This window comes from Chiloscyllium plagiosum, unplaced genomic scaffold (assembly GCF_037043375.1).
Source record: "Chiloscyllium plagiosum isolate Xiang-an unplaced genomic scaffold, Cpla_swu_hap1 HiC_scaffold_17, whole genome shotgun sequence".
In the NCBI taxonomy this organism is placed as follows: domain Eukaryota; kingdom Metazoa; phylum Chordata; class Chondrichthyes; order Orectolobiformes; family Hemiscylliidae; genus Chiloscyllium; species Chiloscyllium plagiosum.
Window position 1 is genome coordinate 51,711,130 of NW_028270155.1, and position 72,089 is coordinate 51,783,218.

The window sequence follows — 72,089 nt, forward strand, 5'->3', positions numbered from 1 at the left end:
CACACACATATAATCTATGGGGTGAATTTGTATTTGTAGAATTATGTTTGAAGATACATTCAATTTTGCTCAAAAAATGCACAGTCTGCAGGGAATCAATCCATGTAATATTTTGTCAATTCTGCTTTGGAAATAGAACTAATCTGACTCAAGAATGGGATACAGCCAGATTCTAAGCTCACAGTTTTAATGCATTGGCTGAACTGAGATGTCACCTTTTGTCATAAAACCTTAAGTTATCTTGAGAATGTGACTTAAAATAAGTTCTGAGATTTACATATTAATGAACTGAAACCAGCAAACCCATTCTTAAATATGAAAGACTTAACAATTGAGATTTGTTAATATATCATTTCAGCTGCATGAGACTGTAATCTTTTGCTATAAATTCTGTGTCTTATTGTCCTGCTTCACAATCACTTGATGAAGGAGCAGCGCTTCGAAAGCTAGTGCTTCCAAATAAACCTGTTGGACTGTAACCTGGTGTTGTATGATTTTTAAACTTACTTTTCATTGCCTTTGTAGGAGTTGAGGACCCATACTGCTCAGGAAAGGGTGAGGATCAATGGAAAAAAGTGATCGACTTGACAGTGATGACTCAGATAAATGAAGAAGTTCTGCAACCAGTCAATCACATGGGGTGTAAATCCATTGACTGTGGAGAGCTGCCAGTTTGGTGAGAATCTGAGAGAGTAAGACTTGGATGAAGTGGTGAGTGGTAGTTATGTTGCAGGAAGGGATTAAAGTTTGGCTAAAAGCTAGGAAGGCATCACTCAGTGAAGGTGTCTGTCAAAGATGCAGGAATTTTGTTTTTACCTTCATTGTATTCTGATTTTGTAGAGTCTAGTATTTTTTTTTAAATTGACATTCAAAACCCAAGGTAATTTCTGACAGAACAAAGCCACAAGGCTCATGGCTTAAACAAAATAATTGTACTACACAAAAATCAAAGGCGATGAGCTTGAATAATTACATGCTATCTTAAACAGTTATGATAAAGATAATAAAAATGCAATAAACACAATGACATTGACATCAAATATTTTAATTCCACTTTTCTTCTGCACTTAGAGTTGTCAGTTCAGGACAATTATAGCTTGGTAAATGCCTTATGAATGACTCACCTTGATTCATTAACATTCAGCTTGCCAAATGTGTCAACGTTTAGAGCTTTTGACATGAAACTCAGAGGCGGTAGTTGGTGACTTCAGCTCACCAATCATTCCAAAGAATCTCCATGTCGGACACTGGTCAGCACACAACAGGGCATACTCCATGGACATGAAACACTAGAAACATACGTCCAAAGACATTGGCATTCAACATGTGCCAGCCTCTATAAACCTTCATCGCAGGCCTCCAAACCACTTACATCTCACTTCTGTACTTCAGTGTTGATTCTCAGGCTCCACCAACTACTCTCAATGTAAAGTTGCAGCAAGGACGTTGGTGCTCAGAAACACACACTCAGCTCATCGACTGGACCAGGCTGTATCAACAGGCACTTCACTTGCTGTCATGGTGCTTGCTTCCTCTTAGCTTTCCTGGTTCCTCACAGCATCCTTGCCTGCATTGCTTTGTTCTGCCCTTTTGCTCTTTGCTCCCTCAGCTAGAGATACCAGACTACCATTACTGCTGTATTGTTGTGCCGTCTAGTGCAGGCACAAAGCCAGAGAGGCTGTCATGGTTGTTAGCAGGCCTCAGTCAAATCCAAAGATACAGTCTTCATGTAGCGAGTCCATGCACAGTAAGTCAAGGGTAACCTCTGATACCAGTCCAGGCCCTGCCTCAGGTAGTCAGAGTTAGGATTGTCTCATCATAACAGGTGAGGAAATGGGTGTCAGGCAGCTTATCACCCATCATGACTCTATCCCCCTTGTGGACTATTTTACTCCTGGAATGAGAGAGACAGATAGTTATTAAAGAAGGTGCATGGCACAGCTGTTACTTTTGGTGCAAGTAAGAAAGTATTCCGAGTAAGTAGGCAATGCTGAGGGCATGCAGGGTTAGTGGTGTTGCAGTTTGGGTGAGTGAGGGAAGATGTTACAGTGAGAGTGGTAGAGCATGAGTCTTGATATGTGGGAGGAGGAGATGATGGTAGTTATGGAGGGTGGTGGGGGGGGTACAGTATCAGAGATAAAGTCAGCATGAGATATTGGAGAGAAGATGGTGACATCTACACTGGCAGAAGATCATTAACCTTTTGCCTACAGTGCTGGGCATTCCTCCAGATGGCTCAGACTGTACAGTGGCTGGCATCCTGGGACCATGCTGGCATGGTATGGTGTCACACTTTCCTCTCCTGATCTTGGAGGAGCTGGACACCCTGCCTCTGCACCACCTAATCCAGCAGGATCTCTCGGCCCCATTCTGCAAAACGGGACACTAAATTTCCCATAGGATTCAACCCATCAACTTTATGATGCAATTCTTGTAATGGTGCTCACGTGGACTGCCAATGTCTATTCATCTCAGAGATATTCCTTTCCCAAGGCACATCACTCCCATGTCACTTGTTGACTAAGAATTGTGCTTAGGTACCATTGCACCTAAGATGATGCTGTAAGCGATGGCTTATAAACTTTTCATTGAATGTATTTGAGTATATGAGACAATACAGCTCATTCAATTCAATTCAATTCAATCTAATTCAATTGTTGTGGACCAATAGGACTGTTGATGTGGGATTCTGGATCAGTGGTGCTGGAAGAGCACAGCAATTCAGGCAGCATCCGATGAGCAGCAAAATCGACGTTTCGGGCAAAAGCCCTTCATCAGGAAAAAAGGCAGAGAGCCTGAAGCGTGGAGAGATAAGCTAGAGGAGGGTGGGGGTGGGGAGAAAGTAGCATAGGGTACAATAGGTGAGTGGGGGAAGAGATGAAGGTGATAGGTCAGGGAGGAGAGGGTGGAGTTGATACGTGGAAAAGGAGCTAGGCAGGTCGGACAAGTCCGGACAGGTCAAGGGGACAGTGCGGAGCTGGAAGTTTGAAACTAGGATGAGGTGGGGGAAGGGGAAATGAGGAAGCTGTTGAAGTCCACATTGATGCCCTGGGGTTGAAGTGTTCCGAGGCAGAAGCTGAGGCGTTCTTCCTCCAGGTGTCTGGTGGTGAGGGAGCGGTGGTGAAGGAGGCCCAGGACCTCCATGTCCTCGGCAGAGTGGGAGGGGGAGTTGAAATGTTGGGCCACGGGGTGGTTTGGTTGATTGGTGCGGGTGTCTCTGAGATGTTCCCTAAAGCGCTCTGCTAGGAGGCACCCAGTCTCCCCAATGTAGAGGAGACCGCATCGGGAGCAATGGATACAATAAATGATATTAGTGGATGTGCAGGTAAAACTTTGATGGATGTGGAAGGCTCCTTTAGGGCCTTGGATAGAGGTGAGGGAGGAGGTGTGGGCACAGGTTTTACAGTTCCTGCGGTAGCAGGGGAAAGTGCCAAGATGGGAGGGTGGGTCGTAGGGGGGCGTGGACCTGACCAGGTAGTCACGGATGGAACGGTCTTTGCGGAAGGCAGAAAGGGGTGGGGAGGGAAATATATCCCTGGTGGTGGGGTCTTTTTGGAGGTGGCGGAAATGTCGGCGGATGATTTGGTTTATGCAGAGGTTTGTAGGGTGGAAGGTGAGCACCAGGGGCGTTCTGTCCTTGTTACGGTTGGAGGGGTGGGGTCTGAGGGCGGAGGTGCGGGATGTGGACAAGATGCGTTGGAGGGCATCTTTAACCACATGGGAAGGGAAATTGCGGTCTCTAAAGAAGGAGGCCATCTGGTGTGTTCTATGGTGGAACTGGTCCTCCTGGGAGCAGATACGGCGGAGGCGGAGGAATTGGGAATACGGGATGGCATTTTTGCAAGAGATAGGGTGGGAAGAGGTGTAATCCAGGTAGCTGTGGGAGTCGGTGGGTTTGTAAAAAATGTCAGTGTCAACTCGGTTGTCACTAATGGAGATGGAGAGGTCCAGGAAGGGGAGGGAGGTGTCAGAGATGGTCCAGGTAAATTTAAGGTCAGAGTGGAATGTGTTGGTGAAGTTGTTGATATGGGATGTCAGGGCCACTTCCAATGCCCAGGGTGATCGCCTGTCGACAAAATATATTCTGCTGCAGCTAATGGAAATCCGCATATCAGATCTGGAGCGGTGGATGGATGTACTGTGGAGTATCTCCAAGGCTGAGATCTTCATGGATAGGATGTACAGTGAGGTGATCTCACTGCAAAAATCTAAAGGCAGAAAGGGTATGGCTAAGTACCAGACATAGTAAATCAGGCAGGTAGTGCGCCTTGGGGCCATCTCTCTTTCTCTCTCTCTCTATCTCTCTCTGTCTCTCTTGGTAACAGATCTTCTTATATAACAAATTACAGTTTTGAATACTACTGGCAGAGGTGAATTCTCAGAGACGTACACTGTGAGCCAAGCCTGTGGCACCAGGAGTGGATCAATTGCATAGGGAAGGGAGAAAAAAGCATGCAAGAGCATTAGTGACAGGGGATTTTGTCATAAAGAGAGCAAATAACTAGAAACATGGCAACTGACAGAATGCTTAGAGATAGGAAAAACTGCTACAAACCCTTACAAGATACTGAAAATGAACAAAAAAGCAAGTCATAGCTCAAAACAGGTAAGATATAACAATGCTGCAATATTCTCCCAGAGCCTGCTGAAAGGAAGGTGAACTGGCAGATTTCCCATGCTTAGTAACAAAATTATAACGTTGTGACAGAATTACATAACAATCTAGGAGGCACAATAGTACAGTACGATATTTCTATCCCAAGTAGTAGCACTGTTGGAACTTATTTTCCTTACCAGCACATTTCACAGAGACGACACTCTCTGTCAGAGTAGATACAGCCAGTGAAGAGACCGGGGATCCGACAGCTTTTTGAACCACAGCCGCAGATAAGCTCTTCTCCTTACTCTGGCAGTGATCTCTGCTTCCTCCTGCCCTTCAACATGACCATGTGCCTCAGCAGGATGCTACCATCCCTGGATAGTTACCGTTCTCTCCCACCTTCTTCAGTTCTCCTTCTCAGTAGAAGATGCTCCGCCACAGGAGGATAGTGACTTTCACATTTTTCCTTCGGACCCTCTGCATCTCAGCAAACCTTACAAGATTCTCTCCCATGTTTGGCATATGTATGTCCTGAACAATCGCAGAGCCCTGGTAAAATTTCAGTTAGTTGACAAATTCAATGGCCTCTCTACATGCTCATTGTCAGAAAGTGGGCGATTTCATGCCATGCTTGCTTTCTAGATTACCACAGACGGGTGTCATGAAGTTGACTCCTTTACTTGGTGTCATAAGACCAAATCAAATGGCAGGGTGGGAGGAGTAGCCACCTGTAGTCTGTTACTGTAAAATTCAGACCAGTAACTGCAAAGTTAAGATGATGAGCATTGAAGGCAGTGTTTTGTTGATAGCTTTCCTCAGCTATTTCTTACATTCAATCTGAACAGTCATTTTCTTAAGCCAGCCTTTCTTCTCACCAAACCAGAATCTCTTCTTGTGTCTCGTATCTGGTTCTGTAGTGAGCTCAGGGGTGAAAATGAAACTTGTTTACCTGTATTTGGCTCAATGATTGTGGCACAAACCTTTCAATATAGTGGAGCCTTCAAACACAGACGGAATAAAAATTCTACCCAGACATAGATTATTGACAGTAACACATAAGCAGCAACAAAGACAATGCTGTAGGTTATAATACAGATACTGAACATATTTACTCCTCCTCAAATACAAAGACTAATAAAAAGACCAATATTTTAGTGATATTCTTATTATTACCGGTCCTGTGATAGAGTCACTGAACAATGGTCTTATGTAAGATTCCTTATTAAATCTTCAATATTATCCTGATGCTTTCAGAGTTGCTGGTGAATGGGTATTGTACTCCTCGAAATGTAGTCCTTTACCCCATTGATATTCAGGCAGGAACATAAGAAATCAAACTGTCTATTTTATAATTAAATGAAGCTGTCTATCATACAAATAATTAAAGACATATCAGTGATACTCCCAGTGTCTACAATAAGTCCATCATACAGGTCACAGATACAAATTCCATTTGACCGAATATCTCATTCAGTTCAACAAAGCAAACCATTGTATCAAATGATTTTCAATTCAACTGCATGAATGCCTAATGAGTTCTACAAGCAATGCATATTTGCATGGGAAAATGTTCTGTGCATTCAATTGAATATGTAAGCTCTGAATCTCATCTAAAGTATATTTTTTGAGCAGCGTATTGGTTGCATCAGTGGCTAAAATTTAAAATGATTGCCACCTTCATATATGTAGATAATAATACACAACCCATTACTTATGAGACTTGTGATCAAAATTCCATAACTGTCAGAGACACTTAACTTTATTTATGAAATCACAAAGTATAACACTTTTGCAGATAGATCACTGTACAATTTGCATAGAGGCTTTTAGATGTTGTAATGGAATTACTTGTGGTTAGACCTTCACAATTGACATTGTCAAATTTGTCACATCATTGTGATTGAACAAAAGCTGACTATTTTACCACAAAGATAAGAACAATCAGAAATTATAGTCACTGGCCAATTCCTGGGAGAAGACAATTTTTTTTCTGCTCTGAAGCAAGGTCAACAGACTCAGAATGTTAACTCTGTTTTCTCTCCACAGATGCTGCCAAACCTGCAGAGTTTCTCTCACAATTTCTGCTTTTGTTTCTGATTTCCAATATGTTCAGTTCTCTGTTTTATATAAATGTATTTTTTTTAAGTTTGTTCCAATGTTTTCTGACAATCTTCAATCAGATTTCTATTTAGATCTGGCAACATTACTATGTAAACAAGTCAGAAAAATGCTCTTTATAAACAGGATTTTAATTTTGTTCCGGAAGAGCACTAATTTTGTGATCCTGACTTTGCATACTCATGACTCAGGCTTGCCTGAATTTTCCACACCATTAACACTGCATGGTGTCTGGGCTGCTTACACACTCACTCAGACCACTTCACCACTGTTTTCACCATTAAACAATGCCACTCTCTTACACCCCCACTCAAACCCTCCCTTTCTCTTGTCACAGGAAAAAACAGCGCACAATTTGTTTTCCTTGGAATATGAGAGGTTGTGGGGGTTTTTGATTGAGATGTACAAATTATGAGAGGTATAGACAGAGTAGATTGTGAGAATCTTTTCCCCAAGGCAGATGTGTCTAAGACTGTGCGCTGGAAAAGCACAGTCTGTCAGGCAGCACCCGAGGAGCAGGAGAGTCGACGTTTCGGGCACAAGCTCTCCATCAGGAATTCATTCCTGTCTCTGATCTTCAGCATCTGCAGTCCTCACTTTTTCCCACAAGTTTAAGGTAAGGAGCAAAAGGTTTAAAGGAGATCTGGGAAAAGAAAATTTACCTAGAGGGTGGTAGAAATATGGAATGTGCTGCCTGAGAGGGTGTTGGAGGCAGGTACTCTCGCAACATTCAACAAGCAGCTGGATGAACACTTAAAATACCAGAATGTAGCAGGCTATCGACGAAGTGATGGTTAGTGGGATTAATGTAGTTTGATCTTTGTTGGTCAGCATAGACATGATGGGCCAAAGGGCCTGTTTCAGTGCTGTATGACTCTATGAAGAAAGGGCCCACGTGGGTGGAGGGATGCACAATATTTTCTTCCTTGCCCCCAATGAACAAAAAATTCTAGCACTTGAGGAGAAAACCTGGATGGCATTTATGGGGATGCAAAGACAACCAGATCCTGCCATAACCACTCCTCATGCCCCTGCAAGTCTGACAGAAACCCAGCTGTCGTGTTATTAATTGCACACCACTTGTAACCACTACCTGCAATGCCTTCTCTCGCTCTCGTTTCTTACAGGTACTGCCAACATCTCCACATCATCAGGTGGAGAAGAGGCTGACTCCATCAGCAACCACCTCCTTGACCTCAAAGGACGAAAGGCCTCAGAGGAAGCATGGGCAAGGCTGTCTGCTGCAGCCCCCACCTGCTCAGGTACTGATACCTCAGGGGAAGCATTTGGCTTAGAGAATGGGGAAACACAATCTGGGGAGCACCTCACAACAACAGCTCCACAGCTGGGTAAGGAAGAAACACCCTAGGCCCTTGGCACTTGGACAAGACCTTGTGGTGTTGGCAACCAGGGACTTCATTCAGAGGCACAGGTAGTAACAGGAGACAGGGATGTGGAAGACAATGGCCCTCATTGCCCTCAAGTGCATTGAGTCATGTGACCTTCTGGCTGCCTCCATGGACAGGTTGGCAGCTGCCAAGGAGAGCCAGGCCCAGCACCCTCAGGGTCTGCTGGAGAGGAGCAGACAACCTGTGCTTCGTTGCCCCAGCATTGGTCCTCAGGTGCCTTTCCCTCACAAGGAGAGAGGGCAGTGCCTGCAGGCACTTAGCCAGAGATGGAGCCACACACAGAAACCTCAGAAGTCTCCTCAGAAGCAACTGCAAAGGTGGCTGGGCACTCCTTCAGCTGCAGAACCAGTGACTGCACTAAGACACAAAGGAACGCTTATTGAAGGAATGCTAGTGGCATGAGTGCCAATGAACTGTGCACTATTTCTAATGTCATGGCTACAGAGGGTGTACCACCTATCCATGTCTGAATCCCCCTCCTATTTGATTCTTCTTCTCTCCCTTGCTTCATTATATCCACCCCCCTTACAAATACAGTTTCGTCTTTACAATTATCACCCCCTTCTCCCTGTAGCCCCTAATTGTGAAAGATAGGCTGAAAACAGAAAATGTCGGGTCAAGCAGCAGCCATGGAGAAAGAGCAAGCTATCACATCATGTTAGCTCTGATGAAGAGTCACCGAGACTTGAAATGTTGGCTTGGTCTCTCTTTGTGGATGGTTGCTTGACCCGCTGTGATATTCAGCATTTTTTGTCTTCAGTACAGATTCCAGTCTGCAGTAAATTGCTCCTGAAAGATAGGCTCCTGAGTCTCCTTCCTTTGCAAGTAACTCACCTTGTTTCACCCCGTCCAAACCCAGTGTCCTTTAGTTTTTATGGGTGGACAGCCCACCCCCTCCCTCCTGACCAATTTAACCAGACCAGCACCTGAGACAATAAACGGGTAGATGCCTGACTGATGCCTGTACATTGCCCAATTGTGTTAACCCTACACACCCAGACCTGCTCCTGTAGAGCCACAGGACACAGTGTGACTGGTGTGAGATCAACGTCGCACCACTGCTTTGACTGAAGACTGCTAACCGACAAGGCAAGCTGCCTGAATGTGTAAGTGAAGTTATTTGCACAACATAATAAGGCTTGGCATGGATGTTGTGAGCATACAGATAAGCATTGAGTGTACAGTGCGAAGAGAGCAAATGAGCAGGGCTGAGTTTCAGCTGAATCCGATGCACAAGGTGGGTAGCTGACCATGTTTGCAAAGTATCTATGCAGCAATCTTTCAATACTGTTTGCAATTCAAGTTGGCCTGCAAGTGTAATGGAGAGATATTATGGTGATAGTGAGGATGTCAATGTCTATGGATGAGGAGAGCGTGTAGATTGTGTATTGAGATGCTGTTTATTGCTGACAAATACATGGAGGCTCCTCACAACCAGCAGCAAGGTGAAGCTGGCAGGTACTCGCTCTGACTTCCATGTTGAGATTTCTCAGTGTCTAGCTTGTTGCCACAAGATTGGAAGCTGAAGCTTAATGAGGTGAGTTGTGATATCTCATAAACTTTAAGCCCCCTTAATTGGCAACTCACTGCTGCCTAATGAGAAACTCACCTCACCACTCATCAAAAATATAAAAGATTCAGCTTCTGATGTTGAGATGGGTTATCACCAGACTCAGCGAGATATTAGATTAGATTAGATTAGATTAGATTAGATTACTTACAGTGTGGAAACAGGCCCTTCGGCCCAACAAGTCCAAACCGACCCGCCGAAGCGTAACCCACCCATACCCCTACATTTACCCCTACCCCTACATTTACCCCTTTACCTAACACTACGGGCAATTTAGCATGGCCAATTCACCTGACTTGCACATCTTTGGACTGTGGGAGGAAACCGGAGCCCCCGGAGGAAACCCACTCATATGTGAAATAGCAGGCTATATTTTAAGAAATGAAACGCGAAACTTTGAAAGGGTGTTGAATTTTCACAGAGCAACCTCAACAAATTTAACAATGAACACTGGCAAACAGGAATGAGGCTACCATTATACTTGCATTTCTATAAAACCTCACACTTATTTTTTTCCCAAATAACACAAACTGTAACTCATAAAATGTGTGCAAAATGCTACAATTTGACTAGGAAGTTTAAAATACTACATTCAAACTGATCAATTTGATACTACTACAAGTCTCTAATGTTCATGGAATAAATTTTAACGCTTGTTGGCTTAGGATTCTGTAGCATTTTATAGTAGTCATTGAGATCCTCAAATTGGATGAGTCAGATAATATTCTGACCAGTTTGTAATTGCAAGTTTTTGTTGACTTCTTGGAGTTGTATTATGGATGTGGTATATTTACCATTTAACAAGTTAAACCAAACTTACCAAAAATTTTACATTTTTATTTTTGACATAATAAAAAAAAATTTGTTTTCATTCATTTTACACTTGCCAAGTTTTGTTTTGAAGCACCAGTGGAATTGAACTTTTTTTCTGTTTTCAGCCAATATTAAGGAATTCAGTATCAGATTTAGAATGGATAAAATTACAGGGAAAATCACCTTGTAGCATCAGCTTGATTCAGTGGTGGCATACCCATCCCTGAGCTAGATCATTTTATCTCCAGCCCCACTCCAGAATTTTCGCAAACACAATTAAATCAGTACGAGTGAGAGATGGCTATTTTTGGATGAAGTGGTAAATGATGCCCCCATCTCCATCCTCAGTCTCATTGCAGTTTATGGGACCTTGCCGTGTGCAAATTAGTGGTTTTCCCCTTGAAAGCAATGATTGCAATTTACAAGTTGTTATGTGGTTGTGAACTGTGTTGAGATAGCCTGAAGTGCCAAATAAATGCACATTCCTCCTTTCCTTGCAGCTCAAACATGTACACAGCTTTGAAAAGCCTTCAACAACATTTACAACACTAAACAATCTAAGTGAAAATGCTCATTTGTGGGTTGTCATGCTGTGAAGTCATTCATAGTAGGAACTGGGTTGATACTGCCTGATCACATTTCATTTGGAAGCTTTATAGCTAGCAGAGAGATACATTCAATCTAACAACCTCATTGGTCTTTGATGATAAAATATAGTGGTGAAAGAACATTTCATTGCCTAGTTCCCAACAGTTCTGGGCAAAATAATTATTCTCACAGGAGAAGCTGACAGAAATTAACTTTCCTTGATATGAAATAATATGTTCATAGAACCCCGACAGTGTGGAATCAGGTTACTTGGCCCATCAAGTTCATGCTGACCCTCCAAAGAGCATTCACCCTGACCCACCTCTTACCCTATAATCCCGCATTTCCCATGGCTAATCCACCTAACCTTTAAACTATGGAAGGAAACCCAGGCAGACATAAGGAGAATATGCAAACTCCATACAGACAGTTGCTCAAGGCTGGAATTGAACCCAAGCCCCTTGTACTATGAGGCAGTAGTGCTGGCCACCATGCCACCCTGATGTTTAGGAATGATTGGCTATTTGTACATCTGTTATGTATCGATTATGACTATATATTCCTACATAGCTACAATTAAGAACCATTGTAATAAATTATCACATATTCACATGACTTCATTATTTTCTCTTCGTTATTAAGCAGTGAAAATTTGAATTTAATATGAAATAAATAGAACATAATATATGGTGATCAAATCCTGGCAAAAAAAAAATTAATCGAGTCAGTATGAAGTTGAACCTGTAAGGGTGGAAATTGAGTGGGATGCCTGAACTGAAGGAGCTGGCTGGGGAAAAGGGGGTTGATTGGATGGGGTGTTCTGTTTCAGAATGGACACTATTGAACTGTTAGAATGGCTGCAGGATTAGGTGACCATTACAACTCAATGCAGATTATCAAGCTTATGGGAAGTCCCAAACTGAATGATAATGGGTGGGGTGTGTCTCCCTTGTACTCACATTCCCTAAACAGCAGTGCTTTTTAGAACTAGAACATAGAAAAATACAGCACAGAAATAGGCCCTTCAGCCCTCGATGATGCACCAACCTGTGGATTAATCTAAGCCCAACCCCCTACACTATCCCATCATTGTCCATATGCTGTTTAAATGGCCCTAATGTGGCTGAGTTAACTACATTGGCAGGCAGGGCATTCCACACCCTTACCACTCTCTGAGTAAAGAATCTGCCTCTGACATCTGTCTTAAATCTATCATCCCTCAATTTGCAGCTGTGCCTTTCCTGAAGAAGGGCTTATGCCCGAAACGTTGATTCTCCTGTTCCCTGGATGCTGCCTGACCTGCTGCGCTATTCCAGCAACACATTTTCAGCTCTGATCTCCAGCATCTGCAGACCTCACTTTCTTCCCATCATACAAGCCCACATCATCATTCTAGGAAAAAGACTTTCACAGTCCACCCTATCTAATCTTCTGATCATCTTGTATGTCCCTATTAAATCCCCTCTTAGCCTTCTTCTTTCCAATGAGAACAGACGTAATTCCCTCAGCCTTTCCTCCAGACCAGGCAACATCCTGGTAAATTTCCTCTGCACCTTTTCCAATGTAATGGGGTGACCAGAACTGTACACAATATTCCAAGTGAGGCCGCACTAGTGTTTTGTATAATCGCAGCATGACATCACAGCTCCGGAACTCAATCCGTCTACCAATAAAACGTAACACACCGTATGTCTTCTTACTTTTACTATCAACCTAAGTGGCAATTTTCAGGGATCTCTGTACGTGGAGAACAAGATCCCTCTGCACATCCATAATACCAAGAATCTTTCCACTGATCCAGTCTTCTGCTTTCCTGTTATTCTTCCCAAAGTCAATCACCTCACATTTATCTGCATTGAACTCCATTTGCCACCTTTCAGCCCAATTCTGCAGTTTATCCAAGTCCCCCTACAACCTGCAACATTCTTCCACACTGTCCACCACTCCACCAACTTTAGTGTCATCTGCAAACTTCCTAACCGATCCACCTGTGCCTGCGTCCAAGTAATTTATAAATGACAAACAGCAGCGGTCCAAAAACAGATCCTTGTGGCACACCACTAGTAACCTGACACCAGGCTGAATATTTTCCATCAATCACCACTCACTGCCTTCTTACAGAAGGCCAGTCTCTAATCCAATCTGCTAACTCACCCTCAATCCCATACCTCCACATTTATCCAAAAGCCTACCATGTATAACCTAATCAAATGCTTTACTGGAGTTCATGTACATACGTCAACTGCCCTACTCTCATCCACATGCTTGGTCACCTTCTCAAAAAACTCAATGATGTTTGTGAGACATGATCTACCCTTGATAAAACCATGTTGACTATCTCCAATCAAATTGTTGCTTGTTCGATGATTATAAATCCTATTTCTTATAATCCTTACCAAACCTTTTCTATAACAGATGTATGGCTCACTGGTCTATAATTACCTGGGTAATCTCTGCTGCCCTTCTTGAACAAGGGCACAACATTTGCACTCCTCCAGTCCTCTGGTACTAAACTTATTGACAATGACGACTCAAAGTTCAAAGCCAAAGCTTCACCATCTCCTCCCTAGCTTCCTAGAGAATCCTTGGATAAATCCGATCTGGCCAAGGGGACTTACCTACTTTCACACCTACTAGAATTGATAACACCTCCTCCTTACTAACCTTGATCCTTTCTAGTCTAATAGCCTGTATCTCAGTCTTCTCCTCTACAATATTCTCCTTTTCCTGAGTGAAAGCAAATGTGAAATATTCGTTTAGCACCTCCCCAATCTCCACAGGGCCCACACACAACTTCCCACTTCTGTCTTTGACTGGCCCCATTCGTACCTGAGTCATCCTTTTATTCATCACCATAGCTATAGAAATCTTTAGTGTTCTCCTTTATTCTACCTGCTAAAGACTGTTCATGTCCCCTCCTTGCTCTTCTTAACTCTCTCTTTAAATCCTTCCTAGCTAATCTGTAACTCTCCCTCGCCTCATTTGAACCATCTTGTCTCAACGCCACGTAAGCCTCCCTCTCCAGCTTAACAAGAGATACAATTTCTTTAGTAAGCCATGGTTCCCTTACCTTATCTATTTCCTCCCTGCCTGACGGGGACATACCTATCAAGGATACGTAATATCTGTTTCTTAAACCAGCTCCACATTTCGATTGTCCCCATCCCCTGCATTTTGCTACCCCATTCTATGCCTCCTAACTCTTACCTAATCACATTATAATTGCCCTTCCCCCATCTATAACTCTTGCCCCATGGCATGTACCTGTACTTTTCCATCGCTAAGCTAAATGTAACCAAATTACAATAACTTCTCATCTGTTCTTTTTTGAACTTCTCATCTGTTATTTTCAAAGTTTATTCCAATATACAAAGATAACAATCTTCTTATATCTGACCAGGCTGTAAATGAACAGGGGAAAGCTGATGCAAGTTATCTGTAAGCGTGAATAATTACCGTTGAGATAGATTTTATGATAATATCATGACCAATTTCTCCAGATATTTTCTAATCAACCTGTTAAGAGATGTTATGAAGGAGGTAGAACTTGAAGCCAGGCCTCTAGGCTCAGAGGTAGGGACACTACCCCTGTGCGACAAATCACCACTTATACTTGTAGTGACTGAAAAGATATTGTCCAGGTGGATCTTGTTGAGCGTGAGATTCCTGATTGGGGTTGTTAACCTGGGCCAATCAGGGACCTCTTGTGAAAGATATAAACAAGAATCTCCCCTCTTCTGCAGTTATGTCAGAGCCCCCGTGTCTTTGGAGAAGGAGCACGCGGTGTCCACCAACACCCTGGAGTTGTTCAGGGAGAGGTGGGCGCCGCAGGGAGTGGAGTGCATCATTTCTCCCTCCAACTCTATTTTGATTTAGTCCCTACCCTCCCCTTCACTGTTTTTGATCACACAGCACTGTCCCTTGCTGTGAAGGGCAGTGCTTGTCACTGGCCACCCGGGTGTTTTCCTATCTTCCTGGTGGTGGAAATTGAATAAAGATTGGTGCACCTTGTGTCTTTCACTGTGTCTCACACCTGCACACACACACCATGGGTGCTGGGGAAAAAATAAGCACTACCGCACTTAGGTGGTAGTGTGGGGGTTAAAGGGGAAAAAAAAAGAAAAAAAAAAAATATATAACCAGGAGATAAGCCGGAAAAAAAAAAGGAAAAAAAAAGAAAAAAAAAGAGAAAAAAAAAAAAATAAACAAGAATCTCCCCTCTTCTGCAGTTATGTCAGAGCCCCGGTGTCTTTGGAGAAGGAGCACGCGGTGTCCACCAACACCCTGGAGTTGTTCAGGGAGAGGTGGGCGCCGCAGGGAGTGGAGTGCATCATTTCTCCCTCCAACTCTATTTTGATTTAGTCCCTACCCTCCCCTTCACTGTTTTTGATCACACAGCACTGTCCCTTGCTGTGAAGGGCAGTGTTTGTCACTGGCCACCCGGGTGTTTTCCTATCTTCCTGGTGGTGGAAATTGAATAAAAGATTGGTGCACTTTGTGTCTTTCACTGTGTCTCACACCTGCACACACACACCATGGGTGCTGGGTAAAAAATAAGCACTACCGCACTTAGGTGGTAGTGTGGGGGTTAAAAGAAAAAAAAAAAACAGGAGATTCCCTCCCCTTCACTAAAAAAAAAAAAAAAAGAGGACAGTAAGCCGGAAGGTGGGTAGGCCGTCCTGACTGCTGTCACCCTGGGCGGGTACCGGGGCGGGCTGTCCTAGAGGTGGTCGAAAGGTGTGTCAGGGCGGACCGAGAACTGGAAGGGGCATGGGGTGGACCGAGAACCGGAAGGTGGGAGGGGCGGGGGCTTGCTGGGTCTGTATTGTCTGCACTTTTGTATGTAACGGTATTGTCTAATGTACAAATGTCTTTGTCACTGTCTTGTCATATGTGGAACTGGGATTTGAGGTTTGTCCTCCTCTCCCTGTAAAATCGTTGAACGGTAGGGTTCGGGGCCTAGCTTTGCTAAAAAAAAAGAAAAATAAACAAGAATCTCCCCTCTTCTGCAGTTATGTCAGAGCCCCGGTGTCTTTGGAGAAGGAGCACGCGGTGTCCACCAACACCCTGGAGTTGTTCAGGGAGAGGTGGGCGCCGCAGGGAGTGGAGTGCATCATTTCTCCCTCCAACTCTATTTTGATTTAGTCCCTACCCTCCCCTTCACTGTTTTGATCACACAGCACTGTCCCTTGCTGTGAAGGGCAGTGTTTGTCACTGGCCACCCGGGTGTTTTCCTATCTTCCTGGTGGTGGAATTTGAATAAAGATTGGTGCACTTTGTGTCTTTCACTGTGTCTCACACCTGCACACACACACCATGGGTGCTGGGGGAAAAAATAAGCACTACTGCACTTAGGTGGTAGTGTGGGGGTTAAAATAAATAAATAAATAAATAAATAAATGTCTCCTGATAAAAAAAAATAAACAAGAATCTCCCCTCTTCTGCAGTTATGTCAGAGCCCCGGTGTCTCTGGAGAAGGAGCACGCGGTGTCCACCAACACCCTGGAGTTGTTCAGGGAGAGGTGGGCGCCGCAGGGAGTGGAGTGCATTATTTCTCCCTCCAACTCTATTTTGATTTAGTCCCTACCCACCCCTTCACTGTTTTGATCACACAGCACTGCCCTTTGATGTGAAGGGCAGTGTTTGTCACTGGCCACCCGGGTGTTTTCCTATCTTCCTGGTGGTGGAATTTGAATAAAGATTTGTGCACTTTGTGTCTTTCACTGTGTCTCACACATATACACACACACCATGGGTGCTGGGGAAAAAATAAGCACTACCGCAGTTAGACGGTAGTGTGGGGAAAAAAAATGAACAGGAGCCTAAAAAAAAATAAACAAGAATCTCCCCTCTTCTGCAGTTATGTCAGAGCCCCGGTGTCTCTGGAGAAGGAGCACGCGGTGTCCACCAACACCCTGGAGTTGTTCAGGGAGAGGTGGGTGCCGCAGGGAGTGGAGTGCATTATTTTCCCCTCCAACTCTATTTTGATTTAGTCCCTGCCCTTCCCTTCACTGTTTGATCACACAGCATTGCCTTTTGATGTGAAGGGCACTGCTTGTCACTGGCCACTCGGGTGTTTCCTTTCTTCCTGGTGGTGGAAACTGAATAAAGATTCGTGCACCTTGTGCCTTTTCACTGTGTCTCACATCTGCACACACACAACATGGGTGCTGGGGAAAAATAAGCACTACTGCAGTTAGGCGGTAGTGTGGGGTAAAAACGAAGAAAGAAAGAAAACAGGAGTGTTAAAGTTCTGCTCACCCTGAAAAAAAAATAAACCGGAATCTCCCCTCTTCTGCAGTTATGTCAGAGCCCGGGTGTCTCTGGAGAAGGAGCACATGGTGTCCACCAACACCCTGGAGTTGTTCAGGGAGAGGTGGGCGCCGCAGGGAATGGAGTGCATTATTTCTCCCTCCAACTCTATTTTGATTTAATCCCTGCCCTCCCCTTCACTGTTTGATCACACAGCATTGTCCTTTGATGTGAAGGGCACTGCTTGTCATTGGCCACTCGGGTGTTTCCTTTCTTCCTGGTGGTGGAAATTTGAATAAAGATTCGTGCACCTTGTGAAAAAAAAATAAACAGGAGTGTCAGAGGTTCGGGCCACTCTGAGAGCTGGCTCTGAGGGAGCTGGATCAATGTCAAGGACTCTCCACGTTTGAATAAAGGGTGATTTGGTGACAGAATACTAGCCTCTGTGGAGTTATCTCACTCATGTTCTCTGGATTATTGCTTGACCTTTCAGGAATATTGGTTCAGTGCCATAATGTTATATGTAGACATTACAGTAATTGCTCTATTTTATGCACCCACGATTAAAGCAATTAATCATTAAATAAGGAATTTATGCCACACCATAGTTATTAAACACTTTTGCATGCCATGTAGTCAAGAATATTAAAGTCCACAGTCATCTCATATGTTGCAGAAGGAATCAGCAATCTACCACACAACATTGTGTGGATACTGTAGTCCAGCAATCCTGCCTCTGAGAAAAGATAAACAGGAATCTCCCTTCTTCCGCAGTTATGTCAGAGCCCGGGTGTCTCTGGAGAAGGAGCACGCGATGTCCACCAACACCCTTGAGCTGTTCAGGGAGAGGTGGGCACCGGAGGGAGTGGAGTGCATTATTTCCCCCTCCAACTCTATTTTGATTTAATCCTTGCCCTCCCCTTCACTGTTTGATGTCACAGCATTGCCCTTTGATGTGAAGGGCACTGCTTATCACTGGCCACTCGGGTGTTTCCTGTCTTCCTGGTGGTGGAAATTGTAAAAAGACGTGTATACCTTGTGTTTTTCGCTGTGGCTCACACCTGCACACACACACAATATGGGTGCTGGTGTATACCTTGTGTTTTTCGCTGTGGCTCACACCTGCACACACACACAATATGGGTGCTGGTGAGAAAAAAAGAAGAAAAGAGAAAAAAAAGAAAAAAGGAAAGAAACGAGAAAGTAAACAGGAATCTCAGAGTCACCTCACTCCAGGGATGAGCTCTGAGCTAGCTGGTACTGTACAGGTGTAAATAAAATGGGAAATGGCCTTAGTGGTCAGATACTGGCCTCTGTGTAATTATTTCAATATTGTATTGAATATCAGTGGTCAGTGATATTAGTCTGATCCTGAAAGATTACTACCTATCTTCTATTGAATTGTAGTCATGGTGAATCCTGTGATTGAAGTTGGTTCTCTAATATGGAACTCATTTCACCCTAAATCTCAGGGAGACTTATCTGCAGACAGTGACAAACAGCACCTGCACAGGAAGACTGAGCCACCTTTGCCTTCAAGAACCTTGCAGCTACAAGATATTTCAAATTTCTCCCAGCCTGACTCCAAAACCTTGAGTTAACCTGGAAAGAAATTAGAGTGAATAATATAACAGCCAGAAGTATCAGCTACCGTGGTATTTTAGTTTAAAATGACCAATCCTGATACCTTGTGGTATTTGTCCTTACATCACAAAATATGGTACTGGATAAGGGTTGTTTGAGGTAGTTCACAGCCAACAATGTTCCTTTGACTTTGTTTTGTTTTGGTTTATCATATAATTAGAATTATATATCGACAGTAGCAGCATGTTCTTAGATCAGCAGAAGTTTATTTTGCATGAAGGCAATATGTACAACCACCTTGGTCAGGAATAAATAATAGAACCTTATGGAGCTGGTACAGATACATTTTCTACCTCTAAAAGCTAGAGTAGAAATCCTTGTATCCATCTACAGACTGAGGATGATGTTAGTATCCATTAACCATTTCAGAACTGAATGCAACATCTCAGCAAAGCTTTCACCCCCTACTTAGCCTATTCCACAAACACTTATAATTACATTATATCTACACAATCTCATCTCTGCCCAAGTCTCTCACTTCACATGCAGGTGGTCTAGATATATCAAACTTTTCGCAGAACACAGTCTCTTCAGATTTGGAAAAATGGCTGGTTTTTTGCTTGATGATTAATGACCTTTGTTTTGTTATGTCAATAATTTTTCGATTGGAGGATCTTTGTCTCTTGAATGCTCTTTTAGATTAGATTAGGTTCCCTACAGTGTGGAAACAGGCTGTTCAGCCCAACCAGTCCACACGACCCTCCAAAGAGTAACCCAGCCAGACCCATTTCTCTCTGACTAATGCACCTAACACTATGGGCAATTTAGCACGGCCAATTCACCTGACCTGCACACCTTTGGACTGTGGGAGGAAACCTGAACACCTGGAGGAAACCCATGCAGACACGGGGAGAATATGCAAACAGTGAAGACAGTGAACTAGAGGTTGCTGTGGCCAGCCACTTTAAGGCACCATGGCATGGGATTGTGGCAATTAAAGCACACATCAAACTTTACAGGCTGCATCTTTTGTAGAAAGACTTTAAATTCTTTGAGGTATTGCAGCATGTAGATTCTTGATTTTCCATGTAAGTGCCTTTTACTCCAGCAGTGAATCATTCAGGGTGGAAGGACTGATCCAGCCTTCTTATGAATAGCAACAGTATTGGGAAGACTTACAACCATTCCTTCAATGCTCTTTGTCTCTCCACAGAATGGACAGAATAGAGCCACCAGCACAGTCACACCCAGAATGGCCCCACAGTTTGATGATGATGACTCCCTACATGTCCCGTCTCAGACTATGTTTGACGGGGGAAGTCTGCATTCCAGAGGATGGGAAGAGACTTCCCTGACAAACACAAAAGCTTTGAGGTCAACAGCTGGAGAGTCATCCAGAGAAGCTTATGAAGTGTTGGAAAACGCACAATGATCTCTTGACATTTGTCAGGTGATCAACTAATCATTTCAGAGATGGATCTAGATGGAAGGGAGTGAGAGTATGAGGTGCCGTGTTGTCTAAAGCATTGACCAAGCGTAGAAGATGTCATGATGTAGACATCACTCTGCATGGCAACAGAGCTTTGTTTAGGGATGGAAGAAACTGGGGAGGCAGTCAGGAAAGTAGTCTAAATGGCATATGGTTGGGATTTGAGTCAGGCGGTCTCTCTGAATGTGGAAGAGTCAAAGTTTCAAATACTTCTCACTGTCTCCTGTGGGAGACTGAGATAGTGCAGGCCTCTAGCAGTCGGAGGAATGCTGGTGGTGTCTTAGAGACTGAGGCCAGGCTGATAATGAGCTGAAGGAGTATTCCATCAGGCAGCAGAATCTGGTTGTACAGTGCAAGATACTGGAGATGTGAGAGGGTTTTCTGGAGGGTTGTGCACACTGGTACAACCACTGAAGAGATCTGCAAGCCATGAATGCTGCAAATATCCACTCTACAGAATGCATGACTTCCGCCATTGAGATAACTACACTGTTATGGAAGGTTGAACCCAACAGCTCACTAATGAGATACAGATACAGTGTCAACCTGCATTCCATCACCTCATTTCGGATCTCTAGGCTGAGGCAAGAGGGGGATCAAAGAATTAGATCAAAGACTTGGTTCCTTTTAGGGAGATTCAAATAGACCTCACAGCTGCTGCTGCTCTCAGGATGGTTCTAGTGAAGACTGGCTCTTCTCTGCGTCTCTGCCAATTATACTCTGGATGCCTCAGAGTGCTGTGGCAATATCTGAGCATCCTGGTATTTTGTAGGATGTGGAGTAAGGGCTTAATTGTTAGAGTGCAACATCTAGGATGTCAGTTCATGTTTAACTGGAATCTGACAGAAGCAGGTTCTAATGAAGTCCTTCTAAAGTGTCACTGCAAACAGTATAAGTAATCAATAAATATTCATAGCCTTGCACCAGCATGATTTCCCACTCTCTTCCAGTCTCGGGATAATACTGCACTGTGGCAGTGGTCTGCAAACTGCTCGTTCAGGATCCCTATTGATAACGAGAAATGCGGGAAAGTGAAAAGCAATCTGTTCAGTCCAGCAGACTTGAGAAACACACATTGTTACTTGTTACCAACATCAGCCAAAGCTAACTGTACAGAGCTTTGAAGAGAGTTTTATCTCTACCCAACCCCCTGGTTCACACAGAGGGCTTAACCAGGCCAAACACTGGATTGACCAGTAATGCCACTTCAATCCTTGCTGCACCACCTCTGTCCACATGGAGAAACCAGACAAAGATCAGGTCAATGTGATACCATGTATATTATGATTAAATAGGGGATAAATGAAGAAACTGGCAATCGTGGAGAAGTGAGCAAAGCTATTGATTATTGTTATAATAATTTGCAGTGCAACACCACAGTAGGTTATATAAAATCCAATTGCCACACCAGGGTGAAAATTGGTTCATTTATAAATGATCTGTACCACTTCACAAATAAGTAAAAATATGGGATATTGAGAGAGGAGCGCATAGGAGACCATATTGTATTAGGGATGCTCAATGAGACTTTATCATAATCATTTGAAGTTGAAGGTGGCCCTACATTGGCCAAAGCAGTGTAGTTTTCCAGGCAAGCTGAGCTTTACAAGCAAAACAGCTAGTCATCCAGATGTTCTGGGCTCAGACCAATGACACTGACTTAGTCCATTCAGTCAACCTGACAGCTGCCAATGCACCTGCAAGAGAACAGAAACAGTAGGGAGAGTGTGCAGTCACAGCCATTGCTCATGTCCATGTTGTGGAGGGAGAAACACTCACTGGCCTGAGATTTACCCAGCCATTAACTAGTCATTAGTGAGACTCACATCTGTAAAGCAAAACCAAACCACTCCAATCTGCAAATGTTTGAGAAGTACGTTTTACAGAAGAACAAATTGTATTCTTCTAAGGGAAAGTTGCAAACTTGCCAGAACATTTTTTGTTAATCAAATATCATGGCTAATGACAAAAAACATGAGATTTAAATTGGGCTCAGAATCATTTTTGTTAAGTTCCAAGAAGGGTCAAGAGGTCAAATCATTAAACAGTCAGAGCTTTCTTACGGAGGTGTTCACTCTACAAGGAGCAAGGTTAGAGAGAGCTGTTTACTCACCCAACAGAGCTGATGCCATCAGCATTATGTGACACTATGTAATTTGCCAGTATATGATCCTTGACAGTAGACTGCCTGACTGTATAGAGTCTTCTTCTCAATCCGCCTGGCAAATGGTATTGTTTCCCCTTCTCAAGTCCTTGATCAGCGTCAGGTAAGCCAACTTGCTGGGTCACATGGTATACTGTACATGTGCTTGATTCTCGGCCCTCTCACTCTCCTCCACAGTGGTGGAGGAGCGCAGAATGGACTACTCCCATTTGGTACAGAGTGATGTTCACCACAAATACTGAAAATCCACACTGAAAGTTCACCTCCAACATTTCCTGGCTGTTACCCTCCCCTGAACAAATAGCCAAACAAGTTTACAATTGAAAGAAAAAAATTGCAAGTATAATATCAAACCCTCCCTCACTTGACTTGGAGGTGCTGGTGTTGGAATGGGGTGGACAAAGTTAAAAATCACACAACACTAGATTATAGTCCAATAGGTTTGTTTGGAAGCACTAGTTTTCAGAGTGCTGCTCCTTCATCAGGTGGTTGTGAATGCTCACAGAATTTATAGCCAAAGGAGTCCAGTGTCATGGAGATGTGATACAGTAAAAAATCTTAGATTAAACTTTCATCTTTTATAGTGGGATATGCTGGTTTCTGTTCTTTGATGTGTAAATCTCAGAATATTCTCAATTCCATTAAATTACATTCTCAAATTAGCTCAGCTTTTCTAACAAAAGGTGTGAAGTCTGTCTGTGTCCTAATGCTATGTCAGACTGACAAACCCTCTGTATAGTATTACAGAATTTTACATGGATTCGTGCAGTTTTTGAATAAAATAAAGTGTAATTCTCAAAAAATAAATTCACCCATAAATTTATATGTGTGCACATGTTGGAGTGACAGATTAAGTGTGCATGTGAGTGTGTGCATATGGGTGTGAGTGCATGTGATAAAGTGTGTGTGTGTATGTATGTTTGTGTAAGCTTGGATAAGTGTTATGGTCTGTCTTTTTCTCTCTCTCTCTCTCTCTCTCACACACACACTTCTACATACTCACACCTCATTCAGACCACCCTCACACACAAATTCTCTCTAATATGCACACCTACATGCCCCGCACTCACACCAACACACGCACCCTCTTACACATACCCCATCACACTCATATACACACTTAACCAAGCTATAAATTCTGTGAACATGATCTTAACCTCCACAACCACCTGATGCACTCTGAAAGCTAGTACTTCCAAATAAACCTGTTGGACTATAACCTGGTGTTGTGTGATTTTTAACTTTCTCCTCGACTTGTTGTGGTAAAGACACCTCTCGTTACACATGTAGACTTTATACCCACTTTCTCAGCACTTCCTGCTGAAAACTGTAACTCTCTCAAAAGAAGTTCCTCACCCATGACATTATAGCATGGGCAACATATTACATGGGGCAATTGCTTTGTTAACAAGGTCAATTGTCCTTTAATGAGTTTGTGTTTTGAAACAGCAGGTGAGTTGCGAACATTGGTGGCTGCCTGACCTATTATAGGAACCAGTGTATTGACGTTCATGATTTGATGTTTTCATGCCAAACTTCACACACAATCAGCACTCCAGAAGTTCTAATCTCAGGATATAAAATTCAGTCTGATGTGATTGTTGTCTTCACTCTAAGTCCCTCGGTGGAATATACTCATGCAGCCTTGTGAATAAATAATCCCACACTCATATAATAATTTCCATTGACAACATCCTTTGACCTATCGCCTGATTTGTAAGTGAAAAATTTATAAATGTAACCATCAGTTTTGAGAGAGACGTGGCACCTCATTGTTTCACCCGAAGACATAAACCAACAATGGGAAAAGATTTAATTTGAAACTTTTGTCTGTTGCCTTGGATACAATGCTGCAACATCATCTCAAACACAGTAACCTTGTGACAATTTAGCATCGTAATCATCCAGATTTTCCCATCATTACATTGATATGATCTATGAGTTGTCTGAGGCTCTCTATGATCAGATCTCTCAAGAGATCAAGAGACTGCAATAAGGAATAACACCCTTGGCTTCGTTGAAGAGACAGAATTGGAGCCTTAGCTGATTAGCTGCTGGCTTGAATCCAAACTTCTCATCCATTTTCCTTCAGTACTGGAAATTGTCCTAGCCAAATTAGCCGTGATGCCTATTATCCTCAGCTTCTGCTCCTACAATGCCATCTACATCTAAAACTGTGCTTCTCAAACTTTTTCCATTATGAGTCCACTTCAAGGCTTGAAAATTGTCAAAATCCCAAAGTGGGGACTGGAGGGTGGGGCCAGGGAAGCTGTGTGGGGGCATGTCAAGTCTAGGGCATGTTGGGAAGTACAATGTAATTAATCTTCCTGGTGTTTATAAGAACCTGTTTTTATTGGAGCAGGAATTAGACCTCAATGTTTTGGCCATGAGGCCATACCCACCATTAAATCTAGGTGTTATTACTTAGTTCGAATTCATTATAGTCATTGCTACATTAAAGCAATGAGAATTTGGGAATCTCCATTCCAATGAAAGAATTAGAATAATTTCTTTATTTGTGTTAATCTTTGCAAACAATCTGAAGATTGGAAGTCCACCAAAGTAAAGTTACAGATAAAAAAAAAGTGCTAATACTAAGAATAAAAATGTTTGTCTTGCAGAATGATTTGCCAAGAATTATTGGAAAATTTCAGCTTAGAATACTTTATATGGTTTTATTTGTTCACTGTAAAGTCATCTAACATTAAGCAAATATCAAGTTGAATTTACAAATGCAAATATTAAGTTTGCTTTCTAAGTGGCTGTTATATGGTCACATTATTACTCAGAAATGACAAAATGCATTGGATGTTTTGAAAGTGTAGCATTTTAATATTCATAACAAATATTCTAAATGGTCTTCACACCTGAAACTACCAAGTTTTGTCCAGTTGTAGACCCATTCCTGTCAATTATTACTTTCCTGAGTGAAGAAAATCTTTTTCAATCCTGTGCTCTCCATAACACCCTGTGAATAGCCCAGAAACCTGGAGGAGAATTTTAACTTGGTGACAGCTGGGAGCAGGGAGATCCAATAATATGCAAGGAAACTAAAAGTACGCGCAACACATCTATCAGTGGCTTTTTAACCCAGTCAATACATTTGCCTCTGGTCAGTTTCCTAGCCACTTAACATGTGGAGGCATTGATGTCTTGCATGAATTGATATCAACTGAAGGATTTACAGGGACACTGAAAAGAAAACAGTTGATTGATTGTGAAATTAGGGGAATAAAAGCAGTAAGTGTTTTGTAATGGAGTTTCAATGCACCATGTCTGCCTCTTTTCACTAAATGATCCTTGAATTTAAGATTGCTGTCCATAAAAGCCCTCAGAGAAAGACTTTTCCCTATCAACAGGAGGAAGACTTCTGACACTGAAAACAAGAATACATTTCTTGTAATTGAGCCTCAGGAATGTGATTCAAAATCCTTGAACACTCTGCTGAAAGTAGCTTGAAGGCACAAGTACGGGAGGAAAGGTGAAAATAATGGAAAATTCAATTTCATTCTGATGGTTTTGTTCATGAAATACATGGAGCATCAAACATGACAACTGAATGAGTGAATGCAGTCCCTTACTAATGGCTGGCAGACTAAGCAGCTAACACTGTATAGGAATCGAGAAAATTCTTGCCTTTGCTGTTCATCACCCCATTGATCTGTAACGAAGTGCTTTTAAGCCCATTGCTAACTGGTAAATTAGGTTGGTCAATGAGAAGGCCAATGGTGAATTAGTACATGGAAATGGGAAACAATCTCAAAACACTGCTACTTCTACCCCCTTCCCCCCCTCCCCCCCCCCCACAACCCCCCACCTCAGTCAGTACCCTGCCTCATGCGCTGCCTCATATCTTGATAGTCAAATCTGCTTCTCGCAAATAGAAATGCAGCAGTGTTTGGATACTCCAGAGGGTATCCGCCAAGCCCACCTCAGCATTTGCTGAATAAGGATCTGAGCAACCTATTTCTCTGTTTCTGCTGGTGCCAAAGGAATTGTAGTACGTACTTGGAAAAGCCACGGTTAATATTTGTAGTTGTACAAGGGTTTTGTTGAGTGTGTTTAACAATGTTACATTGTTAAGTTCTGGTTTCATTTTTGAGCCATGTCAATATTATTTGTTTGCACCACATTCCCTTCTCTTTTCACATTTGGCTGGCATCTACAAGTGGCATTTTTCACTTGTGATGAATGGTAAGAAATGCCTGGAAATGAGTGACAATGAAAGGGATGCTCAGTAACTGCAGAACTGCTTTATGTCAAGAGAAGATGGGGGAAATGGTTTAGTGTGTGACTGCCAGAAGGTCTAACCTAACTAAACGCACCATTATCCCAGGCCACTCTGGTAGCAATATGCACTGCAGTTGGTCCACTGGCTGCATGATGTTCTGGCCTATCCTCCTCCTCCACTTCCTCCTCCTCCTCCCAAGAGGATCTGGACTCTGAATCTTGCTCCCTTTGAAACTCCAAACGTCAATGATATGCAGTGCTGTTCAGAACATCATTCTGGTGAACCTGACTGCAGATGTTGATAAGGGCCTCCAGAGCTGCTGAAGCATTTCCAAAGCAGCTTCAGCATGCTGATGACTTTGCTTCATTTTATACCTTGTTGTATTATGGGTTTTCATTGTATTGCTCCTGGGCCGCATTGCTTAGGTTCCTCACAAAATTGCTCACCTACATGCTAAGCTCATCTTTTTCATATCCAAGCAACCAGCAAGTCTGTCTGCCTCAAGGCATGAAGAGGGGAGAGAAGGTGGACTAGACTGAACAAAGGTATCTTAATGCAGGTGCGCTTATCATCTTAGTTGTGGTTGAACAGCAACAGCACACAGACAGATTGGAATCATTTATGATTGATCATTGCTCCTGGCTCTTCTGGGAGGGCTTTGATCACTGCATGTGTGCCATCAGTAATGCACAGAACCTGTGGTACTGCCAGAGTGGTTGAGCTAAACACCCATTCATTCTGACTAGCTTCATCAGTGCCTTCATAATCGCCTATTGGATGCCAATAAATCAACTGGTCGGATGTTGAAATTGGAGTCAGTTTTTACATAATTTTATACTTATTCACCAAGTCACGTATCACTTCTAACCCAACAGCCCAAGTTTCAGTCTCTGTAGATTTATAGGGGATCAAGTGAATCCCTAGTTAATGCCCTCCACCTGCATACAATTGAAAACAATTAAGGTAAAATTAACACACGGCATCAGTCACCAGTCTTTCATTTGTGTAACCATCTGTGAAATTCTGCAAATGTCAGGAGCTGATTTTTTTTGCTGCAGTCTGAAGCAGGGAGGGTAATGTTGATGGGTGGCTTTATTTGGCACTGGCAAAGCTTAACCACTGAGTCTAGTTGGCAGAAGGACATCATCTAGTAGGCTGTGAATATCCGACATGACTCGATGTGAGATCCTGAGCTTACGGAGGCACCAACACATTCAGGTAACTAATCGTCTACATGTACACCCCAAATAATGCAAATCCTTTCCAAAGTCTTAGAAACCACCACGAGGTAGTGTAAGCAAATCTCAGAACAATTACTGTGAGATCATTTTTTTTTTGTTCAAGCAAGGAAGTAGCTTCAGTGAGTTTTCAGTTCTGCAGGAACTTCTGCCTGTCACTTATTCAGCTCCCTAAACTGCCACTTTACTCCAACTTTGCTTACACTGGCAGGTTTCAGGAAGCCCAAGGGACCATGAGTCCACATTAAAATCCAAAGCCTTGTTAAGAGAGCATTAACTGACCTATTACTGCACTTAAACTGCCAGCTCCCTCTCCCAAGATCATTGTTTGCATGTAGCCTATTGCGCTGCAGTTAAATGTGAAAGCCAGCGGTTTGCAGGCAGCCTCCAGATGAACTGTAAATTTCAGGGATTTTAAAAAGACCTCTCTCTGTTTGCCACAAGTCTGTTTGCTCTTTGAAGTTAAAACTCCCTTTGTGGTTTTAAACTTAAATGTAACAGTTGAGACATGCTGTTTTCTGCATAATAATGGGTGAAGATACTGTTAAAAAGTTGTTAGGTATTTTTTAATCACAGCAAGGCAATTGAATCCTGAATTCTACTTTACTAGGTAAAACTATGAACTGGAATGCACACCTCCATACAATAGACACAAGGCTGAAATTCTTGCAAGCTGATATATAGTTACAACAGGTGCTTTATTCAAGACTAAAACTTGGTAATGTACACTTTTAGTTAACAGAAGTGTATGTAATAAGTTGATGCTGTGTATATAATTACCAGGTCCCTATTTGATCTTTCACTCCTCCTCACTTAGCTTATTTAAACAAGCCTTCACAACACAAGTATGTGAAAATAACAGCATGATAAAGAACAGAACAGAAAAGCAGAGCACTCAGGCAAAAGACATTGAAGTGCTTTTAGAATCATGCCATTACTGCTAGATCATCAGATTCCTACATTTCTGACATTCAGATAAAATCTCATCTTGTCAGCAAATGATAAACTTCTAACACTTCCTACAGGCTTTAAAATCTCATTAGTCCATGAAATATAACTAGCCACAGTAAAGGTGATAGTGCTACTCAGTTTAAATGCCCTAAGCAAAGTTCTAGCATCACTACTCAATCATGTGTTTTCACAGATACAAATTGCATATGTATCAGAACATAAAACTATATTCAATTTAACAGTACATTATGGATATTCCAGCAATGATTGTATAGTCTTAATTGGAATCAGTTGTTGCTGCACTTGTCTACTCCACTATACTAATAGTGGAAAGGTCAGTTTGAGGCTCTTCCACTAAGCAGAGTATGGATATCAATAATTACGCAGGTATGTTTGGGGATCATTCACACATCAAAATTGCAGGTCCTTTTCCATTTCAGTTGTATGTCTTGGAAGAAATACTCAAAACCTCAGTTCCATGACTGTCACCAAAGTGTGGTCAGTACAAACCATTTAGATGAAAATGGCATAACATATTAGCAATAGAATGGTAACAGTGGTACTTGCTGCAAGACTCTTACAATAAACAGAAACAAAAGTTTTATTTTTGACCTTGGTACAGAAGATTAATGTTAATATTGCATATTATGTTTCACTTTTTTTTATTGTGGCATCAATTCAAAGACCATTTGACTTAATATGTTACATTAATGATTGAGGCTTGAATTTTCAGTGTGTAAACGTATTAGATAGTAATGACACCTGGTATAATTATTTTTGATATACTGTTAAGATGTGGCTATATTTATTGCTCTTCTCTAGTGCACTGATAATGTGGAGATGCTCCTTTTGCTTGAATGATTGCAGTCCTTTGGTAGTCTTCCCACAATCGTGTTAAGAAAGTTTTGACCTGACCATGCTAATAGTGATTATTTTGATTAAGTCATAGGGTGTATGGGGCTACTGACAAGGACAGGATTTATTGCTCCATCTCTTTGGAAAAGCCAACATTGTCCATCTCATATGCCTCAGGCAAGGATGCCCTAAGGCATGGTACGTTGGTGAAACCAAGCAAAGGCTACAGCAACAGACAAATGGGCACCGCACAACAATCAACAGACAGGAGCATTCCCTCCCAGTTGGGGAACACTTCAGCGATCCAGGACATTTGACCTCTGACCTTCAGGTGACCATCCTCCAAGGCAGACTTCGGGACAGGCAGCAGCAAAACGTGGCCGAGCAGAGGCTGATAGCTAAGTTCTGTATCCATAGGGAGGGCCTCAACTGGGACTTTGGGTTCATGTCAGACTACAGGTGACCACCATTGCACTATACACACACACAGACACTCATGTGCATATATATACATATTATATATACATAGACACACATATATACAGACATGCACACTCCCACAATCACACATGCATCCTCTCATAGACTTAAACACTTTACACTCACACACACACATATACACTCTCTCTCAGTCACTCGCAACCCCCCACCTCAGACACACGCATAAGTCTACAGCCACACACAGAAGTGCATCCTCTCACAGGCTTAGACACTTCACACTCACACACAGATATAAGCACTTTCTCTCTCACACTCACAGCCCCCCACCCAGACAGACAGACAGACAGACGGACACACACACAAACCCACATGCACACATACACATTTGTGGGGTGAATTTGTACTTGCAGAATTACATTGTACTTTGCTCAAAAGCTGCATGAATCTATGTAAGACTCTGTTAACTCACTTTTTAGATTAGAATCAGTCTAAACATTACGGCACAGACAGGGAACACAGGGGGCTAACACCTCAAACACCTTATCTGGCTGACATCAATTGTTACAGTTAACCTAAGAATGTAACTTTTAAAAAAGGTTTTGTGATTTACATATGAAAGAAGTGAAACTATCTTGGTCATTCCAACAGATGAGAGACTTAACAAACAATCAAGGTATTTTACAATGTATAATTTCAGTTACATCACACTGTAAACTTTTGCTATAAATTCTGTGTCTTACAATTGTGTACTCCACAATCACCTGATGAAGGAGTGGCGTTCTGAAAGCTGGTGCTTCCAATTAAACCTGTTGGACTATAACCTGGTGTTGTGTGATTTTTAACTTGCTACATCTAGTTACCCTTGAGAAGTTGTTAATGAGCTGCCTCCTTGAAAACCATGGAATTGCTTGACAGCCAATTTCAGAGGGAAATCAACCACATCACTGTGGTTGTAAAATCACTCCCTGAATAAACATTAGTGAATCAGATGAATCAGATACCAAACTCCCAATGGGATAGTGAGTTCTTAACATTTCCTGAAATTGTTCAACTAGGTCTTTGGGTTCCCAGTATTTTGATTTAATATTTTTGAATTGATCGCATTCTGGAGTAGTTGGGTAGTTCTACGATGGGTAGTTGGTCAATCTTTAGAGCACCATCTCTGAAGATAAAAATCACACAATGCCAGGTTATAGTCCAACAGGTTTATTTGGAAGCACTACCTTTCGGAACGCTGCTCCTTCATCGAGTGTTTGTGGAATATAAGATCGTAAGACATCTTCACAACCCCTTGATGAAGGAGCAGCGCTCTGAAAGCTAGTGCTTTTAAATAAACCTGTTGGACTATAACCTGGTGTTGTGTGATTTTTTTTTTAAACTTTGTACACCCAGTCCAACACCAGCTCCCCCAAATCATCTCCGAAGAAGCAGAGTCACTGATGGCAATGTTTGGTTTTCTGCAACCAATTGCTCATGTGCAATCTCCAAGCATATCTGTCAGTTTCAGCAGAGTAATCAATGACAAAAGCAAGAAGTTACATCATAAACGTTATAAATTCTGGACCAAAATGTGGGACTTGGTGAGGAACTTGGTGATGAAAATATTCCTATCATATTGGTGTTCTTGGCATTCTTTGTATTAGAGGTTTCACTCCCTCAGGATGAAGTTGATGAGTTGGTGTAGTACTTTCTGTGGAAAATATATACCATCACCCATGTGCACTGGTGGTAGAGGGGTGAAATGAGTTCAAGGGTAAGAGTGTAATCAAACCAATATCTTTCTCCATTCTGAAGAAGGGTCACTGGACTTGAAACATTAATTCTGATCTCTCTTCATAGATTCTGCCAGACCTACTGACGTTTGCCAGCAATTTCTGTTTTTGTTTCTTTCTCCTGGATGGTGTTCATATTATTCAGTGTCTGGCAATAGCTAGCTGGGTTTTGAGTTGTTTTAAAGAATACCTGAGCAGTAATGGTCAAATGACAACAATTCAACATGCAAATGATTAATGTGGCCTAAATTTGGTGATATAAAAAAACACATAATTTCTAAGCTTTACGATACTCACAGGTACTAACATGTAATGACAATGTTTTACTGAAGTTTTTTGCTGCTCCTTTTCATACTGTCTGCTAGTTATTAAAGTGGAGCTGAATGCATCCTATATAATGGTGATAATGGTGTGTAGTCAGTCTCTTGGTCTGACACAAGTTTTGACTCCGACACATATTGTCAGAATGTCCGTATATTTAAACTTAGCATAGTTGACCAGTATTTGTGGCATATTGGCAAAGACAACACAACTCCAGATAAGCATCGCAATCTAGATCCAGAAATTATCAGCACAGGAGGATGTGGGCTGGGTTTGATACTACATGTTCCTGTTCGTCGTATCAAGCAGGGTGTGAAACCTCTGAGTACATTTCAAAGCTGCTCACTTCTTTCTTAAATATATTGAGAAACAAATCTCTTCAAACGGCAATGGTACCTGTTCCACCATCAACAGTTGAATTGAGGAACCTCTCCAATGTCGATAATGCTATTACGCACGACCTGCTGAGAGATTTACATATCTCTGCTGTTGATGCTTGAAAAGTTTCCATGGGTCGATGTTTAACCCAAATTACCTTACAGCTTCTGAATAATTCCCGATGCACATTAAAACTTCTTACCATTTTGCACTAACTCATTGCTCAATCTCACCGCGAACGATATGTTGGCTTGGATTGTTCTCATCGGTTGCTTTATGCAGAGATTGAAAGACATTGTCAATGAGGTTGAGATGAATACTTTTCTCAATAATCTGATGATATTTAATGAACAATAAAAAAATCAATGTAATTAAAAGTAGAGAATGACTTATTTGATAGACAGTTTAAAAATTGAAAATAAGTACCGTGTATACAAAGCTAACACTGGTAAAACAGGGCAAACTCTTCACATTTCCTGCGACGTTTGCTAATGTGTGGCAGAGTGTGCCCCTTTCAGTTCTAACCACGAAGTGTTTGGACAAGATATCCGGCCACCTGTGAAACGCGCGCACAAACAAGTCGAATATGCATCTGTCACTTTAAATATTAGCTAGCTATTCCAATGTCTTTGGCGCTGCTCAGTGATCGATGTGTCCGATAGCTTTTCAGTTGTTTGGATGAACATGGTTTCGGTTAAATGAAACAGACAAACGGTAATATCCCGGCTTAGTTTAGAATCAATCTGCATTTAATCTAAGTTACAATAGCAATGAATCTTTTAACGAAATTTTCTTTCCATAACTGTGATAGCAAATTGTATTTTCACTCTGTTTTCCGATTTAGGGCGCTGTTTCAAGTCCAGATCTGCGCTAAGCGAATCCAGTGTGAATTATCGCTGATACTCAGCGCGGAAGGAATGTGTTTTCTGCAGCATATTTCAGGAATTGCCCGGAATGTGTCCCGAGCCTGGCACAAATCATCTTCCAAGTTTTGTTCTATTTCACACAAAAAATTGAAAAGGTTTTATAACTAAACTTTGAGATTGGGTGTGGTATTGGGGCTTGACATTTGTAAAATGTCCAAACATATATGACCAGATATTGCACCAAGCGGTTAGTGCGTACACCTGACTATAATGTTTTGCTTCCCGTAAAGTAACAATGTACGCAAGGATAAATAAAGTTCGTAAAGAATGCATTACCGCAATATTTCGTGGCTGTGAGCTCTTTCCGTTTTACTGCAGCATGTGCTGATCTAATGCGACGTGAGACATTCTTTTGCCAGAGCCCCTTGTATTTCCATTCAGTGGCATCACTCTGCAGTTACCGTGTTACTGCTTTTAACGCCACGTGGGTCACTGCAGTAGACTGAAATGGTTCCATTCATTCGCAGTCGGCGTGTCACATATGGTGGGGGTCCACACAAGTAAACAGAGCCCGAGGGCCATCCCAATCTGAAGGCATGTACAAATCAGCTTCTGAACTTGCACCATCACTTACTTTGTTAATTACTCAGAGATGGCTTGAATTGCAGTTAAAGATAGGAAGCAATTCACAGAGTCACAGAACTGTTACAGCGCCGTAGAAGGCCATTCGGTCCCATTGTGTTTACGCCAGTTTCCCAAATGAGCTTCTCACTTAGTTAATGCTCCTGGCTAGCACCGAAAAGGTGGAGAAAGAAGGGGAAATGAAGGTAATTATACCAAACGTGACTATTTTTCATGTATTTATGAAATGTTTGCACTTCTCTAGCAGTATAACTTAGGAAACATGAATGTCTTTCTGCAAGTGATTTAAACCTGTTTTTGTTTTAAAGTGCTTTAATTCTGATCCTAACATTGGCTAAATACTAGCAATTTTCAGTCCGGATCCTATAGTTTACCGATTTCAGTTTCTTCCATGTCCTACTTCCCATTTCTACATTTTAGGGAAATTACACATGCCATGTGTTATGTGCTACGTGCACAGTTATACGTATATCCTAACGCGCATTCTGCTCATCTACTAGAGTTCAGGTACCGCATCCATGAGATAAATTCCCTGGAAATGCGGAGGTTTCACATGCTAGGTGAAGAATCATCTCTCAAACGCTAACCTGACTTTGTCCTTCGCTGGCAGGCCAGCTGTAGTCCATCATTTTCTGCCGTGTTTTCTTTGTTGTATTGTATTCCCAGTAAATGTGTGAGCGCGATCATCTCTCGGAAAAGGTATGGTACATAGAGGATAGATCCGCTGACCTAAACACGCCTGGAAACTATACGTATGGTCTTTTGGCGTACTGTCTTGACTTGAACTTTAGCATTGCCCATTGAGTACAGAGTTGGCTCATTTCTTCCTCCCCGGTGAGGCCTACTAATTGCGATTCATATTATTGAAATGTAACGTAGGGTGCGTTCAGAGGAAGGGATAACAGAATAATAAGAGAATCCAAATCTTGTTTATCTACTTGTCATTTTAAATTCGAATTCCTAAATATAATAATGATAATAAAGGAGGGGAGTTGTTTTCTTTCTGGTCTTTCTTGATGATTACCTTTATCATCTCATAAGCATTGTTGCCTCCAATGGTTTATCACACCGAAACGAGCACTGCATTATACATCATAAGTACGGGTCCTCCACCCCGCCACCTCGACTCGCTGTAAAAAAGGGGTAAAGTCGTCATAATTTACCAGACCATAGAGCTGCTCTCTCATTAGAGAGAGAGAGAGAGACGACTGGTGGTTCTTTAAACTGAGGCTCAGCACGCTTTTGGGCGAGGGAAGAGATTAGGGAGGAGAGTCCTTTGTGGCGGCACAGGTAAAAAAGATGGGGGCCAGAAGATCATTAATGAGGCCAGTTGACGCAGAGGGTCAACGGATCACAAAGATGGAAACTTCAAAGGACAATTGTAAAAGCTGGTATTCACTCTGCTTTTAAAATATTGTGTTCTCTGCGGTCCAACTGGTCAGCATGAATTATGCAGACCCTGTCCAGCTGCATTTGTGCATTCAAGCGCTCGCTCAAAGACGTGCTACAGCATTAGCACGGACAAATACTGGCCAGTTACTCACTCTTGAATGTAGCCCCAGTTCTGCATGTATCATTGTTCCATCGCCCATTGCGATTCTGACCAGAAACTTTTTAACGTGTTGCCACAAAATGGTAGGGTTTCTTCAATTTAGTAACCATTTGTTTTTCATGAATATCGCAATGCAACCTTTAAACTCAACAAGATGTAATTGATGTTTTTTTTCTCAAAACATATATTAAGAGGAAAAGAAAACGTTTATTATTTCGAAAGCCATAGTATTGCCACAAAGTAACCGACATGACAATGACAATCAACAATGCCCAGCAACTTCAGATCTGGCGCAGTATCTGTGGAGAGAGAATCGCTGACTGTTTTGGAATCAGAAGTGTCTCTTTCTTGGAAGAGAAACCTCATTCAACTCGAAACGTAATCTCTGTTTTTCTTTCTACAGATGCTGCCAGACCGGCTGAGTTTTTTTTTCCACATTCCCAGCATCCTTCAATAATTACGCCTTGGTTGCTTGGTTTTTCTGTCGCCAGTCTTACTATTGGTGGAAAGGCAAGTTGAACTAAGCTGCCCCGTTCTCCACGTGTGTTCACACTTGGTCCAGTGAATCCAGATTCTGTTCAGGTAACCCGAAGTGAAGCAACAACTGTGCCTATTCTTTCCCTCAGGACTATCCTGTTGCCCTTAGTTTCTGTTTTAACAGAATGGACGTTCACTTGGGGAATATCAGAATCCTCCAGAACTATACAGTATAGCTGCCTTTCTCTGTTCACAGTGTACATTGTTGCGGTCTCCAATAAACTTGTATAAACCAAATAAAAACAGAAATTGCTGGAGGAACTCGGCGGATCTGGCCTGGAGAGCATGGAAAGTTAAGGTTTCGAGTCCAGTCACCCTTCATTAATAAAAGATCGTCCTTTTAGCTCACCATCCCCTCCCTACCACCTTCTCCCTCTTTGAACACGTTGCTTAAACCATTTGATTTCTCTGCACCCCCCCCCCCCCCCCGCCCCCGCACCCACCCATTCTATTGTCTCTATCTTCAGCTTGGTGCCAAATTATTTCTGTAATCACCACCTCGAAAGCAGCTTGGAGAGTTTTAGTACGGAAAATGGCGCTAGCTAAATGCACGTTGTTGACTGATACTTTCGTGGAACACCTAATAATTTAAAAGAAGTTTAAAGTACAGCAACGCCAACAATTTGTAAATAGGGAAGTATTGATGTTCCTCGCTTCGGCGTGTTGATGTTTTCCGTCCCACTGGACCATGTTATTTTTGTTCAATTTGAAGCGGCCTATTGGCGAAACGGATTCGATGACCAAAATGGACCAGAAACCCGGCCCAGAGCTGACACTGTAGCCATGGTAGTTGCAGGTCAATGCATGGTTTGTTTCTCGCCCTGATAAAGAGGCTGTGCTCCAGTTTCCAGTTCCCGCTCTTTGATCTGATCACAGACTTGTGGGCACTTTATTGTTGTACTGAGAAAGCTCTCTTGCGCCGCTGTTAGAAGAAGCTGGTCATTACCGCGAGTTGCGCTCGACTTTTCTCTCTCACACACACACAAAAGAGGACAGGGCGGGGGCAATCGCTACAAGCACTTGGTGCCCTAGCGGGTAACAAGGTGCACTCAACAGATCTAACTGCACCTGGAAAAGTACATGTACTCGACCTCAGAGCAGGCAAGTGCCGCACACTCCTTCACTCTGAAATGAATGTGTTACTACAGAACGTGTCCCGTGCAGCCAGTGAAGTTTGTAAACACGCCCGATCGCAAGTAGAAGGTCTTCATTCTAGGGTGACTGAAGTGGAAAAAGGGACAAGATTGAAGCGAGGCAAAAGCGCCAGGTTCCGGCCATTATTGGTATTTGTTGAAGAATGGCAACTTTCGGATAAAAGGTTAACCCAATAAGCAGTGACAGCTTTTGCTTAACGGTTTCCCCAAAATCCCTTCAGTTCCCGGGACACCGAAAATAACCCTCCCACCTCATCCCGAATAAATAGTGAAAGAGCAAAGGTAGAGTGAGGACTGGGGATGGGGGAGGGGGGGGGGGGGGAGCGCTGACTGAGTTGGATTGTTGAGTCTTTTGTTCACTGCAAAAGAATTCGTTCCCGGAATGGACGCGTTTTAAGCGCTGCGAGTCTGTGTGAAAGTTTGAAGATGATGGATATCTGAGCGACCTTACACATCCCGTAAAAGCCTCCAGCACTTTCATTAATTGAAACATATTCCAAACTGTTATTGTCGCCAGCCGTAATGAGAGCAAAACTGATCGCTCTGAGTGAGAGCGCAAACTTTGTCTAGTGAATCGGAGCCGAAAGGCTGCGTTTTTTTTACCCGGTGTAAATGGTGGGCTACACAAGTCCCCAATTTCCATTTGTTAATTGATGCAATTACGCCCTGCTCGTATTGGGCACGCCGGTCTCCAGACAGCCATCAATCAGCCCGCATTGACCTGTCAAAGCGAGATATTCAACTCTTTGGGGATCATTCTGGCTCTAATGGAGAAAAATGGATAGATCATCATCATTAATTAGTGACTGGCCCTTTGGCTATGGATCGGACGGGTTGAAAGAGAAGCTTGTGTTCTAGGACACCCACAACACCTCCCCCCCCCCCCCCCCCATTCTTTCTTTTCGATTATTAACTGTCGGAGGAGGTCAAATAATTGCCTCTCTCCCGGGTGTGACACTACCTCCCTCGCCTGTTCCGCGTCAGTTTGTACTTTATTGCATCTCCGCTCTCGTTTTCATTTCGTTTGACGTCTTTTCGGATTTTGCCTCAGTTCATTGTGCGGGGGTGGGTGGGAGGACGCGCTGGGATGATTTTCATCAGAATCAACCAATTAAGGCAAAAACGGCCAACATTACGAGCCCGCGTGAAAACAGCGTGTGGCCCATTTTCTGCTTGTTCATTCACCCCTCCTGCCAACTACTACCGAGTTAGGTGACAGAGTTGTGACCCCGCTGTTTGCTTCTTTTAAAAAAATGGGTTGGAGAATCATTGGGAAACTTAGTGATGATGCGGCACCGATAATGCTAAATTTGAACAAGTGTCCTTATTGATTGTATTTGTGATGGAGGGATGTTTTAAGGATCCCCATTGGAATGAAGTGAAGTTAAAGGTGCTGTGTTAAAGTCATAACTCCTGTACGTTGAGACAGACATGGTGGGGGAGGCGGTGAGGGGAGGATGGGTTAAAAATGCAACCTTTGAAAACTGTCGCAACCTTCCAATTCCCCGAGATTCCCCTCAATCCTGTCGCGGTGAGCTTCGGGATATTTTTGCAATGTTTGCAACTAAGACCCTGCCAGTACCTGAGCAGCCGTCGGCGCGCATCCGAAAGCGAGGGAGAGCATGAGAACCAAGTGTTGAGTGTATCTAGGAATATTCCACGTTGCAGATGATTGACAAAAACACCGTGCTATCCGTTCTGTCCGGCCGATTCGGGATTAACGTGACGTCACGCTGATACCTTTCCCTGGATGAGGAAAGGAAGGAGAGTGGCAAATTCTAACCGGCAGTAGCCTCTAGAGCAGGCTTGCACTTCCGTCCGGTTTTTTTTTTAACCCTCTTCAGCTACATTTCATCCATAAACCATGCCTTAAGATGAACACCCCGGGTAAGCTTTGAACTGCCAGTGTACGGCGCCTTCCGATTTCTAAACTGGAATCCTTTCTAATGAAGTCAAAGGCCATGTATCGGGGAGAAGGGGCATCCTGAACTAGGATTTGCTCCCCAAACTATCAGGAGGAAATCTTCCTATGGTGGCACAGGGAGCAGTGATGTCGTTCTCTCAATTTGGATATCCCTACAACACAGCGTCCCAGGTAAGAACGGACGCCCCTTACATACATACTACACTCTGGGTGCCCTGTATTCTTTAGCACGTTGCGTTTTTGTGGAGGTCCTGTTTCAGTTTAGAATACCTGATACCAACTCCCTCCCCCTTTCATATAGTATGGATTTTCACACTACATTTTCTATTTCATGGTCGTATTGGTGAATGTGTCTGTTTGTCTTCTCCAAGCGTGCAATCTATTCTGCAAAGTACCATGCGTTATATTGACTTGTGCTTTAATTCCACACCACAATAAGTTCCACTGTATACTGTGTAAAGTTACTTTTAGGATGTATGATTGTGTGGCCATGTTGAAACCTTGCACATTTGCCCTGCATTGGGGCCACCGTTTCCTCCAGGTGCTTATCTCGGCGCTCAGCATTTCTTGTTAGCTTGACTGCGTTTTGCACTTAACTGGCCGTTCCTAATAACCAACCCAGTTCCCCAAACTGCATTGAGTGTGGTCATTTGCCTGTTCGCTCAGTCATTATTTCATAGTTTCCATTCTCCCTCGCTGTATTTAGGTACAAGTGCATGTTCCTTTAAGTACTTCCCTCCTCCGCCTCAGTGAGAATCTAAAGGCATTCCACACTGAGATTCTCTTCTCTCCGGCTCCCTCAATAATTTACATGTCTTTATCTTCATAATTCCACAGTACAACGATGCCAAGCAAACTCTTTCCTCTTGCTATCCCTTTATTCTGTTGCAATCCCACTTTATGTTGCTTTGATGAATTCAGCTCCAAGCCATACGGACTGCTGCGCCCACCTCGCATTTCCCTGCACTTTACAATGGTTTTGATCTGCTGAAATGACGGTTGCTGCCTTGGTTATTTCTCTCCGTCCAGTTCTTCGTGTCGGCCAGTCCCGGAGCGACGTGCTGCGAAGCCGGCTCCAGACCTGTGACTGAAGGGTGCGCTGGGCCGGCCCAAGCTGCTGTTTGCTGCCCTCCCTATGATAACAGATTACTGACCAACGCCAGGACTGAGATTAACGCGGCGGCCGCGGCCCTGGGCATGTACAGCAGCTCTCCCTATGCAACTGCAGCCAGCCAGGGCTACGGGAACTATTTGGCGTACAGTACCGACTCTTCAGCCTTGTACTCCTCCCTGGTGAGTAACAGCCTTAGGCCAATCCACCTGCGATGCCTTGACACCGTCTCCTCTCGCGTCTGAGCTATGCTTTCATTTCAAACACAACTTCTTGACTGTTTTGTGTGCACTTCTCCCTGTATCTCATCCCCTTTACAGAATTCCCAGTATGAAATTAAAGATGGCACTGGGAGTTTACACTCGGGAGTTGCTGCAGCAGCTACCTACTACCCGTATGACCACTCCTTGGGGCAGTACCAGTATGACAGGTAAGACCTTTGATCAAGACCTTTGATCAAGACAAGTAACAACACTGAAACCCTGAGCAACCATTAAAGTGACCTAAGGCAATGTGTGTTGTATTCTGATGGTGATTCGGAGTTAAATCCATTTATTGATCAGTGTATTTGCTCCTTGCCCAATGCCTATACGCATTTTAGTTTCCAGTGTTCCTTCTTTTACTTTGATCTCTCTATATTTTGTTTTTTTTTGGTTTTGTTTCAGGTGTGCCACCATGGACTTCAGCAGCAACTCTCGGCGCAAAAACGCGAGCCGAGAAACCACCAGCACTCTGAAGACTTGGCTTCACGAGCACAGGAAGAACCCTTATCCCACCAAAGGCGAGAAGATCATGTTGGCCATCATCACCAAGATGACTCTGACTCAAGTCTCCACTTGGTTCGCGAACGCCAGGAGGAGGCTGAAGAAGGAGAACAAGATGACCTGGTCTCCGAGAAACAAAGGGGGGGATGAGAAGAAAGAGGACAGCGAGAAAAAAGACGGGGACCAATATAGTGCGGAGAGCGGGGCGAAAGGTGGGCTACCACTCACATTTACAATGGCGCTGTCATGCACTGTTCGAAGAAGACCTGAAACTTTCTTGGGTCGGTTGATGGTCTGCAGCCGATGTAGTTAAACATAACTGGGCCAAAGTTAGAAAACTTAAATGGGTTCAGAAATCTAATAGAGGATAAGAGCACATTGTAGGAAGAAAGTTGACACCTTGTAGATGCCAGACATGATAAACCCTCTTGTAGAAATGATGATTCAGGTTTGTTCTCACGATCGAATTGAAATGAGATATTTCAACAGTTCGATAGTTCAATGTTTTCGTGTTCCAGAGATCAATACTAATCTCTTTGAATGTGTACACAGATGAGAAAGAATATGGAGATGACAAAGAGTTGAGACTGAGTGATCTGGAGGATTTGGACGATGAGGAATCGGGAAAAGTGGACCAAGACAAGGCCCCATGCGGCCCCAGGCAAGCGCTGGTGGAGGGAAGTGACCGTAACGTGTCGCCTCCAGGCAATCCGCACACATTCTCCTGCTCGAAGGGTGATTCCAGCCTCGCCCCACACTTTCTAGAAACCATCAGCAATAAGCCACCAGTTTCTATGGCAGGCACCAGTTTCCAGCAGCGCTTTGGGACAGCAGAGAAGCCGAGAATTTGGTCTCTAGCACATACAGCAGCCTCCAACACTCTGGTGGCTTGTGAGAGCGGCCAGTCGCGGACAGTTCGGTACTGCGCCGAGGTGAGGCCGAGCCAGGCCACGGTCAACCAAGTCGATGATATCCTATCTCTTCGAGACTCTTCACATGCAGCCCGCATTCTGAGAACTTCTGCATTCAATTTACAAACGCTTGTGGCCACTGGTCAGCTGCACTGTGCTTCCTACCCCGCACTAGGCAACTGCCAGTATACATCAGGGACTGAAGGTACCTCCTGCACATTAACTTTCTCCAGTCACATCAACTCTTGTCTTTAACACGGTCCAGAATGGCAGCGGGAGAGATGGTCACAACCCAACTTCCCCTTTTTCCATTCTGTGGTGTGTTATTTTCAAGATGTGAATGAAGGCATCTCTTAATTACACTGAACACTTAGCTTTTAGTCGACCTGGTGATGATACTATACCTTGGCATACGCTATAAATCGCCCCTCACCGACTTCAATCTAAACATTGCGGCATTATTTTATTAACTGTGCTTTATTACCTCATACTTCCACATTTATAACCAAATACACAGAGGCTCTTGTTCCAGAGCACCTATCTATATGACTGTGTGTGAATTCAGTCATGATTGTGAAAGGAGGATTGGTGCCTTCGAGTTGTTAATTATCGAATAATTAGCGGTGATCATATTGTAAAAGGGGTTGTGTTTTTCAGGATTTCTGAGGCATGGGAAATCTGATGTGGGATCAGTGGAGATGACAGAAACATGCCCACTGCACCCAGAGGGGAAGCTGAGGAGAGCCTTCAGACCTGTCCTGAAGAGGTGAGGTAGGTGACATTTCATGGTCCACTCAAACCCTCCCGGTTCCTAAAGGGCTTTTGCTCCGGGAACACTGTTGGGTCTCTGCATGGAATGTGAAATGCCCTTGTGAAGGTATTACAGAATCCAGGAAATATTGGACATGCTAGCAGAACCAGGCCTAACGCTGATGAGTTTTACTGGGTTTGAAAGTTGCTTCAAAGTCATTGGCTTTGCTTGATCGGAAAATAAACGTGTCCGTCACTGGGGACACTTAAAATGCAATGTAAGACAATATAACCTTTATTCCGAATTTCGTTTTCATTTCTAATTCGACATATTGACCGCCTGCTGATGTTGGTGGGAGAGGGGTTGGTGGGAATTCCGCCTTTTCATAAGTGGTTTGCGTGATTGACGATTTTGTTTTATCGTTAAATGTGCCATACTCATATGTACATATACTTTTTTTTCAAAAACAAAACAGGCTTGTTTAGACCAGGACGTTGTAAACCAAGTGGATGCCGCACAACTCTTTTTATTGTATGCACTAGTGATTGACAATACACTGGAAATGAGACAGGATCCGTTTCTTCCGAGCACTGGCATTGACTGTAAAACTGATTCGCTTTGACTTAACCAGTGGCCAATGATCCCATTCAAGAGAAAACAGAAAGGGCGCTTCCAATGGGGTTTCCTTGCACGGACTTACTTGTTCTAACTCGGGAAAAATGTACCAAGAATCAGGGGAGGCCGTTGGGCTGTTCGACGAAATATACCTTACAATAATGATGAAAGCACTTCACATCTTGCCGCCCAGCGCTTTTAGTTTTCGATTTATTTTTACCGTTTTAATTGGAGCACGCGTTGTTTGCAATTTACTCTTTGATTCAAAACTACTTTGCGTTTTATACAGATACGTACACTGGTTTACATTAGAGTCCCACATCGCCCCCACCTTCAACTCGCCCCACCCCCGCCACTTTATTTAGTTTGTGCTGTGAAATGGGAATAAATTACACTTGTCAAACCTGTGTAATGTGATAATTGTAAAAAAAAACTGCAGACTCACGGTGACCTATTTACAAACGAAGGTATGATTTATGCAATTAAATTAATCATATAAATTGCTGAAGCGTTACATAGATATCTTGTTTTTGTAAGGAATGGTTTCAGCGTTCAACATTTTTTTTAAAAGTTCAATTGCAAGTAACGATTTGAAAATGTCCCACATTATTCTCCTCTCCCCCTTGAGTTCTCCCACTAGAAGTCCGGTACGGTACAATCGATCAAGATGCTGACAACTCCCCAGCAACAATTAAAGGGCATGGGGAAATATTTTGCAATTGCGATTTCATTGACCATTTACCATTTTACACTAACAGTTTTCAGAGATTTTTAAAAAGTATTTTGCAATGTTATGGAATGCTCCTAATTGGTGAAATGCAGAGCGTGTAACTCAGTCGGTTAAAACCCAAACAATGGGCGCTCATTGTGCACTTTACATACACGGATACAGAGCGACAACTTTCCATGTTGTTTGCTACTAATTAGGACTGACAGCTCTGCTTGTATACTGTTCGTCAGAGTAAAACAGACAGGACAGAATTAGGAGAAGAATTCCCCTTTGTCCTTCTGTGCAAAGAAAGTTGCAATAATGTAGGGCTAACGCGTGCCTTGATTACAGGATTCTGTCAAGACTGGATTTTGTGTTAGTCACTTCAGGGATTCAAACCGATCTGCTTTTGAGATTAAAGGCCAAAGCGTTAAAACAAAGACCCACACACACCTAATCGAAAAGGTATGGTGATAACCTAAAGCTGCAATCGAGACACACTCTTTATACGATCTTCTCTTCTGGAGTAAAAAGGTGCAACATAAAATCCCAGGTTTCAGATGTAACCACGTCTCCCTAACTTACCCTCAACAGACAGAAGCGAACTTTCAGAAATTCATTGCAAAAGAAGAAATTCGCTTGTTTCATTTGGAGTATTATTTTAACAAAGGACAAGTTTGGAATTGTTATTAAATACAAAAAAAAAGAAATTTCAACAAATGCTACGCTTTGTAGGAAACAGAGCCCTTACCTACTTTACAATTAAACAGGACGTCCAAATCACCAGAGAACGCTCAAGATAAATAATGTAAGAAGTTGCAGCATTATATTAGTCTGGTGCACTCTCTTTGTGCAGCCCTGATGCATTCGGATTCTTTTAAGATTCAGTTTTATTCAAGATGCTGAATATAGTGTGCCGTGACCTAAAATGGGAAGTGTATCTATACGTCGCGGAATTAAATCAGATCACAATCAATACTTTTACTGTTGTTATTATCACTTTCATTTTGTGATCATTGCAGTCAATGCGGCAGAGGGAAAGGCCGCAGAGCTAAAGGATCAGTTTAATGAGACAGCCCAGTGAATCTTACAGAGCATGGTGCTGCAAGCACCAAATTCTCGCGCATAGTGTTTGGCAGAGAAAAGTTAATTACAGAAAACTATCCCCACTCACGCTACACTAACAGGTACAGTGATTGAAACAGTGTTCGGGTTTCTCATATTGTCTCACCAATTTCAAGTGGACAGTGCTAACGTCAAGACATGACATCATCCTGTTATGACACTTCTGGTGTCAAGTGTTTTTGTTAACTCATGGTCTAAATTGCAAAGGCGCTCACTTGATGTTTTCCACCTACAAGTACAGGTATTTATTGCATGCGGGGTTCTGTGATCCTTCTGAATTTACTCTCGTCATTATAATTTTACAATGTACTTAATTTGAACAAAACAAGTCCAGAAGCCAGCTTGTTCAAGTTAACATTGGATTTTGTTTTACAGTAAAACCAAATCATTAAAATAATTATTAATGTTCCTTCAAAATCCAAATATGATCATATTCGAGCAATGTCTATTGCTCACAAACTTGATCAAGATCTGAAAGATTAATTCAACATTATTTTTATTACGTTTCATTTTGAAAGCGCCCACGTGTTCTCAGTAACCTTGGTGACTATATATCCACTGCTGTCCAGCCTAGAGATGTGATTTTAAATGATATCTTACAACTTGAGATCTACAAAGAATCAGAAACTCTCAAGTCTTCCTTCAGTATAAGTTGTAAGATTTCTCTGTGTCCTTACACATTTCTATATCATGAGTATCCTCTTTTGTTGTAATTTGAGTACACTATTTTATATACGTATATATAGTTTTGATTTAAAGGCAGTTATCTTTAAACGAGGTTGTCGAAATGGCACAATATCTGATGCTGGGACTGACCCAGGGATTTCAGGCTGGGAAATTAAGCTGGCAAAAGATAAACATTATTTCAAGTCGGATTTGGAAGGGATTAGTTCATGTAATAAAGAGTATTAGTCTGATTCTGAGGCTTCTTGCAAGTTCTTACGTGGTTTGGACACAGTGGGACGTGTACGGAATAAATATAAGGACGTGCCCCCTCCTCCCTTTGCTTTCCTTCCCCGCACCTCCACCCTACCCCTACCCCGTGCTTGCTGTAGGCTTTAGTTATGTACAACTACTCCCGATAAACTTCCAACAATGCAATTTTTTTTACACGTTTGTTTCTGAAGGTTGAAAAAAAATCCGAGTTCCAGGTATGCTTAATCTTGTTAGCAAATCCTAGTGCCATCCATGCATCTATGTTCCTTAGCATAGCTGCAACAATTCTACAGAAACACTGTACGCCACCTGAGTAAATTGCAGATTCGGATTTGTCCTCCTTTTTGAGAGGCAGTTTCGTTCACCCTATACTAACTGGTCGTTCCGTCGATATTTTTTTTAAACCTCGCTTGCAGCCACGCTATTTATACATAGTTTTAATTATCAGTTGCACGTGAAGGGCTTTTTGCCCGAAACGTTGATTTTGCTGCTCGTCGGATGCTGCCTGAATTGCTGTGCTCTTCCAGCACCACTGATCCAGAATCTGGTTTCCAGCATCTGCAGTCATTGTTTTTACCTCCTAAATTATTCGTGGCCAAGTAAAAACTTGTCTCCAGCAATTTCATTCAGGATCAGAATCTCCTACCTCGAGAGACCATTTCATTTCAGTTAATGCTCCATTTATACTGCCAAGTTCACGTTAATGTGAATCAGCACGGGCCTTATTCGACCATGCAAATTCCAGTTTTAGACGGACATGATTGCACTGTAGGCCACCTATTTACTTTAGGATTCCCATGAAGATGGACAACATCAACTAACAATAAAAGCTATTGCACAGTAACTACAGCATTCGGCAGCAAGACGTTCGAGGGCATTGTCACGCTACTGGTTGTATTAGGTCCACCAATAAATGGTGAACAATAAATGGAAAATTCATCTACAAGCATAGAAATCATTGCAAGTAAGCCCCACACAGGCTCCCTTGAAAAATTGTCCCCAAAATTCTGGAACAAGACCTCACTGCAGCTCCAACCTTACCAACAAAAATACTCTCCCTTTTGAGTATGGTTTCATATTGCATTGTTAAATAGTGTTTGGTCAAACTTCAGAGGGAGCCTTGACCTCCTATCTTGATTCCAGATTTTAAAAAAAATAAATACACCAGTATTGTCAAATCTCACCACATGCATAACTAAGTTAGAGGTCTGTAGAAGTATAAATGCCACTGACCCTGGACTCTGCCCAGTGATGTCCTACTGAGGTAACTATGGATTCTAACATAAATATCTATGTTTGTGTTACAATCATAGTCTGATACACTCAGACCTAATCACAGTGAAGTGAGTTGTAATCTCACAGTACTTAAATTTATCTATAGTTTGATGGACTCTGAATTTGGTTTGAATATGGCAAATAAGATCAGTTTTTGAACCTAGGTCTTTCCTCAAACTAAATAACATTGCAGGAGGATTTACAAAAGCATTTTAAATCACTTCAATTGTTTTGCAGGAATAAAGCAGCAACAAATATCTAGACTAGAATTATAGAATACTCTGGCATAGAAAGAGGCCCATCATGTTTGTCTTGGGTCCCTGCAGGAGCAACGTGGCTAGCTCTACATCCCAACCTTTTCCTGTAGTCTTGCAATTTCTTTCTCTTTTCTGAGAATTCGCTAATTCCGTTTAGAAAGCTTTGATTGAAATGTTTGCCATCACACTCTCAGGAAGTACATTCCAGATTCTTACTATGCACTGTGTAAAAATTATTTTCCTTGTGTCATCTCTGTTTCTTTTGCCAATCACTCTAAATCAGTGTCATAGAGTCGAGATGCACAGCATGGAAACAGACCCTTCAGTCCAATACGTCCAAGCCAACCAGATAGCCTAAATTAATCTCGTCCCCTTTGCCTGCACTTGGTCCATATTCCCCTAAACCCTTCCTCTTCATATACCCATCCAGATGCTTGTTAAATGCTGTGATTGTAACAACCTCCACCATGTCCTATGGCAGCTGATTCCATACATGCACCACCTTTTGTATGAAAATGTTGCCGCTTTTTGTCTTTTGCTTCTAGACCCTGTCACCAACTGGACCATTGTCTCCCTTGCTATCCTGCCCGGATCCCTCTTGATTTTGAACTCGCTGTCAACTCTCTTCTTCACCTTTTCTTCTCTAAGGGAAGAAGCTCCAGCTTCTCCAAACTATTCACAACTAACAACTGTCATCTTCAGAACTTTCTTGTAGACCTTTTCTGCACCTTTACGGGTGCCTTTTCATCTTTCCTAATGTGTGGTGGTGCAATACTCTAAGCCAGTGTTTTATAAATTTCACCATAATGCCCTTGTTTTTTGTACTCTGAACCTCCATTCATAAAGCCTATGCCACTGTTCTTTTGCCACACAAGCTGCTTTTTCAACCTGCTATCTGCAATGGTTTTGATGGATACAACTCTGATCCATCTACTGCTTTAGAATTATATTCTTTCTGTCATATTGCTTCTTCTAATGTTCCCTACCAAAGATATCATTTTACAGCCCTGGGCCTCAAATTTTAAGGTACACATGTCTGCTCATTTCCCTGGCTAGCCAACATCTTCTTTAATGTTTTCGCTATCTTCCTCACACTGCACAATAGTTCCAAGATCTTGCCATTTGCAAATTTCAAAATTATGCCCTGGACTTCTAAGTCACTAAGTCAAGATAATTTCTTACATCAGCACATTTTGGAACTGACCCTTTCAGGACAGATATGAGGAGAACTTCTTTTATTACAGAGAATTGTGCAACTTTGGAACTTTCTGCCTCAGAGGCAGTGGAAGTGGAGTCATTGATTTTTTTTTAAGTCAGATATTCTTGTTGCTCAGGGGAACCAAGGGTTATTGAGATATGAATGGGAATTTGAAACACAACAGGTCAGCCTTGATCTTATTGAATGATGAAACAGATTTAAGGAGGTAAATGGTCTACCTCTGCACTTATTTGGTAAATTTGTTAAAGCAATTGTCCTAATAATGAACCCCATCCTTTACTTTCTTCCAGTCTGAAGAACAATCATTATTGACCACTCTCTTTTTCCAGTTGTTCAGCAAACTCAGGTCCCATGCTGTCACTATCTCAGTCATTCTATAGGTTTCAACTTTGTTAACAAATCTATTATGTGATACTTTCTCAAATGCCTTCTGGAAGTCCACATACATGACATTAACTTTATTAACCTCAACAACCTCCTTTGTTACCTCATTAAAAGCTCAATCAAATTAGTTAAATATGATTTTCACTTAACAATTCCATGCTGGCTTTCCTTAATTAATCCATATTTAACTAAGTGACGGTTTTGGGGGAAGTAGTGGTGTAGTGGTAATGCCTCTGGAGTGATAATCCTGAGGCCGAGTTGAAGTTCTGGGGACACAGGTTCAAACCCTACCAGCTGCTGAAATTTAAATTCAACCAAAAAAATCTGGAACTGAAATTGAGTTTCAGTGATGTGTCTATTGGTTGCTGTAAAAACTCCACTTGTTTCATTAATGACCTTTAGGAAAGCTAACTTGTCATTGTTACCCAGTCTAATCTACAGGTGATCTGGATCTATTGCAACATAATTGATTCCTAACTGCTCTTTGAAATTTGCCTCGCAAACAATTCATTTTAGGGCATTTCAGGATGGGGAACAGAACAGCTACGCACACATCCCATGATAGAATTTACAAAAAGATTTGCTCCTGATTATCATTTTTAAAAGTCTGCTCATCACCAAGGTTAAGCTGACTTCCTATAGTTCAGGGCTGACCTTTGCAAACTGTTTTGAGCATTTGCAATTCTCCAGTCTTTTGGCATTGCACTATAACTAAGGAAGATTATGAACTGTGCTTTTGTAATTTCCACCATCTGATCCAGTCCTGATAATTTATGCAGGAACAAATGATCTCAGCTGATGATAATACTAGACAAGTCAGACCCCAGAGTAAAAGCTGACTTTATAGATCATATGTCTAATTTTTGCAGTTTGTTACCATCGTAATTATGGAATAGAATAGAATCCCTACAGTGTGGAAATAGGCCCTTCAGCCCAACAAGTCCGCACCGACCCTCTGAAGAGTGACCGACCCAGACACATCCCACAACCTTATATTTACCCATGACTAATGCACCTAACCGACACATCCCTGAACACTATGGGCAATTTAGCACAGCCAATTCACCTAGCCTGTATATCTTTGGACTGTAGGAGGAAACCAGAGCACCCGGAGGAAGCCCACGCAGACATGGGGAGAATGTGCAAACTCTACACAGACAGTTGCCTAAGGCTGGAGTCGAACCCGGGTGCCTGGCGCTGTGAGACAGCAGTGCTAACCAATGCGCCACTGTGCTACCCCATTTCTCCCGATTGAACTCCATCTCCCCTTTTTCAGCCCATTGACCCATTTGATCAAGTTCCCTTTGTAACCTTAGAAAACCTTCTTCACTGTCTATTCAGATTTTGGAGTCGTCCACAAACTTGCAAACCATGCCTTCTACATTCTCATCCAGATCATTTACACAAACAGCAAACACCTGTCAGAATTCTGGGGTTTTAGTCACTTAAGATTTTGTAAGCAAGCTAACAATGTTCTTTAACTAAAGCACATACGTTTATTGTGCAAAGGTAAGAAAAGGACAATCATAACATAAAATGCAAAATAACATTTCAACCTTCTCCCAAGCTACTTATTTTTCCATACTCAATCCAAGTAAAGTGTTGTTCCTGTATAAATGGTTTACTTTCTTATTAGATGACAGTTTCCAGCTTTGATAGAAATTTCTTTTCACTTCTGACAACTTGAAACCTTCTACACCAACTCTCACAGCTTGGAGACTTCATGATCTAACTTACCATTTTCCCAGGGTGAAGCTGTTCTTCTTAAATGGACACCTGATTCATCTCAACTGAAACCTGATTTAATTCAACTCAAACTACCAATGGTTCCTTTTTTGTTTTCTGTGTATGTCATAAAAATGAACATAATTAACACGTTGTCAACTAACAAATGAATTTCTAACAATTTTGAAAAAAACAGGTTACCATCTTAGGAAGAATTTTTTAAAAAGCATATTATCAAAATGGTGAGATATTGCAGAGATTCCAGATGGAGAAGGATCTGCGTGTTTTTGTACAAGAATTGCAAAAGGTTAGTAAGCAAGTAGAGTGACTCATTAGGAAAACTAATAGAATGCTATCATTTATCATGAGGGAAATTGAATACAAACATAGGGAGGTGATACTCGAGAGACACAAAGCACTGATGAGACTATACTGTGCAAGATGTTGGTTTCCTTATTTAAAGGAGGATGGAAATGCATTAGAGGCCATTAAGAGAAGTTTTACTGGACTAATACATGGAATGAGCAGGTTGTCTCATGAGGAAATGTTGGACAAGCTAGACTTGTATTTGTTTAGAATAGTAAGAAGTGATTTGATTTGAAACATAAAAATTTCTGAGGAGTCTTGACAGTGTAGATGTGGAGAAGATGTTTCCCCTTGTGGGAGAATCTAAAACTAGCAGCCTTGATTAAAAAACAAGGCATGCCCATTTAAAACGGAAATTAGGTGAATGTGTTTCTCTTAGGGGATCATGAATTTTTGGAATTTTTCTTTTGTGAAAAGAAAAGTAGAAGCAGAGGCTTTGAATATTTTTAAGGCAGTGGCAGGTCAGTTCTTGTTAAATAAGGGTTTGAAAGGTCATTAAAGTAGGCAGGAGGTAACTTCTTCCTTGGTAATGATGGCTACAAAGTACTTGTTCAGTACCTCAGCCATGTGCTCTGCCTTCATGCATAAATCCCTCTTTTGCTGTCTTATCTTTCTAACTATCTTCAGCCGTAATGCTTTTACTAACATTTTACTATTTATATACCTATAGAAGAATTTTAGATTCTCTTTACTCTTGGCTGCTGATTTTCTCATTCTAGATTACCTTTCTTATTTCATTTTATACTTTAGCTCCCAAATTTTCTCTATATTTAGCCTGGTTCTTACTTGTATAATCAACTTGACATCTTCCTTATACACGCTTTTTCAGGTTCACATTCATTATTTCATTATCCAGGGAGTAGTAGGTTTTTTTGTCTTATATTTCTCCTTCCTAGGAATATACGCCAACTGTGCCAACCATCTCCTCTTTAAAAGCTGCCCATTGTTCACTCATAGTTTATCTCATCAATCTTTGATTCCAATTTACTTGGGTTAGATTAATTCTCACTTCATTGAAGTTGGCCCTCCCTCAACTAACTGCTCCTTATTCATTTTCAATGACTAACCTAGACCTTACAATATTATGTTTACCATCCCTTAAGTATCCCCCTACTTGATCTACTTACTCCACCTCATTCCACAGAATTAGACCCAGCAATGCTCCCCAAAGTGCATTGTTTAACCTGAGATATCACATTGATAAAACCTTTAATTATTGAGGGACAAAGACTTGAAAGGAATCTGGATTTTGCATTTTAATCAGCAGTCTACCTCCTAACTGATTAAAGGATTCAAAAAGGGTAGCTGGTTTTAAAGTTGTTAACTTTTTGCTAATAAATATTGTGTCTTATACCTCTTTATCAAACCACATCTGAGGAAGGAGCTGAGCTCCAAATGTTTGCAATTTCAAATAAACCCATTGGACTATAATCTGGTGTTGTTTGATTTTTGTCCTTTTTCATTGAACTGAAAACAAACTGATGTAAAAATATTCCCAAACACGTTTGAGAAATTTTTAAATTTCTCTGTCTTTTATAAAGTTATAATGCAGGTTTATATTAGGATAACTGTGAGGTGGGCAAATGGCTCAGCATGCTAGTATTTAGTTCAGATTACCACCACCCACCTGGGTTTGAGTCTAGTGTTAGCTAAGGTAAATAATAGCAAACTACCACTGTCAAAAAAATTTGTCAGAAGGAACAGATCAGGATGAAGCATCTGCAGACACTGTGTCAAGGATCTTTCAAAGGTAAAGCATGCACAAAGGATTAGGACAATTAAAGCCCTCCCTCTACATTGTACATATAGATAAAACAACAGTACAAAGAGAAATGTTAAAATTCAGGGAGTATCTCCTCAAAACTTAAATACTCAGCAATAAATAGCCAAAGTAAACTCTAATTTGTCAACATAGTTCTAAAACTTACCTGAAGCATCCTGAACTAATAAGGATGATTTGGAGATGCCGGTGTTGGACTGGGGTGTACAAAGTTAAAAATCACACAACACCAGGTTATAGTCCAACAGGTTTAATTGGAAGCACACTAACTTTCGGAGCAACGCTCCTTCATCAGGTGATAGTCAATCACCTGGTGAAGGAGCGTCGCTTCGAAAGCTAGTGTGCTTCCAATTAAACCTGTTGGACTATAACCTGGTGTTGTGTGATTTTGAACTAATAAGGGTTATTGTCAAGTGGTAGGCAGAAGGAAAGCTGTAAGAAACTTAGGGAAGAACTTGAAATAAAGAGAAAGAACAAGGTCTGAATACTTTGTTTTTGTGAATTTTCTACATTTACCATGGAATAACAATTATAGAAACAACTACTGGGTATTCTTGGTCTGAAATGCAATTAGAGTAAACATTTCTGCATTGTTTACACATTTAATGTATTAATCAATATGAATATATAACAACTGCAATGTGACAAGAACAAACAGGGCTTCTGTTCAGCAGAAAGCAAAGCAATTTGTGGATGTCTCAGTAGCCTGACATCATTGAATGAAAGTCTCACCTTAAATTGTGATGGACTGGGCTTCTTGTTGTTTGAGGTAGATGACAAAGGACCCTTTCTGCAATAATCCTTCCAAACCTTATAAAGTACACAACCACAGCTGGCAATCTTTGAAATTGAAACTGAGGTGAGATAGACATGGAAAAGAAAATTGGTTTCACACAGTCTGAGAAACTTCATATTTACTGAAAGCACAAGGAATTAGGAAAGAATGCTAAGTGTGGAACTTTCAAACAAGGCATAGGCAGATTTACTGTGACCTATCTGTTTTTCGTTTGTGCTATTAGAATCACAACCATCTTTGTGCTGTTTGTAAATAAGAAACAGGGCAGTAAACAGCTTGATGGGGGGATTATCACTACATACTGGCATCATGCCAGCTTTTATGTAGGATCAAACAATTAATATTCAAAGAACAACACACAGGCTTTAATAGTTGAATAACACTGTCTGCGGGGACATTAAACATGGATTTCTCACGATCCATCAATTGTTGCATTTAAAACTCATTATTGAAAGTAAAGATGAATATGAAACAGGACTAATGTCATCATTCTTCTGATTTATCTTATTTCTAAATACATTGAAATTTGTAAGTGATGACCATCCTTGCTTTTCTACTTAGGTTTGAAATGAATATAGAATGAAAACTAAATGTGTTGGAAGCATACATCTAGCTGGACCAAATAGCTCAAAACTTTGCTAGAATATTTCAAACTCATAAATATTCCATCAAGTTCAATAAAAAGCAAAGAAAATCAAAAATATTTATCTCCTTAGTAAACCATAGTCAGATTTAAAAAGCTGGACAATAGTAAATTTCAGTGTTACCTTTCATTATTGCAAGCTTCATAATGAAAGTCTAAGACTTACACTTTGTAACTGAACTAGTTAAATGGATAGCATGGTAGCCCTGAAACACAGGTGTTGCTGAGATGAGATACAAATTTGCATATGATTCTGATATTCCAAGTTGCCAAGCTAACTATTTGTAGCCTAGGTATGTAGAGACACATACTTTTTATGGAAACTAATGGGGATAGACATAGACATCAGGGACAGGCAACCCCCAAAGAAAAGTGGCTGAGTAGGGGCTGATGAGCGAAGGCCTCAACCAGGATCTTGGGTTCATGTCACACTACTGGTGACCCCACTACACTATACAGACACACACAGACAGATGGACACACACACACACATACACACAGACTCTCTCTCATATATCACACATGCACTCTCACACACACCCTCTCACAAACTTAAACTCCTTTACACTCACACACATACACACACACTCTTACAGACACTCATAACAGCCCCCACCTTCCCCCCCACACACGCACATCCACATGCACACATACACATATAAGTTTGTGAGGTGAATTTATACTTGCAGAATTACATTTTACTTTGCCCACAATCTGCATGAATCCATGTAAGATTCTGAAAATCAATTTTTTAGATTAGAATCAGTCTGATCATTGTGGCACAGGCAGCCTCACAGGGAGTTAACACCTTCAATGCCTTATCTGGGCCAACATGACACCAATTGTTAAGATTTGGAGATGCCGGTGTTGGACTGGGGTGCACAAAGTTAAAAATCACACAACACCAGGTTATAGTCCAACAGGTTTAATTGGGTTCTGGATTAGTGGTGCTGGAAGAGCACAGCAGTTCAGGCAGCATCCGAGGAGCAGTAAAATCGATGTTTCGGGCAAAAGCCCTTCATCAGGAATAAAGGCAGAGACCCTGAAGCGTGGAGAGATAAGCTAGAGGAGGGTGGGGGTGGGGAGAAAGTAGCATAGAGTACAATAGGTGAGTGGGGGAGGGGATGAAGGTGATAGGTCGGGGCGGGGGAGGGTGGAGTGGATAGGTGGAAAAGAAGATAGGCAGGTAGGACAAGTCATGGGGACAGTGCTAAGATGGAAGTTTGGAACTAGGGTGAGGTGGGGGAAGGGGAAATGAGGAAACTGTTGAAGTCCACATTGATGCCCAGGGGTTGAAGTGTTCCGAGGCGGAAGATGAGGCGTTCTTCCTCCAGGCGTCTGGTGGTGAGGGAGCAGCGGTGAAGGAAGCCCAGGACCTCTATGTCCTCGGCAGAGTGGGAGGGGGAGTTGAAATGTTGGGCCACAGGGCGGTGTGGTTGATTGGTGCGAGTGTCCCGGAGATGCTCCCTAAACGCTCTGCTAGGAGGCATCCCGTCTCCCCAATGTAGACGAGACCGCATCGGGAGCAACGGATACAATAAATGATATTAGTGGATGTGCAGGTAAAACTTTGATGGATGTGGAAGGCTCCTTTAGGGCCTTGGATGGAGGTGAGGGAGGAGGTGTGGGCACAGGTTTTGCAGTTCCTGTGGTGGCAGGGGAAGGTGCCAGGATGGGACGGTGGGTTGTCGGGGGGCTTGGACCTGACCAGGTAGTCATGGAGGGAATGGTCTTTGCGGAAGAAAGAAAGTGGTGGGGAGGGAAATATATCCCTGGTGGTGGGGTCTTTTTGGAGGTGGCGGAAATGTTTTGGTTTATGCGAAGGTTGGTAGGGTGGAAGATGAGCACCAGGGGCGTTCTGACTTTGTTACGGTTGGAGAGGTGGGGTCTGAGGTCAGAGGTGCGGGATGTGGACGAGATGCATTGGAGGACATCTTTAACCACGTGAGAAGGGAAATTGCGGTCTCTAAAGAAGGAGGCCATCTGGTGTGTTCCATGGTGGAACTGGTCCTCCTGGGAGCAGATACGGCGGAGGCAGAGGAATTGGGAATATGGATGGCATTTTTGCAAGAGGTAGGGTAGGAACAGGTGTAATCCAGGTAGCTGTGGGAGTTGGTGGGTTTGTAAAAAATGTGTACTCCGAAAGCTAGTGTGCACCCAATTAAACATGTTGGACTATAACCTGGTGTTGTGTGATTTTTAACCAATTGTTAAAGTGCACTTGAGAATGTAACTTTTAAAAAGGTTTTGCAATTTACATATGAAAGAACTGATACCAACATGGTCATTCTAAAAGATAAGAGACTTAACAAACAATCCAGGTCTTTTTCAATATATAATTTCAGTTACATCACACTGGAAACTTTTGCTGTAAATTCTGTGTCTTACAATCTTATCCCCCCACAATCACCTGATGAAGGAGCAGCCCTCTGAAAGCTAGTGTGCTTCCAAATAAACCTGTTGGACTATAACCTAGTGTTGTGTGATTTTTGACTTTCTCTAGCATCTGCAGTTCTCACTATCTCCAACTTGAAGTGAATGGTCACTGGTTTGTCAGCGGGTCTTCAAGATGTGGACAGACCCCTTCCAGATATCTGCTGGGCAATGTCAGAGATGTTTGAGTCTATTTTGGGAGGCAGTCACTGAAACACTTCAGATTGTTATTAACCTGGATTTGGGAGTATTCACATGCCTGTCATCCTCATTGTAAATGAGGCACTCAACATTTTTGCAACTGGCAATTTCTAGGCTGCAGGGGTGACTTGTGTGGTATTTTACAAACTGGCATGACTTGGGCATCCATCAGAGGTTTATGAACAGTCATGTCCTCTTCCTCAGGCTCATTCACCTTCGTTTGAGGAGAGTGTTGTTCCTCCCAGTCATCCCTTTGCAAAGGTTCACTTAGCTGCAGGGGAATATTGTGTAGTGCACATTATACAGTGACTATCTGTGAAACCCAATATGGTGTAAATTGGGATCTCAGTGACAATCTCATACACTTGAGACTTGCCCAAGATTGGAGGGATTTACATGACCATTTTCACTGGATGGGTTTGCCAGTTCAGAATATTTAACTACCACTTCCAGTTTCCCCACCAGGAGCCATCTTTAAACCTGCATCCTCTACCAGCGGGAATAGTGAGGGAGTCCACCTCTGTCTCTCACACACACTCGCTACAGGAAACTCTTCTCCAGGACAACTGATGTACAACCTGCAGAGTCCTTGCATACCTGACTGTTGGGGCACAGAGATAGGGACATTATCCCAGCAGCACAAGATCCTTTAAAACTTCAATTTTTTTATACTTTCTGTATCAACATGTTATTATAGACTTGTGGACCAGGTGAGACTTGAGGTTGGGCCTTCTGGCTCAGAGGTAGGGACACTACTGCTGTGCCACTGAAGCCTTCCAACCTTCCTTTTTATGCTGAGTCTCAACATCTTTCTAGCTATCAGTGATAAAGCATAGATCAAAGAAAGATTATTGCTTTGCATAGCTTATTGCTCAATAGCGATAGATACAAGTTCCACTCATTAGACATAATTACACTTCTGACTCCATCGTAAGATTGCTTGATTCTCCACTCGGGAATGTGTCACATGATCAGATTGGGAGGCACTTAATGTAGCAATCTCACAAATCACTTCAGAACCTTATCCAACCATTAGAAGGAATTAAGCAGGGAGTTTTGGGGAAAAGGGCACAGATCTGAAAATGTTTGGAGAGGAGAGAGATTAGCGATAAGATGAGAGTTTGTAAGAACAGATATGTCAAGTTTCTTTGAGAAAATACATGAAGCTTCTTCAAGATTTTCCTGTCATCAACTACTACGGCCATATTAGGAGATGACTGCATAAGTTAAATCCACACCAGAGCTTTACGTGAGGTGTGTTCATTGCATTACCATGTTGAAAATCTCATTATCCTGGAATGGGTTGTTTGATTAAACTCTTCAATAAAGCATTGTAGTCTTGAGAGACCAGGTAGTTTACCTCATGAGAATGATCTTACTCCAATACTGCAATCTGAACTGTCATGCTCACATTCTAAGTAGGCTTTTACAAATCTGCTTCTCTTTTTAGATTTTGTTGGAATCTTTCTGAAGCTGTCCTTTGTACCAGATTAGCTTGACTCAGGAGACTCTCTGTGGGGATTCAGAGAGTATTTTGGGGATTTTCTTTGACTCTTACTTGCTGCCTTGATGCTTTTATAGCCTTCACCCATCTATTCATCTATCTTGCTCTTTCTCCCTTAGCATTTCAAGGAAAACTTTCTTATTACAAAATATTATAAGCTTAGAAACAAGTCATTCATCCCAAGAGGTCTACGCTGGTATTTATATTCTATACAAGTCTCCTCCTACTTTATCTAACTGATTTCATAGATAAAAAGTATTTCTAGCTTATTCTTGAAAGCATTAATGACATTAACTTGGCTGTTCCCTGTGATAGTGTGTTCCACATTCTCACCACTGTCTGGGGTAAGGACAATTTTGCTGAATTTCTGACTGAACTTACGAGCAACTATCTTCTGTTTGTTGTTGCTATTTCCCAATTTGTCTGCAAGTTGCAACATCTACTGTATGTCTAAGCTATCAAAGTCTTTCAAAATCCTGAGGATATCTATTAGGTCAGCCCTCAGTCTTCTTTTCTGTCAAGAAAAGACCCCAGCCTATTGAGTTTTCCTGATGAGTATAACTTTTCACTTATGTAAAGATAAACCATTGCAAACATTTAAATGCCATCTCATTTATCATACAGTTAACCCACTAGGCTGATGGGTGTCTGATAATCCTTGTAAATTACGTACTTGCTCATCACATCATCATGGGATGTATTGACTCAATAGCTCAAATATTCCAGCCAATTTAATTCCTTTGATGTTGTCTTCTTCTTCTCAAAGAGAAAGTTCACACATAGCATCACCTGTCTGGGAGAGGAGAGCTGTCACTGAAAGCTGAGTTCAAAGCAGGAAAAGGCCTTAGGTATAACACAGATGAAGACGGGAACTGGACATTTTGTGGGATGGGATGGCTTAAGAAGAGTTGGCAACAGATATTTGGTAAAATATCATCACCCATGGTCTCAGTTTTATCAAAATGACTTTGTTTAAGTACTAAATTGTCCTTTCACTAACAACATTTTGTGAAGAAATAGCTTCTAAGGCTTTCTTGGGTCCATTTAATGACCACATACTAACTTCTAGATCCACAGGTTTTTGTCACTTTCCCAGAAGTTCACAGGTGGTAATCAGTGGATAGTGAACCAAAATGGGGTTCACTGAGGAATAGATTAAAGACTCATGAGGCTGAAGAAAGATTGCAGAAAGCCGATCCCTTTAAGATATCAGCTTCACTGGCATGAGCGATATTTATGAAATGTAAGGCTCCAGTGCAATCTTAATAGGCACAACACTCAGGAAGCAGCTTTCCAGATAAGTGAGGGAGAACTTGGACATATAACTTAACTGATCCAAAGCATAAACACAGTATTCATGGCAGATTAGTAATTGAAGACAGGATGATTTTAGCTTTAGATACCCTTTAGTGATTTGTACTAAAAATATGATGTCACTTTCAACTTATGAAGGCTTGGATGACATTAGCAGGAATGTAGAATTTTGTCTGATTTAGAAATTTAGGACAGAAGTCTTTGATCCCTTGAAAAATTTTGAGGTTTGCAGAACTGAGAGTGTACGAACTGTGTTTATTTGGTGAGTTGTCCTTATCTGCATTTCATCATTAAGACCTTGTCTTGCAGAAGCACAAACTTATCTTTCTCTCAAGGATATGTTGCATGCAATATCCACAATAATTCTTAAGATTCCCACTTGCTGTATTGCAGGGCTCCATCAGATTTATCCAGGTATCTAAAACAAGAATTCTGACTCAAAAACAGAAATTGCTGGAATTTTTGATAAAAACAGAGAGAATTGCTGATACTGGATTAGAAACGAAGACAGAAGTTGCTGGAAAAGCTCAGCAGGTCTGGCAGCATCTGTGGCGAGAAATCAGAGTTAACATTTCACATCCAGTGACCTTTCCTCAGGTGCTGCCAGACCTGCTGAGCTTTTCCAGCAACTTCTGTCTTCGTTTCTAATCCAGTATCAGCAATTCTTTCTGTTTTTATCAAAAATTCAGACTGCTTTATCACACTGAATGTGGTGTGGGCCTCAATACATAAGTTGTTTGGACATATAAATGAATTTATCAATCTTATGGAATAGATATAGAAGCAGGGACTGGCAGGTGAAAGTACAGCAAGAGAGCATAGCCTTAAAATTAAGGGAAGCAGATCTAGGACTGAATTGAGGAGGAAATTCTTCACCAAAATAGCGGTGAATCTATGGAATTCTCTGATCAGTGAAGTAGTTGAGGCTTCCTCATTGAATATTTTAAAAGCTAAGATGGATAATTTTTGAACAGTAAAGGAACTAAGGGTTATGGTACGAGGGTGAGTAAGAAAATCTGAGGCCATGAAAAGATCAGCCATGATCTTATTGAATGACAGAGTGGGTTCCAAGGGCCAGGTGGCCTACTCCTGCTCCTGGTTCTTATGTTCTGAAATATATAGGATAACTCTGATTATCAACCAACAATTCAGATTGAAAGCTCGAGTCATTAAGGTTAGTGTAGCCAATTGTCATATGTTGATCACACCAACTTCCTTATCATCTGAACTCAGGCAAGTGATATAATAACTAGCATCATCTGAAATAAACCTCATCTATCCTTAAAACACAAAGAGCTTTCATGTATAAATGTGTCTGTCACGCCCATTTTGTCAATTGTTTTTTGCATCTGCTGGAACCCTGTCTGCTTGTTAAGCTGACTTGCTGTCTCAGTTCTTCGTGGTTCTGATAGGTCAGTTATGAATTGTGCCACTGTCCTGAATGGAGCAGCAGTGACCTTCATGATGTTTTTATGCATTCGCTGCCTGACTAATATGACAAAAGTCACCTGATGCAGCCAGGCAATTGCAACAAAATTCAAGGTTGTGATGACTTTGACTGGGATGATTCACATTACTTTTCCTGTATGAGCAGCTAGCAGTTGTTCAGCCAGCATTTGAAATTTCTTCTCTGTAGCCTCACAAGGAAAGTGGAGTCTTCAGAGGCACTGACGGTCAGAAAAGGTTAAACAATACTCCCTTTGTCTGTACATGTTGATATGTAGAAAAAAAGATGTATTCTATTCTGTCTCCAACCTAACCTCTTCTATATCTTCACCTTTTTTCTTTCTATAACATTGCACTGGAGTCTTTCTGGGAAAACCAATGTCCCCAGTTAAAAGCTGTACTGGTCTACCTAATAGTGAAAACTCTGCCTGATCCTCAAAGAAACTAACAAATGAATAGACAGACAATATAACAGCAACATGCAGTAGGCCCACATAAAATGTCATCTTCATATATACCTGCTTCAGGGATCACATTTGAGTTTGTTGTTAACTCATGTTTAAAATCAAGAAAGTAACAGGAGCAAAATAGTTTCTGTTCTGCTGTGACTCGCAGTCAGTATTTCAGTGTACATGATATGCATAGTATTATCACTCATATTGTCATCAGAGTATTATAGCCTATGGCCTCAGGATATAAAGGTCTCAAACACCACCTTCACTCTGATCACTGGAAGCATGTCCTCTTGCTGCAACCGAGTAGTCAATACCAGTAGGCCAGACATTGATGCGCTTATGAATGTAATATAAACAGCTTAATAAATGTCTGTAGCATCTTTCAATATTATTATGCTGAGTTTCTTATGTGAGCATTTTTTTGCGCAGCATAAGCATTGATACATCAGGTAAAAATACCCTGCTAGAAGTAAAGCCCACATTCGCTTTTAGAAATTAATTTGGTAGAACACATAGGGTTAAAGTGCCAATTTTCACCCAGGCCAGCAATTTTAATGGTGGGGCAAGACAGACTGCACACCATGCTGACCACAGCATCCTAAAGCACAGACAAATTTAAATGGAAGTTAAATTCTGATGTATGAAGTTCACAGTTGCAGTTGAGGAGCTATAGAAAAATAACTGTATGAATACATAGAGCAACTTTAGGACATTCATTATGCTTTAAATCCAATGAAATACTTTTGAAGTGTCATCACTCTTGTGATGCATGAAACATGGCAAACAATTTCACACAGCAAGCTTTTGTAAACAGCAATGTCATAATCAGTCTACTTCAGTGAGTTAAATTGAAGGATAGTCACCAGTACACTGGGGCAAATGCCCCACTTTCCAAAACAGTGTCATATATCTTTTTACATTGACCTGAAAGGGGAGATGGGGACTCAGCTGAAGATCTCATCCAAAAGACAGCAACTTCCCTCAGTCCTGCACTGGGAGGAGCAGTGCAGATTCCGTGCGCAAGTCTCAGAAGTGAAACTTGAACTGTCAACTTCTAACATAGAGCTGAGAGTATTACCAACTGAACCAGGACAGACATTCCAGTTAAAAGTGAATTGATGTAGCTGTTTATAAGGATTACAGATACTGTGTAGATAATGTAGGTGTGGTGAGCTGAAAATAAGACTTGATGATGGATCGGATCTGTACTGCTACTGGTGCTACTTAGCCTGCATATTGATCCATTAATTCCTTTGAGATTCAGTCTGGGCTTTTTACTGCTAGTTTCACTGAAGTTGAAGTACTGCTTTGAAGCAATTCACGTCAGCTAGTTGTGTTTTTTCAAAGTCTTGAATATCCCCATTTTTTGCTTTCTTATCCTTTAGCAATTAAATCAGAAAAATGTGCATTTATAGATTAGTGATGAACACATTTGTGTTTTAAATGTTATAGCTTAAAAAGTTTTGTTTCTATGAGAATCTTGCTAATGAAATAAATTATTATATATTGAAATTTCTACCTTCCCCACTTAAGCAGCCATCATCTGGTGATGAAGATGTCTGGTGAAGGGTTAATGGCTGATGTCAACAAAGTTTAGTTTAAAAGATTATCTTACTCTGTATTTAGAATCATTAAAATAAATTAATCAATGAACAAAATTCGGCATGTACCCTGCACCCTTATCATCAGATCCATTTTCATCCTTGCCTATATACTCACGCTAAATTGGACTGCATTCTGTTCATCCCAGAAGCTTACATTCTATAAACTACTAAGTCTGTTTATTTCTGTCTCTCTCCCCTTACTACATCAACACAGTCTCTGTAAACTTAAATTAAAAACAAACCTTTACCCGTTCTACAGTCAAATTTTCAAAAGTCCTCCTTACTAGCTCCCTACCCTCCATACTTCCAAGTCCATAACTTCACAAGTGACATTGTGGTCCACACTAAGCCCTTCTTCATCTTTCTTCCCATCGTCAATAATCTACAATGGCTTCTCACCTCCTCCTTTCCATCCAATCAATCACATTGAAAATGATATCTTTATCTTCAGATCCTTCCATGGACTTCACCCCATTTCACTTTTACAACCTTCTCAATGGCTTAAGTCTCCTCTTGCATCCTCCCCTGCACTTTGATTCTTCTTTACTTGTGCATCTCATTTGCTCTCCTTGACTCAGCCTCTGAAATCCTCAACTACTTGTCATGCAGAGCTTAATATCTACCTCTGTTTGTTGCTTGATGCACTGTGGGACATTTTCCCTTACTAAATGATTTTCTACATCCATAAGGACCATTCAAATAATCTGAAACTTACATTCCTCATTTACAAAAACAAAATAGTGAGGTTCCAAATAGCTCATGAAGATTATTTATAAAGTAGCTGAATTTACTGATTAGGAGGATCCCAATGTAATAGTTAGCTGATTTGAATTTGAGCATTTGTATCTGTGTTAAAATTAGTCTTAAACATTCGAGCTAAGAAAGAACAAACTGACAGGAATTTCCTTTCCTGATTGATATTCAGTAATTCTTGATGGAAATACGGATGCATAGATATCCACTGAGGTGTGACCATAATTTCCTTGATCTTCAGATTTGAAGATGATAATCCTTCTACATTTATGGTCAACTGTAACAAAGAAACTTGAAAGAGGTACGAGACAAAAAATTCCATTCATAGAACTGTACCCAAGCAGGTCTTTCATATAATGCCATGTGACTTTTGACCTTGTCCATCCCGGTCCAACAATGGCACTTCCACATCATCTTAATGGGTTTCTATACTTTTCACTTAACCATTTGCAAAACTAAATGGGCTTTGTTTACCATTTATACCTTGTCCAAGACATCAGGATTGTTCAAGGTTAAGATTTGTGCTGGAAAGACATAATTTCATACTTCTTTGATAATAGTAAGATGATTTACTTCCTTGTCATACAAAATATGGCATTTTGCCTACTTCAAAATCAAAAATGTAGCATGCTTTAGGAAAAGTGTGCCAACTCAGCAGGAAATAAAGGGTTTAATTGCTGGTAAAAATATTGGAGTCACATAACTCCTTTACATTTAGAATATGCTATTGCTACTGCAAAACAATTAAATACCAGATTCAACTGGTAAAGCAGTTTGAGGAACACAAATTGGCGGTAAAGGGGAAAAAATGCAAAGGGTTAAATTTATGGCATTAATTTTGCTCTGAAATTCTTCGAAGATTGAAATCTTGTGGACATAATATCAAAGAACACGTGATTAGTTTTGAAACATATAATCTGCCCTGTAACATGTTTATAAATGTCGAGGAAATGATTACATGAAGAATAAACCATATGTCTTGATGAATATGAGGCAATGAAAGCATATCTTTTACTCAGTTAACACTTCCTTGTCTGAATTGCTCACCATCATCCTAATCGGACTGACATTGCATGGACACAATAGTGTTTTTTCTCCTGTACTCAAATGTCTGTACATATCAGTGAATATATTTGAAAGGTTTATACCAAGTGATTTATATTTCTACCGATGCAGACTTATTCTTTGAAAATAATAATTAAGAAACATCGATGGGTCCAGCTATTTCTTAAGAAGAGAATGTGACCGGTTTGCCATCTTGTAAGACATTTTATTATTTTCTTTTTATTAAAGGTCAACCAACAGTCATTCAGATTATCCAGACAGATCAGAAGTCTATGCAATCTGTCATACAGCGAAGATATGTATCACAAATCTCCAAAGATATAATCTTTTGAAATCATATTCTGAATACTGTTTTTGATTAAAATTGTAGCTGGGATAGATGCAGAACTAATATGAAACATGAAAAAATTGAAAATGGTAGAATTAATACTTAATAAAAATGGTACGTCTTCATATAATGTACTGTACGAAATATGAGTGCCAGGAAATTAAAGTTAAGCAATGTACAATTCTTTCTATAATATAACTAATATGAAGGCCTTGCCTATTTCAGATACAGTATTTTGTTTTATGTATTGCTTTTTATTGTTTCTGAACTGTTCACCATTCAGAGCTGAAGTAGCTCAATACATTGAACCTTTCCACTTTACTGCAAGAAGTGCTGTTGAAGATCAGGGTGATGATTTTATTTGACTGACTGCAGTATTTAGGGTGAGATATTTGGTCCGGCTTCATATGTGCAGCTGCATCAATATTTTATTAAGGCATTTAGATTCTCTCCTCGAGACGTGACAGTTTGCTGTCTGGGTATGAATTAGGCATCTTAAATTAAAATGTAAAAAAAATGCATTTTAATTCCATACGCATCCGGTATTTAACTGGTTTTACAGTAACAATAACATATTGGAAATTTAAAGGAGTTTTGTATGACTCTAATTTTTTTTCCTTTATTTCCTGCTGATTAGCACACTTTTCTCAAACCAAGCAACATTTTGATTTTAAACTAGGCAAGATGCCATCTGTTGTATGACAAGGAAGTAAATCATCTCACTATTATCACTAACAAAGAGGTATGAAATTATATCTTTCCAGCATAAATTTTAACATTGGCTTGGACAAGGTATAAATGGTAAATGAAGTCCATTCATTTTTACAGACAGTTAAGTGAAAAGCATAGAAACCCATTAAAATGATGTGAGACTGCCATTGTTGGACCAGGGTGGACAAGGTCAGCAGTCACATGGCATTAGGTTATCGTCCAACAGGTTTATTTGAAATCACAAGCTTTCAGAGTGCTGCTCCTTTGTCAGGTGGAGTGAAGAGAAGAATACAGGCACCAAATTTATAGGCAGAGAGATCAAAAGATCGGACAAATTGTGTGAGTGGAGTGTCAATTGGCTGAATAATAAATCTCTGCAGGTGGCCAAGAGTGTCAGACGTATGAGTAAAGTGTCAACAGATGATAGCAAGTGAAGGGATGACCTATAATTTGATTAATTGAGGCAGAGATAATTACAAAAAAATTAAAAATGAAGTGGTACTGGAAAACAAGCCAAATGGCTAGAATAACATGATAGGTATATGAGTCATATGCCGAGGGTCTAACCAAAGTAGCAAGTAATCTAAAACTGTACAACCTAATTATGGTTGTGAGATCATAACAAGATATCAAGGTGATGATATCGAAACAGGACAGTAAGGAAGATTTTACTGATACAGGACAGTATGGTGGGGATACATGTGGCATGACGAACCCACGATCATGGTTAAGGCTGTCCTCATGAGTATGGAACTTGGCTATCAGTTCCTGTTCAGTGATTCTGCATTGTTGTATATCTTGAAGGCCATGGAAAGATGCTTCTCTTCATTTATATGATGAACAAGCAGCACTCCGAAAACTTGTGAATTCAAATAAACCTATTAGAGTATAACCTTGTGCCAAGAAAATGACAAATAGTTTCTGAAGAACATGACTGAAAGACCACAATGATAGAAGTAAAAAAAAATCACACAACACCAGGTTATAGTGGAAGTACTTGCTTTCAGAGCGCTGCTAGTTACCTGATGAAGAAGCAGCATTTTGAAAGCTGATACTTCCAAATAAACCTATCGGACTCTAACTTGGTGTTGTGCCATTTTTGACTTTGTCCATCCCAGTCCAACACCAGCACCTTCTCATCATGACAACGATAGAAGATTGAACTTTCCCAGTCCCTAAATAATGTGGGCAATAACGAGGCAGTCAGCAAAGTATCAGGAAATTTGAATAAATGGATTCTCAACATGAAAGAAATAAAAGCCTGGTCTTTTCTCTTAAGGCTTGTTTAGTGAGACAAAAGTCTCACTCGTGAGTGGTGAAATGCTCATATACATACATTAATATCTTATTCTCACCAATTGACACCTCATTTATTTGCACTTTCCTCTTCTCCCACATGTCGGAGCCAAACCAGATGGTCACAATCTACACCGTGAAACCTAGAGCAGGTAGTTGGCAGCTCCTGATTGCTGCTTGTTCCTCCAGACCCCCAATTTGGCCAGCACTGTCCAACATCTCAAAGGATGCTCCATGGCAGTGACCCCATGTTCACTCCAGTCCATTACAGGCATCATTGGACATGCACCAGTCTGACTGGAAAATGGTGGCACATCTCTGACTCAATTAGAAAACAGTAATCCACTTCACACTGCACTTTGAAGTATACCACCACCATTCATATAAATGCTGCTGCCAGGACACAGCCCATAGAATCAAACAACCAGCTTGTGGATTGGAGCGGGGTGAGGCTCAGGGTTCCTGCGAAGGTGTCCAGAGTGCTCAATCACTTTCCACTGACTTGAATGCTCACCATATCCCTGCCTTTTTGTGCTTTTCCACCTTTTATGAATTTTAAAAGGCTCACAGCATGCCGATGTCACCTTGCCTTTAGTGCAGACACAAAGTTATCATAGATATCAGCAATGATCAACCAAACAGGTGGACATGTTGATGCATGGCACCCTGCTACATCAATGTCAGCCCAGCAGTACATGCCAGCAACTTATATAACTCGCACAATGTGTGTGATTCAAGCCAACAGTCATGTCTCAAAATGAAAGAGGTGCATTCTCAAATCAAATCAACAGGGAGATGTCAGTCAAGGAGTACCAGAAGAGTTAGTCAAGGGCATCTTCCAAGATCAGTCCAGAGGCTTGGAACTGGTGTTTCAGGTGCTTGGGACATTCAGGGTCATGGATCCATTTCTCTATAGTCTAGTGATTAGGGCACAGTCATCCTTTAGGCCTGTTTCTCTACAGTTTAGGGATTAGACCATAGTCATCCTTTAGGCCTGTTTCTCTACAGTCTAGGCATTAGACCATAGTCATCCTTCACGTCTGTTTCTCTATACTCTAGGGATTAGAGTCGAGAGTGTGATGCTGGAAAAGCACAGCAGGTCAGTTGGTATCTAAGGAGAAGGAGAATAGGCATTTCAGGCATACGCCCTTCATCAGGAACCATTTCCTGATAAAGGGCTTATGCCCGAAACATCAATTCTCATGCTCCTCGATGCTGCTTACCCTGCTGTGCTTTTCCAGCACCACACTCCCCACTCTGATCTCCAGCATCTGCAGTTCTCACTTTCTCCTAGTCTAGGGATTAGGCCACAGTCATTATTCAAGTCCAATGCAATTTATGGATTGGCAGAAGTCAGTCAGAGACTTGCATAGAGACCAGTCAAGGGTCTGGCCACTCATCAGTTGGAGCTGACTTGCCAAGTTGGTCAGGGGTGGGTCACTGTCAGTCAGGCAATCTGTTCATTCAAAGTCAAAATGGGATTATCAACATTTGTAGATGTGCACTGGACAATAGTTGTGAAGGGGTTATATCACATACCCTCAATATGTAAGGGTAGGAGATGATTGAGCATGAGAGTGCAAAGGTTACTGTGGGATGGGGATGGGACCATTGATTGTAACCAATAAGGGGACTGGTCATAACTATGTTTAGAATGACTAGGCTATATATCTGGGGCTCAAAGATAAGTTAAAGAGTTGAACAGTTGAATAAAAGAGTTGGGAATTTGGGAAGATAAAAGCTTAAGGGGTTGACAAGGAGAGCAAGGCAGGAGGGAACGTAAAGGTTTGGTAAGGTGGGGGTGCGGCTCATCTAGATTGAGAGACTGACAGTGATTTACTCTGTGAAAGTGCTACCTTTGTTACTTTCCATCCTCATCCAAATTGCAAGTGCACAATCAAAATAAGAATTGGCTGACCAATACCAGGAATGAGTGGAACAGTATTCCTTATTCCTGTGAAGGAGCAGGCTTTACCTTTCTGTGATGTGAGGTTGTCCATGGGGAAATAGTGTGAAATAGTCACTCACACGGTATAGATTAAACTCATCTGTTATCACATACTATGGTACGTGGACCTCATGGATTGACTACACGTCTCGACTAAAACCTTTGACCGCAAGCAATCTTGACCATGTCATTATAAAATAGTCTTATGAATAGCTGTGAAGCACAAGTACCTTCATGTGAACTTTAAAGATTTACCTTCTTTGCAAAAGTGGCAATCACCTTCCAAGGTTCCATTGCACGTACTTCAGGAGCTGCTCACTTCACAGTTCACACTACAACACGTCCACAGTATTATCCTATATACAATGCCATCTTTGTCTGAAGTTGGGGAAACACATTCTCACTAATCCTCCCACACATACAATCTCCTATCACATGTGTGCCCAAAGGCTTGAGCAGCTGAATTTGGCCAAGACCTGTGTACAGGCATCCCATGGAGTTCCTTGACAGAGGCCACCATGACTCAGTGTTTGGATGACAATGTTTAAATGTTGTTTGTGCATGTAGTGACTGCTGAATGATCAAAAGAACCATCCCAAATGGATCCAAGCACAGAGACGATGGTCCTTTCTGTGTTTGCTGCACTAACAGCCTATGCAGGAAGAGGTGAGAAGCACAGGTGTGTGGAATCCTAGCACCAACAGCAACCTCCTACAGATATGAAACAGCCTCCTAAATGTGGAGATTCCATCCTCTCGTGATGTAGTGGAAATGCAGGAAACCCACAGTCACTCATCTTCCACGGAATGCTGTGCAGATGAGAGAGGGACAGTGCCACTGAACTGTTTAGAGGTGAGGGTCAGATCGCCAAGTCATGACGTTCATTGTATCTGTTATGTCTCCTCAACATCAGGATCCCCTGCAGATCATTTCTGGGGTTGAATGATGGAGATCTTTGTTACTCACAGTCTAGTAAAGACAATGAGGATAATACTTCAGACAGAACAGCACCTTCTTCTTCTACAGCGTAGCAGCATCAGCCAAAGCAATGGAGGCAGGATTTCTTTGTGAATCTTGTTCAATGGAAAGGAGTTGTGTGAAGTCATCTTTCACCGACTGGAAGTGTTATGGTGCTGCAGAGACCAGCATCCCCTGTGTAATCCCAACTGCAAACGCAGCTCAACACTTTGATCTTTCTCCCTTATTCATGCTGATTAAGAAAAGTTAAACTTACAACTGGATGGAAGCCCTCACAACATAAGATGCTGCCTTTTTTAATCCTGACAAAGTTTCATGCTTGTATGAGTGCAACAGAAAGGATGGCAAAGGTTGTCATTCTGACAGGATTAAAACATCGTATGTACCAAGGATGGCTTGGCTCCCTGCCTTGATACTTGTAGTTGCAGCTAATGTGACACTTGCTCACACAGTTGATGATGAAAAGTGAACACATTTGTACCAATTTGATGATGTATTTACAATGCCTTTTAATCGGGCCACCTAACTCTCCTCATAAGGTTTTATTTTGCCTTTCCTTCCCACTATTTCTAGCTAATGTCTGCAGGTGGGGTGGAGCAAGCCTGTGACTATAGTGGAATCTGCTTATCTTGGAGTTTTGAGGAAACAATCCTGGGGACATTTGTGGTTAGAAGGCATGCTGTGAGTACCCTGATGTAGGATTAAACTGTAAAGCTTGATGTTCGACAGGATTAGGGATTGCAGGCAGGCCAGAAGTGGAAGGAGCAGGTACCTCTACAGTGCCCTGAGATGAGTCTTTGGGGGCTCTGTATGTGGAGGTGCCCACTGGCCAACGTCCCTCATATCCCTGTTGTGTAGAAGATCATAAAGGAAGACAGTATTGCTAATGAGGGAGAGGAAAGGAAATTTACACAATGTTACAGAGAGCAGGGCTGAAGTGATAAATGAATCTGTTGCATTTGTTTTTTTTAAATCAAGGAAGGAAATGATGCCAAATTTTGACTGAAAGAGAAGGTAGTTGAGATATTCAGAAACTCAGCAAAGATCCTCGATCAGTACCTACCAAACCCATGACCACTTCCATCTAGAAGAATGAGGGCAGTGTATCCATGGGAACACCATCACCTTCAAGTTCCCCTCCATGCCACTCGCCCGCCTGGCTTGGAAATATATCACAGTTCCTGGGTCAAAATCCTGGAACTCCCTCCCTAATGACATTGTGGGTCAACCCACAGTA

At 41.7% G+C, this 72,089-nt stretch overlaps 1 protein-coding gene across 4 annotated transcripts; it reads left to right on the plus strand.

Moving 5' to 3' along the window:
* Positions 1-34,096: 34,096 nt before the first annotated feature.
* Positions 34,097-44,104, plus strand: irx6a (iroquois homeobox 6a). Of its 4 annotated transcripts, none has more exons than XM_043707009.2 (7): positions 34,097-34,467; positions 40,479-40,742; positions 40,881-40,990; positions 41,226-41,536; positions 41,877-42,440; positions 42,893-43,001; positions 43,462-44,104. In XM_043707009.2, exons 1-7 carry the CDS (start codon positions 34,420-34,422, stop codon positions 43,469-43,471), a joined length of 1,416 nt encoding a protein of 471 aa, XP_043562944.1. In that variant the 5' UTR covers positions 34,097-34,419; the 3' UTR covers positions 43,472-44,104. The 4 variants fall into 4 exon arrangements, with proteins under 4 accessions (XP_043562944.1, XP_043562945.1, XP_043562942.1 ...); XM_043707010.2 differs by lacking the exon at positions 34,097-34,467 and adding an exon at positions 37,353-37,472; XM_043707007.2 differs by lacking the exon at positions 34,097-34,467 and adding an exon at positions 38,514-39,620.
* Positions 44,105-72,089: the final 27,985 nt, after the last annotated feature.

Coding starts and splice junctions, on each gene's coding strand:
- irx6a (XM_043707007.2), top strand. CDS start 39,555: ATGGTGGCACAGGGAGCAGTGATGTCGTTCTCTCAATTTGGATATCCC. Junction 41,537..41,876: donor TGCGGAGAGCGGGGCGAAAG/GTGGGCTACCAC, acceptor ATGTGTACACAG/ATGAGAAAGAATATGGAGAT. Junction 42,441..42,892: donor GTATACATCAGGGACTGAAG/GTACCTCCTGCA, acceptor TGTGTTTTTCAG/GATTTCTGAGGCATGGGAAA.